The sequence below is a fragment of the Pongo pygmaeus genome, chromosome 4 (genome assembly GCF_028885625.2).
Source record: "Pongo pygmaeus isolate AG05252 chromosome 4, NHGRI_mPonPyg2-v2.0_pri, whole genome shotgun sequence".
NCBI lineage: Eukaryota > Metazoa > Chordata > Mammalia > Primates > Hominidae > Pongo > Pongo pygmaeus.
Genome location: NC_072377.2, coordinates 102307955 through 102380043, shown reverse-complemented (window position 1 = coordinate 102380043; position 72089 = coordinate 102307955). Strand labels below are relative to the sequence as shown.

The 72089-nt window shown below is 37.8% G+C and overlaps 1 pseudogene; it reads left to right on the top strand.

Annotated features, from left to right (window-relative positions):
- Positions 1-24704: 24704 nt before the first annotated feature.
- Positions 24705-47978, top strand: LOC129036217 (keratin, type II cytoskeletal 8-like; annotated as a pseudogene).
- The last annotated feature ends 24111 nt before the right edge of the window (positions 47979-72089 follow it).

Below are 72089 nucleotides of genomic sequence, written 5' to 3'. Positions count from 1 at the left end.
GTATATATGCAGGTCACAGGGAATATGATGCCTTAGCTTCAGCTCAGAGGCCTGACATTCCTGTCTTTTTTTTTTTTTTTTTTGAGACAGAGTTTTGCCCTGTTGCCCAGGCTGGAGTGCAGTGGTGTGATCTCAGCTCCCTGCAAGCTCCACCTCCCAGGTTCCTGCCATTCTCCTGCCTCAGCCTCCTGAGTAGCTGGGACTACAGGTGCCCACCACCATGTCTGGCTAATTTTTTGTATTTTTAGTAGCGACAGGGTTTCACTGTGTTAGCCAGGATGGTCATGATCTCCTGACCTCGTGATTCGCCTGCCTTGGCCTCCTAAAGTGCTGAGATTATAGGCATAAGCCACCATGCCCAGCCCCTGTCTTCTTATATTAATAAGAAAAACAAAACAAAATAGTAGTGAAGTGTTAGGGTGGCAAAAATTTTTGAGGGTGGTATGGAGAGATAATGGCTGATGCTTCTCAGGGCTGCTTCGAGTGGGATTAGGGGCGGCGTGGAAACCTAGGGTGGGAGAGATTAAATTGAAGAAAGATTTTGGGGTAAGGGGTGATATTGTGGGGTTGTTAGAAGGAGCATTTGTCATATAGAATGATTGGTGATGGCCTGGATGCGGTTTTGTATGAATTGAGAAACTAAACGGAAGACACAAGGTCCAAATAAGAAAAGGAGAAAAACAGGTATTAGAGGACTAAGAATTGGGAGGAGCCAGGACATCCAACTAGAAAGTGCCCAGGGAGGTCCAGCATAATTATTTGCCTGGTTGGCAAGTTTTGGGGCTCTATCTTTGAGTTTTTTATGTTGCCATATACCAAGCCAGATTGATTTAGGTAAAAACAACACTCTTCATTAAAAAATATACAGTCCTCCTTTTTCAGCAGTGAGTAAATTAAGGCCTATTCCTGCCTTCTTATATTAATGAGAAAAACAAAACAAAGTAGTGGTGAAGTGTTGGTGTCATGAGGGGAACAGGAAGCTGTTCGGTCCTATTTGCAAATTGATTGTTGGGGATAAGGAAAACTAGTGTCCATGTACCTGTCCAATTAATAGGTAGACACATGTAGGTGGAGGAGCCACAGAGGAAGAAGAGACCCTTGTAAGGCAAAACTGGAAATGTAAAGTGAAAAAATGAGAGGGAGCACCAAAAGAGGTGTCTTGCATGGAGACTTTTAGGGATATAGCGAGGGCAGCAGCAGCAGCCATTAGAGGTTGTAATGGGGATTGATGGGGCAACTGGGTAGAGAGGGGGATGTTTGATTTTTATGGCGTACAAGAAAGCACATAGTGTCTACAAACAACCTTTCATTGTTATTCATGGGGTTTGGTATAAGTAAACAAGAAGGGGGACTGGGAAGAGAGTCTGAAGAACAAGGGGCAATGTCTTAAAGGAAATGAGAGGTTCTAAGAAGCGGACTAGTGGCTTGTAACCCATATGGAAGAGGTTATGAAAGGACGATAGAATGGAGTGAGCCTGTGAGGCTGGAAGGAGGAATTTTTCTTGGTCCAAGAACCATTTGCCTTGTGTGGGAAGAGATTGATAGGTGGAAGTTTCAGTGGGATAGTGGGTGGGAGTGACCAATGAGAAGGAGAAAAACTGGCCGTGAGGGACAGAAGTTGGAACGCTAGCTGCTTCTTTAGCTATCTTATCAGCATAAGCATTGCCCTGAGCAATGGAATCCAATGCCTTTTGATCGCCCTTGCAGTGAATGACCCCAGCTTCCTTGGAAGTAGAGAAGCTTTAAGTAGAGTTTTTATTAAGGAGGCATTAATGATGGAGGATTCTTGTGTAATGGGGAAACCTCTTTCAGCCCATATAGCAACATGGTGGTGAAGGATGTGGAAGGCATACTTGGAATTGGTATAAATATTGACACATAGTCCTTTTGCAAGAATGAGGGCTTGAGTTAAGGCAATGAGTTCGGCTTGCTGAGAGGTAGTGTAGAGGGGCAGAGCAGTAGCCTCAATGATAGATGTGGAAGACACTATAACATAGCCTGCCTTTGCCGGTGATTGGCGATTGGGCCTGGAAGAACCACCATCAATAAACCAAGTGTGATCTGGGTGGGGAACAGGAAAGAGGGAACTATGGGGAAATGGGGAGAATGCCATGTGGATTAGAATGATACAGTCATGGGGTTTAGATGTAGTATCAGGAATAAGATGAGAGGCCGGATTGAAGTCTGGGCCAGGAACAATGGTAATTGTGGGAGTTTTAACAAATGGTGAGTACAGTTGAAGGAGCTAGGGGACAGAAAGTATATGCATCAAGTATGAGGAGGACAATAGATTTTGAAAGTTATGAGAACTGTAGAGAGTAAGTGGAGCATAGCTTGTGATTTTGAGGGCCTTTAAACGTATTAAAGTGGCAGCAGCCACTGCACACAGATATGAGGGCCAGCCTAAAACAGTAAAGTCAAGTTGTTTGGAGAGGGCGCGGTCCTGACTCTTGTGTAAAAATTCCAACCGCACAGCCCTGTACTTTGGCTGTGTGTAATGGAAAGGGTTGGGATGAGTTAGAGAGAGCTAATGTGGGAGCAGCTTCTAGGGCTGTTTTTAAGGAATGGAAAGGAGTGGGGAAAGGATCTAGGATCTATGGGGTCAGCTAGGTTTCCTTTTGTGAGTTTATATAATGGTTTAGTCAGGATGGCAAAAGCAAGTTTTCAAAGGCAAAAGTACCTAACCATGCCTAGGAAGGAAAGGATCGTTGCTTTGTAGAAGGGATTGGAGTTTGGGAGATTAGCTGGACATGATCAGCAGGGAGAGCATGTGTGTTTTTATGAAGAATTATGCTGAGATAGGTAATGGATGAGGAAGAAATTTGGGCTTTGGAGGGGGATATGTGATATCCTTTTGAGAATAGATGTTGGAGAAGCAGGAGGGTGTCCTGTTGGGAAGATTTCTAGGAGGTGCTATAAGATGGAAGGTCATTAAAATATTAAGGTGAGAAGCAGATGGATGAAAAGAAAGTAAATCATGAGAAAGGGCTTGACTGAAATAATGGGGGCTGTCTGTGAAGCCTTGCAGCCATACAGCCCAGGTAAGTTGCTGAGACTGATGGGTGTCAGGATCAGTCCAGGTGAAAGCGAAGAGAGGCGGGAATGAAGGGTGTAAAGGAATAGCAAAGAAAACATCTTTGAGATCCAGAACAGAATAATGGGTTGTGGAGGGAGGTATTGAGGATAGGAGAGTATATGGGTTTGGCACCACGGGGTGGATAGGCAGGACAATTTGGTTGATAAGGCGAAGATCCTGGACCAACCTGTAAGACTTGTCCGGTTTTTGGACAGGTAGGATAGGAGAGTTCTAAGGAGAGTTTGTAGGCTTTAAAAGGCCATGTTGTAACAGGCAGGTGATAACAGGTTTTAACCCTTTTAAAGTGTGCTCTGGGATGGGGTATTAGCATTGAGCGGGGTAAGGGTGATTAGGTTTTAATGGGATAGTGATGAGTGTGTGATCGGTTGCCAGGGAGGGAGTAGAGGTGTCCCATACCTGTGGGTTAAAGTTGGGGGATACAAGAGGAAGATGCGAAGGAGGCTTTGAACTGGGGAAAACTGTGGCAATGAGTTGTGGCTATAGTCCAGGAATAGTCAGGAAAGCAGAAAATTTAGTTAAAATGTCTCAACCTAATAAGGGAGCTGGGCAGGTGGGGATAACTAAAAAGGAGTTCATAAAAGAATGTTGTCCAAGCTGGCACCAGAGTTGGGGAGTTTTAAGAGGTTTAGAAGCCTGGCCATCAATACCCACAACAGTTATGGAGGCAAGGGAAACAGGCCCTTGAAAAGAAGGTAATGTGGAGTGGGTAGCCTCCATATTGATTAATAAGGGGATGGACTTACCCTCCACTGTAAGAGTTACCCAAAGCATCTGTGATGGTCCAGGAGGCTTCCTAGGGGATTGAGCAGTGTCAGTCTTCAGCCGCTAAGCTGAGAAGATCTGGGAAGGAGTCAGTCAGAGAGCCTCGGGCCAGAGTTCTGGGGGCTCTGGGAGTGGTTGCTGTGTGAGTTGGACAGTTCGATTTCCAGTGGGGTCCTGCAAAGATGGAACTCGGCTTAGGAGGAATCCTGGGCTGCAGGCATTCCTTGGCTCAGGGCCAGATTTCTGGCACTTGAAGCAAGAACCTGGGGGAGGAGGTTCTAGAGGAATGCCTGGCTGCTGCGGTTTAGGCATTTTGAAGTTCTTGTGTGCTGGAGATGTGGCTGGGGTTTCTCTTACAGTAGAGGCAAGTAATTGCAACTCAGAAATACATTGTCACTTGGCTGCCTCTTCTCTATTATTGTACACCTTGAAGGCGAGGTTAATTAAGTCCTGTTGTAGGGTTTGAGGGCCGGAATCTAATTTTTGGAGCTTTTTCCAATGTCAGGAGCGGATTGGGTAATAAAATGCATATTGAGAATAAGACAGCTTTCTGGCCCCTCTGGGTCTAGGGCGGTAATTCATCTAAGGGTTTTTGCCAAACGGGCCATGAACTGGGCTGGATTTTTATATTTGATGAAAAAGAGCCTAAATGCTAACTGATCTGGGAGAGGTTGGATAAAGAAAAAGGAGCATTGGCTGGGCGTGGTGGCTCATGCCTGTAATCCCAGCACTTTGGGAGGCCAAGGTAGGCAGATCACAAGGTCAGGAGATCAAGACCATCCTGGATAACATGATGAACCCTGCCTCTACTAAAAATAGAAAAAAAAAATCAGCCAGGCGTGGTGGCGGGCGCCTGTAGTCCCAGCTACTGGGGAGGCTGAGGCAGGAGAATGGCATGAACCTGGGAGGCGGAGCTTGCAGTAAGCTGAGATTGCGCCACTGCACTCCAGCCTGGGTGACAGAGCGAGACTCCGTCTCAAAAAAAAAAAAAAAAAAAAAAAGAAAGAAAAAGGAGCGGTAACCTTGAATATGCCTTCAGCTCCAGCCACCTCTCTAAGAGGAAATTGTTGGGCAGGTGAGGGAGAGCTGATCGCGGTACAAAACTGTAAGCCATCCCAGGTGTGAGGGGAGGTGATAGAAGGGTTATAGGGTGGGGGAGCAGAGGCTGAGGAAGAATTGGGACCTGGCTCGGCCTGGTGAGGAGCAGCCTGGGGAGGAGGGGAGAGGTCAGATGGGTCCGTAGAAAAGGAGGATTCAGAGGACTCAGAGCTTGGGGTGGAGACTGAAGGAACAGCCAGGAGAGAAAGAAGAAAGATTTGGGACAAGTTGCATTGGGAGCAGAGACTAGGGAGGGACCTATGTGTAAAAGAATGTCTGGACGTCAGGCACCTCAGACCATTTCCCCCTTTTTCAACAAAAATCATCCAGGTCTTGTAAGATGGAGAAATCAAAAGTGCCATTTTCTGGCCATTTAGAACCATGGTCAAGTTTGTATTGGGCCAAGTGGCATTGCAGAAGAAAATAAGTTGTTTAGGGTTTAGGTCAGGTGTGAGTTGAAGAGGTTTTAAGTTCTTGAGAACACAAGCTAAGGGAGAAGAAGGGGGAATGGAGGGTGGACGATTGCACATAGTGAAGAAGGTAAGTTTAAAGAGAAAGGTAGAGACATGGAGAAGGGGGTGGTGAGCAGCCAAAGCAGGCATCCCCACAATTGAGTTGCCACCAAGGGAATGTGGGTGAATGACCAAGGCAGGCATCCCCGTGGTGATCAGACACCAGTGGATGAATGGTGGGTGAATGATCAGGGCAGGCATCCCCGCAATGATCAGACACCAAGGGAAGACTGTCTTCTCGAGTCTGTGACCGGCACCGGAGTTTTGGGTCCACGGATAAAGTGTGTCTCCTTTGTCCCTACTAGAGAGGGAAAAGAACTGGAATTGGAAGGACAGGGAGATTGAAGGGTAGCGAGAGAGGCTGGAGAAGAGAGTGAAGAAACCGCTTACCTGATTTGAAATTGGTGAGATGTTCCTTGGGCTGGTCTGAGGACCCGAGGTCATAGGTGGATCTTCTCATGGAGTGAGGGTGAGGACAGGGGAACGGTCTCCCAAAAGGAGTCCCCTGTCCCAGGTCTTTGGCACCAATTGTCATGCGCCTCCATGTGAAGAGACCACCAAATAGGCTTTGTGTGAGCAATAAAGCTTTTTAATCACCTTGGTGCAGGCGGACTGAGTCCGAAAAGAGAGTCAGCAAAAGGAGATGGGGTGGGGTAGTTTTATAGGATTTGGGTAGGTAGTGGAAAATTACAGTTAAAGGGGGTTGTTCTTTTGCAGGCACGGGCACGGGTCACAAGGTACTTGGTGGAGGAGCTCCTGAGATTCATTGTCTAGAAGAAGGAATGTCACAAGGTTGATCAGTTAGGGTGGGGCAGGAACAAATCACAATGGTGGAATGTCATCAGTTAGGACAGGAACTGCCTATTTTCACTTCTTTTGAAGTTCTTCAGTTGCTTCAGGCCATCTGGATGTATATGTGCAGGTCACAGGGGATATGATGGCTTAGCTTGGGCTCAGAGGCCTGACAATTATGATATCAAATATTCTCAACCTCTTATCCTCTCATTATTTTGGTAGCACCTGGCATTTTCAGAACTGCACTTTTTCTCAGTTATATTCATTTTTTAGACTTGGATTTAAAAGAAAGCCTTGGAAAAAAACAGACTGTTTTTCCTACTATGTTTGGTAGTAAACAAGACAACTGGGCACATGAGTCTTTCTTTGTTTGATTTCTCTTGTGGTGAAGGAGTTTCTGAGATTGTCTTTGTGGTCAACTTTTAGCTCTTAATCAGGTTTGAGAATCAAATGAGATTCAAATGAGAATCAAATACTCATTTGAGTAAATGGCTTTATTTCATTTTTTTGAGCTAGCTCTGATGTTACCTACATATTTGGAGTGGCATTTTTTTTGAAATGAAATAATAAAATACAGAAATACCTAGAAAAATATTGTATTCTGTGTGAACAAAATGGTGACCCTGGCCAAGGAAGGCTTTTCAAATCTTCAGAACAGTCCATTCATTTAATGACAATTTTAATTTACTGAAATTTTACAAAATTTTAATTTACTGAAAGCTTATTATGTATCAGCTCCTTCATATGGCTTATGTTATTTAATCCTGTGAGCAGCACAGGGAATTTGGAATTATTAATATTATCATTTTTAAAGATGACTAATGCTAAGAGAGGTTAAATAACATTCCTAAGGTGACACAATTTATGAGTCATGAGTGAGACTCAAACTGTATTTTTGAGTATTAATTTGCTTTATTTATTTTCTTCTTAGTTTTTTTTTTTACTAAAATTGAGGTGCATTATACTTATAAAATTTAGCACCTTCACCATTTCTAAGGGTAGAGTTCAGTGAAGATTCAAATTTGAATTTAATTCTCAAATTTGTGTTTGTAATCCCTATATTATCCTACACTGAATCCAGATGGTAAAACACCAACTGAAAAAACCTCAAGTAGAACAAAATAAGAGTCAATTTTTATATAATAAAACCAAGGATGAATCAACGTTAGTAAAATTATGAATATGCTATGTTATCCTAGAAAATTCAAAGAATTGTATGAGATAAATAGATGATAAACATAGTCAGTCATCTTTGTATAATACCAGTTATACAATTTCTTATGGAAAATTAATTGCACACCTTTTTCTTCCCTACAGCATTGAACTTTATTTTTTAAAAAAATCCATTTGCGAAACTCTGCTTTGGAGCCTGGAATATTAAACTGTCATCTCACAACCAAAAAAGGACAAGAGTAAAATGAAAATGGATCCTATCCCAAATAACTAAAAGTTTTTTTGGCATTGTTTAATATTTGGAGGGAAATAAGTGAGCTGTAATATAACAGAGCAGAAAGCTCCTTGCTGTCATGATTTGACTACTGCTTTTAACCCCAGAATTAAACAGAACAGGCAAAACACATTTTTTACAGCCCACAATGAAGTAATATTCAGTCTTGCAGCACCATTTTAGGAGTCAAGTACACTATCTTTAAATCTACTCTTTTTTGTCAAAACCCCTAAGCAGGAGACCTCATCCAGTGTGGTCACAGCACAGTCAATCTGTTATTTAAAGAATATTTCTTTTGCATTGGTGGACCCCAAATGCCTGCTCTGTTGAAATTATAGAGTGAAATGTTCTTAAGGCTTATTCTATTTGGCAAATCAATGTTTTAAAAGAAAGAATTTAGAGTAATGTTTCAAAAGATGGAATTTAGAGAGTTGTAGCAGAATGCCATCTACATGGAACATACTTAGCCACCTGCTGTTGTAAAGAGATGTTTTTCCCATCCATTTGCAAGTTGTTTTTTTTAATTTAAAGAAATTGCTGCTGAATAAGACACTCTTCTGTCTTTCATGCCACATTCTCTTACCTTTTTTCTCCTTAGTTTGCATTTTAAAAGACATTTGCATGAGAACAAGTCCTCTTCATTTGAAGCTTTAGCTGTTTGAACTTCTGATGGATTGACCTCCAGTCGTAATTATTGATGGGGAAGCTTCAAAAGGCTGCAATACTCCATTCTTTATCTTAGGCTCCATTCCCTTTATCTGATTCATTCCTTGCTGTTAACCTCAATGGCAGTCCTACCTTTCACTGACTCTAGGAAAGCCTCATCTCCCTTTCCCCTTCTTTTGACCTTTGGTCAGCAGCCTCATAATTGGTCTGAAATGGTTAGCTTTTCACTTGGAAATGTTTGGCAACAGTCATTTTGCTGGCTGCTCCCAGTTATTGCTGCCTTCAGACGTGCCTTCCTATAAGGCCACAGGCTTCCCAGTCTGGCAGCAGTTTCATGTTTCCAGTGTACAATGGCACCTGCTAACTTATAACCATTGTTGAAGAATTAACTTGTTTTTCTTGAGATGCTTCCTTGACCCTCCTAACCTGGGCAGGTGACTTTGCTTTGCACTACCACAGCATCTTGTGCTTCTACCATCATAAGGCTCATCACATTGCTGCAATTGCTTATTTAAATTTCTGTAAACTCCATAGAAGCAAAGATTACATTAAGCTTATTTATATCCTCAACCTGCTAACACAGTGCCTCATGTTTAGTAAGTGCTCAATAAGTATTTATTGAATGAATGAATATTGATCAACTATTATGTGTGTGGCACTTTGTCAGGCTCCATTGGTGAAGTCCACTAAAAGCAGAAACATGTGTTCAATTTTTTGCAAGTAGTAATTTGCATGTCTGGAGCTGTCCAGCTCATAATATTTATCTGTTCCACAAACAAGCAATGAAGATGTGGGGGCAAAGAGATGGGGGTAGGTATTTCAGAAGAATAAACTCATGCACAGACACAGAGGTAGGGAAATGAGAAAGAACAGGTGAGAGGTCTGAGGTGGCTTCCAAGCCACCTCAGCCCTAAACAATTTTTGTTTTTCCTGCTATTCCAGGCCTATGGAAGTCTACAGGTTTCACCTCAAATTCACTTATTACAGGATGTTTTTCATGTTTTCTAGAAAGCTATATTCTTTGAGTCCCTTTAGAGTTTTGTACAACTTTTATGGAACTGAGCTATTTTGAATTGTAATCAGTTGTGTGCGTACTATTGTATCTTACCTGCTCAACTGTAAACTCTGAGTTGAGAGTCTGTCTCTTACTCACCTCTGCATCTTCTGCTCAACATAGAAATTGACCACATTGTAGGTACACAGTGTTATATTACTCTTTAATTTTAGGGTGAACATTCTCATTAGTGTTGCATAGCTGAAAGAAATGAAGAATGCTCCCTTCTTTAGGTTTAGTCCACCAAACATCCTTCTCTGCAGCTGTTTGGCTTTATGGACCAACATATCTAGCCGTTGGTAATTTAGCACTGGGCTTGCTTGAAGGCTTGTGTATGAAGTTTCAATACTGTGAGAAGCAAAGTGGTATCTACCATTATTTTAAAATCAACAACAAATAGGTAAAAAAAAATTTACATATGATTTTTAAGCTAGAGAAGAAAACCATGTTTGAATTAGAAAGTAAAAATGTTAACCACAGAAATAGATTTTTGTTCCTTCTTCTTTGCAATTTCTTCAGCTGGAGAAAGTTGGGATAGTCATGAAGGATACTTGCAATATCTGAAAGCACCAGTTTCCCATTGACATGGTGCAACTAGACTGTGCCTTTAGCTATATGCTGGCAAGATCCTATACTGCCTCTGCAACATCAAACAGGAAGCTAGGAGATTTCTATTTCTTATAGCTTAGCTGTGTGATCTTCAATGTCAGGTAATTCATACAGACCTTATTCCCATAGTTTTTTAAAGAATGCATTTCAATTAGATGATCCTTAGGATCCCTTCCAGCTTCAGATTTCTAGGTTTTTCTGATATTTTAGGAAAAACAAGGATAAAGATGATTGACACAAATTTTCTTTCCATATTATGCTTGTGGTTAGTCTTACTGCAATGGGACCTATTATGGCTGGGCTTTCCATAATATGAAAAGGAAGAAAATTCATAGTCATTATTTCCCTTTAAGCATTTGCTTTGTTCTACAGGGTAAGGGTTTTCCAAGTTCTGTACATTGCATGTATTGCCCAGAAGTGGTGCATATGGTAATAAATGTGACAGTCAAAAGGTCCAGGTGAGTTCTTTCTTCTCTCAAAAAGACAATAGACTCAATTGTAATTTTCAGCACATTTTGAAATAGCTTAAACTTAATTCCTTAATTTGTTTCATTGAGTTACAGTTTTTTTTTTTTTCAAAGGAGGAGCACACAAAGAATGTATAATTTGTTTGGGTTTCTAATACCACCATTTATCTCTTCATTTCTAATGGCACTGAATGATAATAATGTATCTTAGAAAGTGGGGAGAGAGTATAAATTGTCTTTGCTCTGCAATTTTTAAGAGATTCCTTAAGATAATTGAGGATACCAAAGAGGGATATGAAAATAGAAATGAAAACTCGCTCTCTTCTGCTTATAGAAAAACATTTAAGCACTAAGAGGGGGTGAACAAGGGGAGAGACAAATTTAAAAAAAGGGAGAAGATGAGAGAGACATTGGTTAGTATTGTTCTCTTAAAATTTTGGAAAATAAGTACATTGAACTTTTGTTTTGCAAAGTCGGTGATTTTATTGAGTCTTTAAAATATAGCATCTCATTTTGAGTAATTTTAAATTTTAAAGTTTTTAGAAGATTTCACATTTCAATTCTGTCAAACAGAATTCAATTTAAAATATATATTTAATTCCATATATAAATGCTAAAACTGAAATGATGTTGATTTTTTTCATAACACCAGAGATTAAATAATTAATTTTCACTTACTAATTTAAACACTTTTCATAGAACTCTTAATCCATTTGTTTCTCCATTTCCAAAAGTTAAAAGAAAAAAAATCATCTAGTAAATTTTACCTATTATTTATTTTTCTCTGTATGTGGTTGCTTATATGATACCAACCTAAAACTGTTGGGTACACAGTTCTTCAAAGTTTAGTTCCATTGTTTTACATCGCCACCATTTTGCTCCATAAATCCCTCATAAAAAATTTGTCAAAGTGTTTAATTTGTAAAACTGAATAATTTTACTTCAATCCAAGAATAGCTTTTTCCTACAGAACACTCTATTTTGTGTCAAAAAAAAAAATATGCAATGGGACCAAATGAACAAGTTTGACACCAATTGGAACTCCTGCTCTTAAGTTTAACTCCTTTCATTTCATACTGTATGGGGCACACTTTGTACTGTATTTGGCCCTGTAGCCACTTTAACTTAAAGATCCGATTTAGCTTAACTCTTAAATATGACCCTACATCACATCTTCTAATAATACATTTCCCTTTTGGGAGACTTTGGGAAAAAAGAGAACTTACTCTACTCTAGCAAGAGTTGCATATACAGGAAAGTAGGGCAAGACCAAGCAGGTAGGTAAGTGTAGACCAGCACTTGAGATGCTTTAAAACTTCCAGAAACTGTCTTCTTGAGCAGAAATTGTTTTAGGGTAGAAGCCTCCAGGGCCTGAAAGGCACAGGCTTCAAGCCATTTTCTGCCAGGTCAAAGGGTTGATCACAGTTGGGAAAAGACATTTTCATTTTCAACCGCAAAATTGCTCTTCATTTCTGCAAAACAACATGGAAAGTGAAACTGGAAGCAAGCCAGGCACTTTGCTGGGTTTGCTTTGGGTGTGAATTTGTTCACATAGCTCTAAGTTCAGAACATAATGTTATGCTCTAGAAATGCCATAATGTATTGTTAGAGGATGTAATGTCACACTTGAAGACCATTTATTTCACAAAAGGAATGTTAGTTGCTAAAATGCAACCAAATACTATGTGTGTATGTGTGTGTGTGCATGCATGTGTTTACATTACATGTACATGAAAATACTCTAAATTTTTTATTTAAAGACGTGAAAAGATAGCATCTTAAACAGCCACAGAACTAGAAAGCTAAATTCCTTCACTTTTTATTTAGAGGCAGAATTTCTCTGAATACCTGATTTACCTCTAGAGTAGGAGAGAAGAGTATGGATTGCTCCTGGTGAATTCTTCCTCCTGCTATAACTATTGAGATTAATCACTGGATGAAATGCCCCTATGTTTGCAACAAAGCCTGCATTTCTGAGCTGAGAGTATAACATGAATATTTTGTCAAAAATATAATTTAAATGACGTAGTCTCTAGTTTTTTAATGCCTGATACATTTGTCCATGTTTTATTAATGTCTCCCAGACCTACAGATAGCAGATTCTCAGCAGCAGACTTAACATGATTGCCTTTTTTGCACTTTCAGAGCATTGAGTTTGGAGAGAGGAGCTTCAGTGCAAAGTAATGGAGCTTAACACTCTGATTTAAGGTGGGACTCCTTCGTAGCACCCTTGTGTCATTTCATTACTATAGGTTTGCTCTTCTCAGCTGAGTTGCAGATTATTCCTGGGATGAGCTTGTTTTTTTGTCTTTTGTTTTTTATCTCTTCCATACTTTTTCATAGCACTCAGGATATCTGCACACAGTAGGCATTGAAGTATATGCTTAATAATTAAGAACATTTTTTCAGTGTTGGTATAGTAAATATTATAATCCAATTGTTGTGGAAGTCTGGAAATTCTTTTGTTTGCTTGGCTGGCTCCTGCTAAAAAAGCTTCTGGGTGCTTGGGGCCCTCACGTTCCACTAGGTCCTGGAGGAGACAGCTGTATCCTGTGGCACTTAGCCGTGAGACTAGCTGAACTCATTTTTGGACTGCCAACCCCAGAATTCAGCAACCCAGTCAAAACCAATGAATTTGGCCTTCTTAACCCTTAAAAAAAAAAAAAAAAAAACAAAAATGCTAGAAAAATGCCATTTTGATTTTAAAATGCATTTCCCACAATACTTCATGGGTGAAGTCTTGAAGAAAGGATTATCTTGTTCCCATTTTAAAAGCAAACAAACTCCTGGTTTATTTGACAATTGAGCACTTCTTAGCTCCAGGCATGTCCTCTGGCCTCTCCCGTGTAAAGCAAGCTTTCTCCGACCTGGGTTAACAGACTTAACAAATGAGGAGAGGGAAGGCCCTTTCTTGGACTTCAAGCTAGGTGGTGGAAGAAAGAAAAGCATGCAATTTCTAATTGGGGGTGTGGAGAGATCCTGATGAAGATTACATGTAAGTGATATTGAGGAAATTTTCTCAAAGGCTCTTCACAAGAATACCTTTGGAAAATACAATTAAAAAGTAGATAGAGTCATCTATTTTCTTAACGTAAGTTCGAGATTTTTTTTCACAGGTGATTCATAAACAACTTCATCAATTTAAAAAATGTCTGTTGATATTTCTCTCTCCTTCCTTCCTTCCTCTCTCTCTCTGTCTCTTTCTTTCTTCCTTCCTTCCTTCCTTCCTGTCTTGCTTTCTTATCAGAGACAGGGTCTTCCTCTGTCACCCAGACTGACGTGCAGTGGCTCAATGAAGGCTCACTCAAGCTCCTGGGGTCAAGTGATCCTGCCGCCTCAGCCTCCCAAAAAGCTGGGACAGCATGTGTACACCACCACGCTCGGCTAACTTTTTTTAATGTTTTGTAGAGACAGGGTCTCCCTATGTTGCCTAGGCTGGTCTCAAACTCCTGGGCCCAGGCTATCCTCCTGCCTTGGCGTCTTCAAAGTGTTGGGATTACAGGCACATGCCCTGCACCTGGCCAATATTTTCTTTATGTTTTTAGTGTCATCAGCTTTTACATTAAATGTCATAAAACACTTTGTAGTTCCTCAATTTCATATTTCCACAGTCCCTACTTTTGGAATGTAACCTAAAATGTTCAGCAGAGCCTCACTCAGTGAGTACAGTGCAGTAGTGCATTCAAAGCTAATTAAGAGAGAGAATGAATCAGTTGTTTTTATCCACGAATAAGGACACCTGCACTGATAGGTGTAATCCGTTCATCAACCAACCCAAGTGCTTGTCTTATGTACAGGTGGCAGTGTTGTTCTGCAAGGCTCTTAAATTTCTCTTTTGTTGGTAGGAAAATCAAAGGAGTGTGATTTTTAGAAGGCACTGGGGCTATAGCTTAGCCAATCTGTTTTGCTGATCCAAGACAAATTCTTAATGCAAATTAATTCACCACTACACATTCCAAAAGCTGACACCAGGTTTAATTTAGATGGTGTCCTTTTTGTATCTTGGGGTCACTGTAGTATAGATACTAAATGGGCATCTAAAAATATTTGGGCTTTCACAATTGGGAAACACCAGGTGGAGAAATCTAAGAGTGACATTTATGGAGTTCCTACGGGAAATTTTGGCATTGTGGTCAAGACCAGAGTTTCCCAAACTTTAGTGTGGGTCTGAATGGTCTGAAAAGCTTATCAAACCAGATTAATAAATCTCAATCTCATAGTATCTGATTCGGAAGGCGAGGTCTAAAGAATCTGTGTTTCTAACAAGTTCCCAGGCAATGCTGCTGCTACTGCTGGTCTTGGACTGCACTGTGAGACCCATTGGTCTATATCCCACTATAACCCACTATATTCTAACCCCGCTAAAGATTCCTCCCAGCCTCCTGGCAGATTTGGAAAAATTGAAACAAATGGGTGATAGAGTTAAACAGGATGAAGAGGTGCAGAGATGCTCTGGGCTGATTGGTAGGCCACACACAGAAATGAAGGAAACTACAAAATCTAAAGACCTCTTTCTTTGCTACTGAGATTTATCTCTGCTTAGCTCTATAAAAGAAAGCAAAGTTGACATTTATGTGATGGCAAACCGTAAGGCACCCACTGCCAGCATGAGCAGTTCTGACTACCCACTGTTATTTTTAAATGTTTCAGACACCCTGGGAGAAAGTGCAAAAAAAAACAGACTCCTGATCTAAACAATATGAGAAAAAGGATTCCAGATAGTACATTTCACACAAAGACATTTTTTTCCACTAATGCAGGTTAGAAGACACTGTAATATGGCAGCAATTATTTTAGCGAGGAAAAAAAGACATAAAGGGCCTTTTCATAAAGATTTTCAGACCTAAATATCTTACCACTATTTACCAATGAAGTTGAAATGTGGGTTATTTTATTTGGGAACCTTTCTTGCTCATGGGAAAGGTAAGAAATGCTGTGTACAACATGTGGTTTTTATAAAAAGGTACCTTTGTTCAAAACATCTAAACAATTTGTGCCCACCCCCACAGACCTTCAGCAACTAAGGATGATGGTCTTTGTGCCCAAGGTAAGGTGCACATATGAACATTTTGGTTGGATTTTCTGGGTACCATAAGTCCAAAAGGAGAACTCTGATTTACAGTCAACAGCTCCAACAAGTGACCCTTGGCAGAAAGGGTCTGCTTTTTCAGCTGGCGCTTTTGTTGGAGTTCAGAGGAATAGCTCATCTGTCTCTATTTCAGGCATCTGGCAAATGGAGAACTGTTTCAGCATTCTCCATTCCACTAAACGCTTACAGATGACTTCCATATTCTGGAGCATCTGCTGGTTATCTCATTTTGAGTTACTTTTCCCACTGTGTTTTGAAAAGACTCTCTCTTTAGCTTTTATTTTGTAAGCCCATTATTGTTGCTGTCTTGGTGTTTGGGGAGATCAACAGATGTGCCTGGTGTTACCTCAGGAGATAGGCCAAACCTGTGGATAATCTGAAAAGAGAAACGGTGATTTTGTTAAAAAAGAAACAAAAAATAAATTAATTAAAAACCGAGCTGAATCACAATTGTAAAATATATTCAGGAAATGATTCATGGGCCAAAAGTAAACAGTCATCAATAATTTTAGGATCTTTTTTTGAAAGTTCTTATAAACAGTACTCAAAGAACTACATACTTACACAGTTGCTATATGTGATGCATGTACATAATATGTGTTATTTTGAATTTATTATTGTAAGCAAATGCACTCATTTTTATTTCTTACCGATGCTTGCCTGGTTGAGTGCTTTGCTCTATACCTTGTAAAATGTCAAAACGGCCAAATATCTGGGTTCTTCTTGAGGGAATTTTTCTTCATTTTCATAAAAGACAGACACATATAACTCATAATATATCTGAGTGCCTTCATTTGCCTTTTAGAGCACGTGAATGGTGTTCTGCATATATTAAGGCTTTTCTTACTTCCAGTTAATCAGATACATGGGGCACTTACACATGAATTTGAATATTAATGTATTTTTAAAAGCAGGGTGACTAGTACCATTAAAATCACGATTTTGAATTGATTAATGCCCAATGAAGATTTCTTTGATGCAAGCTACTAATTGGACAACAAGGAAGGGTGTTCTAATTGCAATCATTTTCTTCAGAAGAGAAAGCACAATGGGTATGTGATTAGCTAATAGTCTTGTTTTCTTAAATTCTGGAGATCTTCAAATGCAGAAAACGTTAAATAACAAAGTAAAGACACCCATAATAATGCATAATATTTAAAACTTACCACTTAGTCATATTTGCCTTATCATTTTTTAAAGAGACAAACATTACAGATTTAGCCAAAGTCTCCATAACCACGTTTCACCATTCTATTATTTACGATCTCTTCCCAGAGACAACATCTATCATGAGGTTAATGCACTTGGTTTCTAATCCATTTCTCATACTTTTACATACATATTCTATGTATTTATCCAAGGCAATATTCTTGACCGATATTAAAAAAAATCTTTAAAAAAACCCTGTATATACAAAATATCTTGTATCTGTTATTTCCCAAAGAATTAGACATTTTCTATTACTAAAGCCACAGAAAACCCAAAACTTCTAAGAAGTCTTAGCTTTTCTTATCTGTATAATCTTTAATAGAATATATGACAGTGATAATCACAGGAACATCTGTCTGGTCTTCCTTGGGACTTCTCATTGGATGCAAAGATTAATTTAAGGTGTTGGACTGTTGCTTGGACACAGACCAGAGGACAAAGCATGAAGGCCAGTTACATTCAAGAGTGTTGTCAGGGAAACAAAACCGTCATGTTCTTTATTTGTGAAAATTAGGCAAAATAGATTTTAGTAGCAGCTTGAAAAAACATTTTTGCCATCTTCAGAAGGGGTTGGGTTATTATATTGACATTACCTCCCACTAAGAGAAATATCAATTTCTGCCCTTTGTTTCAGAAGATACCACCACTGATGGTAATCTCTGTCTTTGTATAGGGTGAACTTTAAAAGACTAAAGTGAGGCTGAGTGTCCTTGCCATATCCAGGGAAAAGATTGTCTTTTTTTTTGCAGCAGTCAGATGTTGTCTATAGCTTACATGTAGCCTAACAAAAAAGAGCCTCTGCATTTCCGATTGCTCTGTGTCTTACTCATTACTGTTATTCTGAGTATTTCAAGGAATTAACACTTTTGCTAAAAATGATAAACAGTGTCTCAGTTCGTCTAGTACAGGAGTCTCAACCCCTAGGCCATGACCCATATCAGTCTGTGGCCTGTTAGGAACTGGGCTGCACAGGAGCGGAGGAGGGTCAGGTGAGCAAGCAAAGCTTCATCTGTATTTAAAGCAGCCTCCCATCACTGGCATTACTGCCTGAGCTCGGCCTCCTGTCAGATCAGTGGCAGCATTAGACTTTCCTAGTAGCATGAATTCTATTGTGAACTGTATATGTGCAGCATCTAGGTTGCGCATTCCTTATGAGAATCTAATGCCTGATGATCTGTCACTGTCTCCCATCACCCCCAGAGGGAACTGTCTAGTTGCAGAAAAACAAGCTCAGGGCTCCCACTGATTCTACATTATTTGTATAATTATTTAATTATATATTACAATGTAATAATAGTAGAAATAAAGTGCACAATAAATGTAATGTGCTTGAATCCATCCCAAAATCATCCCTCTGCACTCCCCCCAAACCATGGAAAAACTGTCTTCCACAAAACCAGTCCCTGGTGCTAAAAAGGGTGGGGACTACGAATCTAGTAGAATTCCTTATGCAGGGGCTGTGAGTTAACATGGAGATTTCTGTGATCATAACTGCTTGGGAAATGGACTTCCAGCCTCCCAATATCTCCTTTGGTAGTGATCTTGTCTCAGTAATAAGTATGGGTTGTATGAGTGATGGAAAAAAAAACAGAGAAAGATTTATAGGAATAGATCAGTAATAAAAAGCAAATACCTCATGGGAGCCAATACTCAACAAGAAGCTTACTTATTCAATCATCCAGCTTGCTATTTTAGAAAACCCAAAGAAATAAAAAAGTGTCTTTATTTCCTCTGTGAATAAAACTAATAGTTAAAAGGTTGCTTTTGACCACTCATTTCTGTTAGCTATAAAAAAGTCACCATAAATTTTATCTATACATGTTTATATAATCCTGTGTTGTGTTCTAACAATTCAAACATCAAGAAAACACCATGTCAATAGCCTATAGGTACATAGACAATTTAGATTTGAAAAATTCTATTATGAGTATTTGATAACAATTCTAGGTCTATAACTTACTGATATATTTCAAAGATGTATTTACATATATCAGTCAGAGAAACAAAAACAGAACCCTGTTTTTAAGTGTAAGACAATAAGCCCCCAAAAGAGTGGTGAAGTGGAGAGAATGTGTGGCTATGTTCTAAATCCCCTTATGAAAAAACTTACCTACTCATTTATATGGTTCTTTTTCTCTAATTGTGTTGAATCCAACTTGCTAGGCATGCTTTAAAACATTACATGGAGGTGTGATGTTACGGGAAAAATATTTTTAAAAGACTATAAACTTTGTACTTTTTTGGATACTTTATGGTTGAAAATTTCAGTATACTGCTTTTTGGTCCTTAGATTTTATTTCTATTAAGCCTTCCTTTGCCTCGCTCAAGAAAGGATCACCTTTTGTCTGATTTGTACTCTCATCGTAGTTGTGTGACGTGGTAAATCTTGTGCTCAGAAACACCTGGAAGTTGAACTTCTTGGAAAACTCTTAAATGAAGACACTCTTGGGTTTTTAAATTTCATTTATTTTTTGTTTATTACCAAGGAGAACTGAGCAAGAACCCCAAATTCCAGAACCGTAATTCCTGATGGAATACCCTGCCAGTGTAGACTACTGCCTTCTGACATTTCAGTGGCTAGGAAGATCTGATCATCATCCCATGAGATTCTTCACTGTTCTTGTTGATGCCTGGAATTTCAGTTTTGTTTTGAAATGCAGGCTTCTTGAGTGTAACATCTTTACATCATCATTCATTTATTCCAAATATAAAACATGGCACGACCTGCCTTAGAGGTTTCGACTAGTTTGAATTTAATTCGGTAATTGGAAGAATTTGAAGATTGAGGGCCCAAGGATAAATATTTGCATAGTATACTTAGTCCTAGGTTTGGGTTCCTGGGTTTAGTGGATTTTATTTAAAGCTCTGCTATATTTTTCTGAATTGTTAGAATACATGTACCATATTGTATTCAATTTTAGTGATAGGTGTTTTAAGTGATCTCACTTTTCACCTACAGATTTTCTCAAGAGTGTGCTCAATTTCAACACAATTTTTAAACTCTCTCTTCATTAGTTTTTTAAGCAAACCATTTAGCTTGGGAGTGGGGAAGCTTCAACCCTGGGCACATATTACACTCAATGAAAGTTTTGAGAAAAAAACAAAAACAAAAACACAACATCCTAGTTTTCCATTGTAGTCCAATTAAATCAGAATTGAGGCAGGATGGATGAGGCCTTTGCATTTTATTTAAAGGAAAATGCTTCTGGTGATCTTAAAATGCAGCTAGGCTTCAGAGCTCCTGTCTAAGTACTTAAGCTTCATTGTATTATTTATACATTGTAGTTACTATGCCACCTTAAAATATGACTTTATGATATATTTACATATCTGACTCCACCACTATAGAAAAATAATCTTAAGACATAAAATTGAGCTTACTATATTTCATATTTGCCCTAGTGTCTGGGTCTCAATAAATGTTTGAATGAACAAATGAATTACAATGCAAGCCATATGACCCTGTTTTCATTTGCATGAGGTAATCAATAAAAGTTGTTTAAATGAGTGAATGGAAGGGGAAAAAAAGCAGATCTTCACGTTTAACAGTGTTTGGCACAGATCTCATGGACTATATTATTAGTAAATACCAGATAATATTTCCATTGTTTGTGTATGTATCTATTTATCTCTATAAATTTAAGTATTTTAAAAGATAAAAAAAGACTCAGATTATTTTTTTGTTGAGTTTACTGCTTTTTATGTTTTTGGAATGCCTAGCATCAAGGACTGTTGAATGTGTATTGTTGACTGACTAAAATTGATTAAAATAAGTAAATTTGATTTTCCAATATTTAAAAAAAATTTTAATCTACACTTTGTTTTTAACTTGCAAGAACGTTCTTTCACTCCCCCATCCTTAAAAATCAATGAGTAAATTCCTTTATTACTTGACTTCGGTATAAATCTTTTTCTATATTATGAAGGGTCTGTCAAGACACCTAGAAGTAACAAGAATGCCTCAATTTTGCATAGTAATTCAAACATTACCAATTCTAATTCTCTACTGAATTTCATTTTTCTACTTCATGTGGGTAAAAGGAAGTTTATCTGCTTCACTCTGATATCCCACGTGACTAGGATTCAAATAACTGTGCAGTGAACAGTGAATATTACACCTTGTACTTAAGAACTTCACTCTGACAAACTCAAAGAGCTTTAAAACGTGATTGTGTTAATCTTCACAATATCCCTTCTAGGAAGTAACATGACATTTTAATGTAAGAAAATCCAGGTGCAGTGTGAAAAATGCCAACCTGCTTTCTGGAGGGAATGTTTTAAAGATTTAAGATCTCTTTTAAGATTTTTCTGTTTATATATTTCAGACCTCAGGCTTTTCAGTGCTATGTTTTGTACCTGGTAAGTCTGAAATGATCCAGATGGTATTTTCAACCCAAAGGACACTTGTTTTTCTTTTAACAGAGACTTCACTACACATGTATTTTTTAAAAATTTCCTTAAAATTATTGTATACAGATGGTTTGACTACAGGTGTGACCCAACTTACTTTTGGGATTTTTGCCAATTCATTTCGCTGCTTTAACAAAGATGTGGCTTTCCAACGTGCAAAGACCAGTATAAGTTATAATGATAATGAAAATCATCATACGGAATAATTCTGCACCCCATTTTATTGGTTCAATAATTTTATTTTTCTCTTTGCCTTCAGTTTAATCATATTCCAGTCCATTGTCAACACTACTGTATGAATGCTGTTTCCAAAATGCTTGAATACTTTCAGGATGGCCTTGCATGCCAGTGTTGTGCTGGAGACACCCACACACCCACCGTGACCTGCTTTCAGGTAGTTATTCTGCCACCCACAAACCTATACTCAAGTGCCTCATTGTTTATTGATTTCAGATATAGTCATTGCTACTTGAATACGTCATTGAATTGTATTCTTCCATGCATTCAGACTGTTTCCTCTCCCTGCAATGCACATGTACCTTTTCTTCATCTAGCTAAATTCTACTCAGCTTTCAAGATTCAAATTAAGAGACACCCATACTATAATCAATGGACTATATAGCAATTGTTGGGTTATTTACTCCAATAGACACTGGCTTTTTGAGGAAAGAAACAATGTATTATATGTTTCAATGTCAGTGTCTAGTATAATAACTTCCATGTAGTAGAGATACTAAAAAATGTATCTATTAAATGAATAATTTTCTTCTTATAATGTATATGTTTACATAAAGTTTCAAGTGTTTATTACCAATATTACCCATCAAATTTTTATATTAATGGTAATACTTAAAACAATTGAGAGATAATATTTTGACATAGTCATTTTCTTCATGATAGTAGAATTATCATATGATAGAAGTTGATGTTATGCAAGCAATACAGAAGTGTTGAGCTCCTTACCACATTGTTGACCTTATTCACTGAATGCAAGTGATATTCATTAAGATAAATCACATTTTGGACTTTAATTAAAAGATAATGCCTTAGGGCTCATTACTTTTTAATTTCTATGCAGCTTTTCTAGTAAAATCTTGACCCTTTTCACAGGTTTTCCTTTAGTCTACCTCCATTTGAAGGTGGGAGGTCTACTCTTCAAATAGAAACCTTCTGTAATATTCTTAAAAGGATGTCACTGTTACTTGCAACTTGGCATAATATCAGATTGTATTCATCCGCCCCTAACTGGCAATGTGAAACATCTTATGAAACATTTAGGGGTAAGAACTGATGCTTATGGAGTGCTGCTTGAAATATTTGAAGTCATCTAGTCTTAGTTTAGAAGCTAACTGGGAATCAAGCCATGCTACTGGGATGCAGTGTTATTTCCAATTTGGGGTTATTACAAATAAAGCAGCAGTGAACATCTGTGTGCAGTATCTGTGGGGTATTAGTTCCAGAACCCCCTTGGATGCTGTTTTGGGCCCTCATAGATTTGTTATCCTGTGCTTTGTCATGATTCCTTCAGCTTGCAATAAGAGGCATCATAGAAAATTGTTGTGTGGAACCTGCTGTCATCTTCACTGCCAAGTGATGCTCTTAAGGACATTGTACATTATATGGGAGGATTTCAAATATGACTGCTCATGAGAACCACTTGGGGAGATCTCCGTGCTCCACTTTAGACCTGCTGAATTAGAATCCCTGGGAGTAGTCCTGGAGATTAGTATTTTTTTCTCAAACTTTTTATCTTTAAATAATTTAGACTCACATGGAAGTTTCAAAAATGGTATAGAGAGTTCCTTCATTCTAGTCTTCCAGCTTTACCCAATGATAACGTCTTAATAACTTTAAAAGAATAATCTAATACAGAAAATTGACAATGGTATAATACTATTAACTACAGACCTTAATTTGGATTTCAGGAGTTTTTACTGGAGCTATTTTTGGCATATTATTTTATAAAATTTTATCACATTTGTAGATTTGTGTAACTACCACCACGATCAAGACACAGAATGGTTTCATCAACCTCAAAACTCCCTTGTGTTAGCTTTTATACTTACACTCTATTCTCCTTGGTGGCCACTAATCTCTTGTCTACTTCCATAGTTTTGTCATATCAAGAGAGCTATATAAATAGAATCATAAAGTATGTAATCTTTTGGGATAGGCTTTTTTTTTACTCAGCATAATCCCATTGAGATCAATCCAAGTTATTCTATCTATCAGAACTTTGCTCCTTTTATTGCTGAGTAGTATTCCATTGTATGAATGTACCACAGTTTGTTATCTATCCATTCACCCATTGAAGTATATTTATTTCCAGTTTGGTATTATTACAAATAAAGCAGCAGTGAAGATTTGTGTAGCGTAGTTCCTCAGTATCTATGGGGGTTTAGTTCCAGCACAAAATGAAGAAGTCATAAAGCAAAGTAATTGGTTAGTCAATCTAGGTGTAATTATTGGAGGAAATTGCTAAAAGTAGAACCACTGAAAAATTAGTACAATTAGCAGACATTTGTGCCTTTAAGGTGATAGGTGAGACAGACCACGGATTTTTAAAACATGAAATGAAATAATAACTTTTGTACTTTTATGATATGCTGAACACATGCCATCCTGGCAACTTGCAAAGTATTAAGATTCTAGTTTCATGGGTAGGTGAAGTATAATAGATTTTAGATGATTACAAATCATTTGTATTACATGATTACAAGTGATTTGGCACTTAGTTCTCAGATTAACAAATCATGTAAAAATGATTCAACCATTGCATATTAAAAGCTTGGAGATAAAGTTGATTGTATCTATTTCAATGAGTTTAAAAAGATTTTCCATAACTGTTCACACAGTCTTGCAACATTACACACAATTTTCACAAGTTATTGTGGAAACACAAGGTAAAGGCTTATTTCATTAATACATCATTTGGAGAAAACATGAAAAGTGCTTTAAAATGCTAATTTTGTTCAGGCATGATCTGAACAAGAATGACTTAGATGTTAGAAATTGTGGTCATTCTCATTTTTAAAGAATACCAGTGAGTCATATTTTTGCAAGTTGATCTCAAAGAATTTGTCTAAGAGATTAAAAAGTATATATTACGTTGGTTATTAAGAACTTTATTTGATTATTTAGTAGAGTTGGCTGTGTTTCACAGAATATCACTATAAAAGATAGGACAGATAATAATGATAAGAATAAATAACTATTAGTTTCTATGTTCCATCTTCTTTTCATTCAAGCCTCTCAACACACATTGAACATGATGGCTCTAGCTAAGTAACCAAAAGACAATTTAAAAAATTGCCTATTTAGCAATGTTTCTATCAAAATAGTAGGCTACCTCCTAGAACATTAAAAAAAAAGCCGGCTAATTATTGAAATGAACAGCTCTTAAACATCAGAATCTTATTTCAGTGAAGATTTGTTGCTTGCTCACATCACATAGTCCATGGCAGTCTGGCATATCTCTTCAAAATAGTGATGCAGAAGCTCATCCTCTCCCTTCATCTTTTGGTGCCTGTTCAACACATGACCTGCACGCTTGCCTCAGAAGTGGAAAAAGAGTGGAGGATAGCTTGTGGGAGATTTAAGGGACCAGGGATTGAAATGGCACCTATTTCATCAACCAAAGTTGAGTCATATGGCCCCACCACCTTTAAGGACGAGGGGGAATATAGTGCTCAGGAGAGGCAGAAAAAGAAATGGGTTTAGTAAGAAAATAGCAGCATTTGAGTTTCACTCTTTAATTAACTCAGAGTATTAATGCTCACGCTATGTTGGCCATGGAAGTAGGCCACTCAAGTCTCCTTCAAGAGGACCTGATGAGGGGAGCATAGTTGATTTACAGCCCCAGCTGTTACACATTTGAGTCAATAACTCAAGCTGGTGTGAGTCAATGATTGAGCTTAGTGGGAATGCAAGAACCAGACCATTAATGCTCAAAGTGAGATTTCTCCAAGAGCAACTGGCTCTTAGAGTCCACCATTGACCTGGCCTGGCCAAGACATTCTTGGAACTGCAGTTTTCAGCGATTGCTTCTAACTCATTTTTTCTTCCCTCTCTTCTTTCACAAGTGTCAGACCTATAGGGTGGTTTAAAGGCTCTTCTTGTCACTCTTACTCCCACTTTTATCTTTCACAGAGCCACCGCAATAAATCTCTTGACTGTCTAATTGTATTTTGATTTTTCCTTACTGGAGGACCTGAATTGACAGAAATGGAGCTAGGATTGATTTATTTAGAAAATAAGACAAGATGAGCTTTGAGAATGAGTCACTTTCTACCTGACTAACAAAGATGAGCTTGTTTTAAGGGGAATGTGCAGCATGGATAATCCCCATCACAAAATAATGGCCTAATTCCTGAAGGGCCCTGGGAAAATGTCCTGGTATAGAGAAATAATTTTGCTGGTGCAATGTTTCAGGCATTTATGAGATATGTGGGGAACAACTCCTTTTTAAGGACTGTGGAGTTGCCTAGTTACTACTACTTGTATTGACACTGAGGGTGATTAACAGACAGTTAAATACTTTGGTATCTTATAAAAATCCCCTCCTCTTCTGTAGAAAGACCAGCCTGGAGTCATGTATTAGTCATCCAAGGCTGTCATAATAGAATGCCACAGGCTGCATGACTTAAACAACAGAAATTTATTTCTCAAATTCTAATGACTGGAAGTTCAAGATCAAGGTGCCAGTGGAATTGGTGTCTGGTGAGAGCTCTCTTCTTGGCCTGCAGATGACCAATCACTTTTTTGCTGTGTCCTTACATGGCCTTTCCTCTCTGCATGGTCAGAGATTAATTTTAGATTAGATTAGAGGTTTTTTTGATCAAGGGGAGCAGAACATAAGGCAGGATATTTGAAAATTCATTTACTTGGTGGTACTTTCTCAGGAGATGTGATTTAGTACCTTGCAAGGACTGAAGGGAATGAGGAAAACTTACTGCTGAGGTGGCCATTCAATGTATGGAAAATCAAAGGGCCATGCTGAGTAAAGTAGAAATTCATTAATCTCCTTGCTATATTGTAGAAATAGAATAAAATGTTTCAGGCATGTGGACGTACTGGAATGGATATATTGTGCAAGGCCAGAAGGCCCACCAGATGATTATGTTCTATCACTAAGGCCATGAGGAATGTTCTGGTGAGAGGGTCTTTAGCATCACTGAGAAGTTCAGGAGTGTATCTTCTCTTTAGGTTAGGGCTGATAGCAGGTGAGGGGCCCACAGACCTGGGCTCTTTAATAACTATGTGGATGATGAGGCACCAAAATAATAAACACCAGGGGGTACCATTTAAAATCAGAAACCAGGAGGTTACAATAACTATAACAATCAGAAAGTTCAGAGGGGCAGTCAAGATTCAGGGAGATAGTTAATAGAGGATGGCTAAAGAGGAAAAATAGATGGGCAGCCAACAAGGGTGTTGCTTAATATCTAGAACCAGAACATGGTAAGAATGGAAGAGCAGGAGGCTGCGGTGAGTCACTTCAATAAGCAATCATAATTCCTTGCTCAGTTTCCAGATCTGAGCTAATTTTCAAATACAGCAACTACTGACAGAAGAAGTAGCCAGATTTTCTAGAGGAAAGAGCTGCCAGTATGTACTGCAATGACTCTCCCAGTTCAACCTCAAAAAAGCCCATGATCACTTGAGTGCCTTCACACTGGAGAAAGGGTCACGCCTGGACATTTTTAGAATGATTTTACAGAGAATTCAAGTTGGTATTCATACTAGGAGACTCAACGCTAATTATTGTTCCCTGAGAGAGTAGGGAGTAACAAGGGCTAAGTAATAAATGGAGTCTGGCTAAAAGTTAAGCTATTGGGTTCCTGGGTAGAAGCACCTAATTATTATTTCCCTGGTCTTTGAGTGTATAATAGGAAATGATATTCTTGGCAGTTGGATAACATCCATGTGAGTCTTTGACCTGTGAAGTAAGAGTTATCACAGTGAATACCAGTGCCAAGTGGAAAACTCTGAAAATGCTCTTCAAAACCCCGTGACCAAGATATTAAATTGAAAAATACTATAACACCTTGCAGGAAATGGTTGGGATTAGTGCTTCAGTTACAGATCTAAAAGTTAAAGGGATGGTGGTCCTTATTATGTCACCATTTAATTTTCCAGCATTTATCCATTTTATGTAGGGGCCTGATAGTCAAATTGGTGACTTACTTTGTTCACCTTGTTGTAGACTATCACAAACTCAATAAAGTAACATTCCATTTACAGCTTCCATTCTGACTGTGGTATTATTGCTAGAACAGATTAAAAAGTACTTAAGAGTATGGAATTCAGCCATTGACTTGGGGAATGCCTTCCTTTTTATTTCAACTAGAAAGAAGGATTAGAAAAAGTTCAAGTTTGTGTAGAATGAACACCAATATTCGCTTATAGATTTGCTCCAGAGTTATGTCAATGCTTGTCCTCTCTGACACAATATATTCCAAAGAGATATGTATTCTCTGACATCTCACGGAATGTCACATAGATCCATTATATTGATGACATCATGCTGACTGCACTAGATAAGCAGGAATGGTTAGTTCCCTGGAGACCTTGGTAAGATACATGAACTCCAGAGGAAGGGAGACAAGTCCTATAAGATTCAGGGCAAAGTCATCAGCAACAGAAAATTATATACCTTTTCAGAAACAGTTCTTGACAATGTTTGTGTTTCTTTTAAATTGAATGTTAACTTGGCCTGGTATGTGTTATTGCAGAGGTTAGAAAACTTTTCCTTTAAAAGGCCAGATAGTAAACCTTTCAGCTTTGTGAGCTATATGGTCTTATTTGCACCTACACAGCTCTGCTGTCATAGTTCAAAAGGCACTGTAGACAATTTGTAAACAAATACACATAGTTGTATTCCAATAAAATATTATCTATCAAAACAGGTGGTGGCCACATTTGGCCTATGGGTTGTGATCTGTTGTCCCACATATTGTTGAATCACAGTATCCTTCATAACTTTTTGAACTTATTTATTCAGCAAATATATATTGAATACATACTGTATGCCAACTCTTCTAGGGACACATTAGTGGACAAAACAGACAATCAAAGAAAGATTTCTGCCTTGATAAACAAACAAAGAATAAATAAGTGCACATAAAAAGAAAGAAAAGAGAAAGAACAGAGAAAAGAAAAAGAAATAGAGAAAGCAAAAAATGTACAAGCAAACAAGCAAGAAAAAAAATAATAACAAATAAAAGGCGGCAGTGGTGGGGGGATGAGATAGAGAAAGCAGATGGTAGGACAGGCCACATTTGATAGTATCGCCATAAATACTTTTCCACGTTCAGTAATAATTGAGAAGGTTTCAACTATGTGAAGATCTGGGAAACATATTCCAATAATGGGACAAAGCAAATTCAAAGTCTCTGTGGTGTGTTTGAGAAAAGAGTGAAGTGCAGTGTTGTCAAACAAATTGAGTTAAAGAGAGAGTGGTAGGACTTGAAGTGAGAGAGGAAAGTGTGAGAATTGTAAAGCATTTGAATTTTATTTAAAATTCAATGAGAAGACACTGGAGAGTTCTAAGTGAGAAATTACATTTTCTGATTTATGTTTTTTAAATAGATAACTCTGGTCCTATTTGAAGAGTGGATTTTGTGGAAAAACTTAAGATGGGAGACCATTTAGAAGGCTATTGCTGTAATTCTGGAAAGAATTGATTTACTTTTTTATAAGAATAGGTTTATAAACCTATTTTTGACTCTCCCAGTTCAACTTCAAAAGGACCCATGATCACTTGAGTGTCTTCACACTGGAGAAAGGGTCATGCCTGGACATTTTAAGAATTATTTTACACAGAATTCAAGTGATACCACTTGTGATATAATTCAAGTGATATAATTCAAGTGATTCTTTATAATAAAGAATAGGTTTATAAAGAATAGGTTTATAAGCCTATTCTTTATAAACATATAAATCTTATTCTTTTATATGATAACCACCCCCCCACCACCACCTATCTTCATCAATCATTTATTGTTTTCAACTAACCACAAAGATATCGGAACACCATACCTGCTATTCGGTGCATGGATGGGGATAGTTGGCACTGCTGTAAGCCTTCTAATCTGAGCAGAACTAGGCCAGCCAGGAACTCTGCTAGGAGATGATCAGATCTATAATGTTATTGTTACCGTCCACTCATTCGTTATAATCTTTATGGTGATACCAATCATAATTGAAGGTTTCGGCAACTGGCTAGTCCCTCTGATAATTGGTGCACCCGATATGGCATTCCCCCAGATAAATAATATGAGCTTCTGACTTCTCTCCCCATCTTTTCTACTCTTACTTGCGTCTTCAATAGTAGAAGCTGACGTTGGAACCGGCTGGACAGTTTATCCCTCTTTAGCAGGAAACCCATCACATGCAGGAGCCTCTGTGGACCTGATCATCTTCTCGCTCCACTTAGCAGGTGTCTCTTCTATTTTAAGGGCCATTAACTTTATTACGACAATTATTAACATAAAACCCCCAGCTATATCCCAGTATCAAACACCCCTTTTCGTTTGATCAATCCTCATTTCGGCAGTCCTTCTACTCCTTTCCCTCCCAGTCCTAGCCGCCGGCATTTCTACACTATTACTACACTACTAACTGACCGTAACCTCAACACCACTTTTTTTTGACCCTGCTGGAGAGGGTGACCCTATTTTGTACCAACATTTATTCTGATTTTTTGGTCACCCTGAAGTCTATGTACTTATCCTACCAGGCTCCGGGATAATCTCCCACACTGTAACATATTATTCTGGAAAAAAGGAACAATTTGGATATATGGGCTTAGTATGAGCCGTGATATCAATTGGCTTCTTAGGATTTATCGTATGGGCTCACCATATATTTACAGTAGGAATAGACGTAGACACACAAGCATACTTCACCTCTGCTACCATAATTATTGCTATCCCTACTGGCGTCAAGGGCTTTAGCTGATTAGCTACCCTGCATGGCAGTAGCACCAAATGATCTTCCGCAATATTCTGAGCCCTAGGATTCATTTTCCTTTTCAGAGTAGGAGGTTTAACCGGCATCGTATTAGCTAATTCATCACTAGATATTGTCTTACACGACATATACTATGTTGTAGCCCATTTCCACTATGTTCTATCAATAGGAGTGGTATTCACCATTATAGGAGGCTGTGTCCACTGATTCCCCCTATTTTCAGGTTATACACTTAATCAGACCTACGTGAAAATCCACTTCACCATTATATTCATCGGTGTTAATTTAACCTTTTTTTCACAGCACTTCCTCTGCCTATCCAGTATGCCTCGATGTTACTCTGATTATCCCGATGCGTACACCACGTGAAATATTATCTCATCCATAGGCCCATTTATCTCACTAACAGCAGTTATGCTAATAATCTTTATGATCTGAGAAGCCTTTGCTTCAGAACGAAAAGTACTAACAATTGAACAACCATCTACTAATTTAGAGTGGCTTTATGGCTGTCCACCACTTTACCATACATTCAAAGAGCCAGCCTATGTGAAAACCTAAATGAGAAAGGAAGGAATCGAACCCCCAGAAACTGGTTTCAAGCCAATCCCATAACCTCTATGACTCTCTTGATAAGATATTAGTAAGATTATTACATAACTTTGTCAAAGTTAATTTATAGGTTAAACCCTATATGTCTTAATGGCTCATCCAGTTCAATTAGGCCTTCAAGACGCTACATCCCCTATTATAGAAGAACTACTCACTTTCCATGACCACGCTCTTATAATTATTTTCCTAATTAGTTCCCTAGTCCTATACACTATTTCCCTAATACTCAGAACAAAATTAACTCATATTAGCACCATACATGCCCAAGAAATTGAGACTGTGTGAACTATTTTACCCGTCATTATCTTAATTTTAATTGCCCTCCCTTCCCTACGTATTCTGTACATAAGAGATGAGGTTAACAACCTTTCTCTTACCATCAAAGCAATTGGCCACCAATGATATTGAAGCTATAAACATACAGACTCTGAAGATTTAGGCTTCTATTCTTATATGATTTCAACAGCAGACTTAAAGCCAGGAGAACTTCGACTCCTCAGAGTAGATAACCTTATAAGAGTAAGGTTTATTCTTTTATAATGGTTCCAATAAGGGAGATAGCAGAGGCTCTGGAGAGAAGCTATTGACAGAAGATATATTCAGTAGTACTCTACAGTAGCCCTTACTAATAGGAATAAACGAGTGAAGAAGAGAGCAGAATAACTGATGCCTGCTTGGTTTTTAGCTTAATACATTTGACGTTTACTCTTACCAAGATGGGAAAGACTGAGGGAATAACAGTCTTTTTAGAATCAGGGAGCACATCAGTATGTGCCAGTTTGATAAGCAAAATACATGAATACGGAAAAGCAGTAAAATATGCGAGCCTGAAATTTGAGATGAAACCAGAGATGGAGGTCATTGATTTGTAGAAAGTATGTGGTGACACTTAGGGAAAAGGTCATACAAAAGAGAAGAGAGCTCAGGAATGTACGCTGTGCCATGTCAACATTTACAGCAAAGTAAAGTAAGAACATGGTAGTTGTGGTACTAGAGATGGAGGAAGCAAAGTAGAAGGAGGAAGACTAGTTAGAAAAGAAAAAAGAGAAGGCACTTCAACGGGGTATGAGGAAGAAGAGGAGAGTACAATGGTAAAGATAAAAGACAGCATTTCAAGAAGGAGGTTAACAGGCAAGTAAAGAAAGAAACTACAGTCAGAAGGTAGCATATGTAACCATGACCTAATAGTTACTTTCTTAAAAAATAGTCATTAAGAACTCATGTAGGGGTTTGAAATTTGGGATGAAGTCAGAGATGGGGGTTATTAATTTATAGAAAGTATGTGACACTTAGGGAAAAGGCCATAGAAAGGAGAAGAGATCTCAGGGAATACCAATGTACTCCCTGATTCATGTAAAGGTTTTTTAGTGACTATTTTTAAAGAAAGTAACTACTAGGTCATGGTTACATATGCTACCTTCTGATTATAGTTTTTCCCTTCCCTGTGTAATAGGGGAAAGAAGGCTAGTCTGGTCAGTGAGATTACAATGAACTAGGGAGGAAACAGAAAGAGAGGGTGTCTCATGTGAGGTGTGGGATGTCAAAACCTGAGGAGCCAGGAAAGCTGAAACCAGCCAGAGGTGAAACTAGAGTCTGAGAAGTCAGAAGGGGTCATCTGGATGATTACCAAGCTCGAGGCACCAGAATCAGATATCAAAGCTGAGTTATGGAGCCAGGAAGGCGGAAACTACAAAGACTAGAACAAGCACAAGCAAGGTGAGAATAGACGGGAGGTGTCTAGAACTTCCTCCCAGAACAGGATCTTTTAAAAAATGTAACAGCCTAGGTGTAGCCACATTGAGTCAGGCTCAGCGGAATAACAAATGCTGGTTCCATTATGTATAGGCTCTCTTCTCCAGTTGGAGTGTGCCAAGGCTTCTTGTGGATTGTTGAGAAGAAAGGCCTCTCATGTTCTGGTGGATTTTTGGTGAAAACTCCTAATTTGGGAAGTGGGAAATGATTTCGCATAATCAGGGCTGCTTCCTGTGTGTGCAGCTTGTGTAGTTGCACAGGGCCCTGTGCTTAGAAGGACCCCATGTTCAGTTTAATTGCTCTGCTGTCACCACCTTGACATTCTTATAGTTTTTGAACCAGGGCCCCCACATCGTTAGTTTACACTGGACCCATAAATGATGTAGCCAGTCCTGCAAAAATTGCTTTTCTAGCCACATAGTTTAGTCTTTTTTTCTGACCATGGGGTTAGTTTGAGTGGATGCTCTTTCTGCCACGTTTGGGTTAACTTTCTGCATCTGGCTGTAGATTTGTAGCTAAACGTTAGCAGACCAGAAGAATACAAAAGCTAAATAATTCAAACAATGCTTTTTATAGTAGTTTTTATACTGGGAGTCATAGTAATAGCCCAGGTGTCTGGATGGCACACAGAAGAAGGAGACTTCCTTGGTGAACAGTGTAGCGGTGGCTAGATCAGAAGGAGGCAAGGTGTGAGTGAGATAAGGGGCAGCATGTTGGTTAGTGGCCCAAGACCACCCAGATGGCAGCAAGTCATGGAGGAGAGGCAAATCCTCTGCACAAATCCTGTTGTATTGGTCTGTTCTCATGCTGCTAATAAACACATACCTGAGACTGGGTAATTTATAAAGAAAAAAAGAGGTTTAATGGACTACAGTTCCACATGACTGGGGAGGTCTCACGTCATCGTGGAAGGTGAAAGGCATGTGTCTTACATGGCAGCAGGCAAGAGAGAGCTTGTGCAGGGAAACTCCCCTTTATAAAACCATTAGATCTCATGAGACTTATTCACTATCACAGGAACAGCATGGGAAAGACCCGCCCTCATGATTCAATTACCTCCCATCAAGTCCGTCCCACGACTTGTGGGAGTCATGGGAGCTACAATTCAAGATAAGATTTGGGTGGGGACACAGCTGAACCATATCACCTGGGAACAAGCAGTGACAGCAAGAAGTTTTATTAGCCCTTGTGCTTTCACCTCTGTCCTTGGCCAGGATGGCAAGCAGCCACACTATTCCATGGATATTATATTGAGAAAATGGGGACTGTAGGGCAACCTCTTCCACTCTGTTTTGTCTCTTGTGAAACTTTGCTTTTCCATGATGGTTTATGCATTCTGACCCATAAATAATTTGAGAGTAGAAGTATTTAAAAATTATTCCCATCTTACCCAGCAGGGGACTCAGTGTGTCTGCCCTTGCCTCAGTACTCAAGGCTGCAGTGATAAGATTGTGCCACCAAGAAAGACCATCTGACTTTCATGTCTCAAAGGCAGCTCTAATGACCAGAAGCTCTTTCTTTCTCATAAGGCAGTTGTCCAGGTCTGAGGCCAATATCTTGAAGATGCAGGCCCAATGTTTACCTCCACCAGTGAGGAGATAGGATGGCCTCCACTCTGATGTTGGGGCAAACAGTTTCATCTTGTGTGTCCTGGATTGGATCAGAGTAGAATAAAATCAGGGTGAGGCAGACAGGGTTTCCAGTTACTCAAATATTTTGTCTTTGAGTAAATATATAATAAATCTCTTCCCTTTCAGAAGAACCTGTGAGCTACATGATAAATTCAGCACTTAAGGTGGTCACTTAATGCAAATCCAAGAACCACTGGACATCCTTGATTGTTTGGTGTTTTAACATTCAGAACTGTCAATAACTTGTCCACAAGCATGTAAATCTCTAAGCTAACACTGCAAGGCAGAAATTCGATTTTCATGGTCCTGAATATACATGTCTCAGTATAGCTTGAGTGAGTGAGTGGCCTGAACAAGAGATTTGAGGGAGATGAAATCAATCCACTCTGTTAAAATGTCATTTAAGTTTTAGATGTGGCCATGGACCAGGAGGTAAGATAGCATTTCATTCAATTAAAGTTACCTGGAGGTTGCATGAAAACTATATGAAAATCTACTCAAACTATGTGGGAAAAATCTGTAAAAGTGTCTTCTTTATTTTGATGGTTTTGCAAGTCTGAACTGTTTTATTCAATATAGATGTTTTATGTACCCCCGGGCTCAGTAGGCTCAGGTGCTGGGACTCACGGGGAAAATGGGGACTCTCCCTTGGTTATCTCACTGGGCTGTGGCTATTTTGCATAGATGAAGCTCTCTAGGTTTTGAAGAGCTGAAGTGACAGAGGGCCTGAGACCCCTTTCCAGTTGTGTCTGCAGAGGGTAGAGCTATGTGTCTTCAGAGGTCCTTGAATCTGGTCAAAAAAAAAAAAAAAACCAAAAAAATGCAAAAAAGTCTGTATCACTATTAGGTCTATCATGTGATTACTCTCCAGATGCAGGGGGAGTATGTGAACATACCCTCTGGGAGGCAGCGCATCTGCCCTGCAGTGGGCTGGTCAAAGAAGAGAAGAACTGGGGATGGCATTCCTGCAGAGTTGCAGGAAGTGTTGACAGCAATGCTCAAAGTTTAGCTTGTGGATCCTTCAGGTGAGGATGATATCATGGATGTCCAGTATGGAGACATTAAGGAGCAGGGAAAATGTGGAAAACTCTTAGTGGACAGGCATTATGGCCCCCTGAGTCCAGCCTCATGAGGGCACTTATATAGGGACAGGTCCTTCTGTAGGTAGGTACTGTTGGCAGAGAATTGAGCTTAATATGGTTGATCATGGGAGGTTGTGGAGTCACCAGGGGCTTCTCCTTACCCTTGAAGACTAAGGAAGAGTGCCGTGGGATTTAGGACAAGTCTCTGCCAGATTCTTGTTGAGCATTAAATTACAGAAATCTTTTTTAGTTTATGCAGTAGTGTTCATGCTGGGAGTGTTCACTTGGAGTCCCTGCCCTGCCACAGAATAGGCACAGCAGCCCTCCCTGCCAGTGAGCCCCTCTCTGAGGTCAGCTAGAAAAAGGGGTAGGCAGATGGAGGCAGTGTACACATCACTACTTTTAGCATTTAGACTTTTTTTTTTTTTTTGCCTATTGACCCCTGAGTCTTTTCCTCAGTTAAGCCTCCCAAGCCACGCCATTGAAACCCAATTATGAGCTGAAAATGCCCTCTGCCTACCAGCATCACTCCCCAGCAGTTAGTGGCATTCCCCCAATGCGCTATCACACACTTTCATTTCTGAGATTTTTACAAAGTCCCCTTGAAGACTTCTTTTTCTGTAAGAAGGAGGTCTGCCAACTATTCATCTCCCATGCACAAGTGGTTCTGTAAATGCTATAGTAAAATGTCTTCTAAATAAAACAAAGGCACAGTGGCTAGAAATATGTTAAAGCTTTGTCTCATTAATTAGTTTTTATTCTGAAATTATATGGAATATTTGTGGGAGAGGTATATATATTTTGTAAAAAAGTACTTTTGTCTTACAAGTAACTCTCTCTAACATGAGCTCTAAGAACCTTGTTTGAAATTTCATTTCATGGTCAATTCAGCATGTAATGAAAAGTTCAGGGAAGGATTGGAGTGCATAACTTGGGCCATGGGAGACATGGATATGTTTCATATTTCTTAATCTATACCTCTTTGTAGAAATGGGTGAATAATCCCAATTTTCTGCAGGAATAGAACCACCGTATAATATTCCAAAAAAAAAAAAAAATCCATGGGTTGCTATGGAAACGATGATGCTTGCAGTCCCTGGGCTCTGCCCACTGGGGATCCCAGGGAACAGTTGCTGCCAGGGTTTCTCCCCTTCTGTGTCCCTTGGTAGACGATCTGTATCCCAGCTGATGCTTAGTCTCTGCTCCCAGCCCCAGCTCCACCTGGAAGAGGGAGAGGTCTTCTTGGGGAGGAACGTCCTCTTAGTCTAGCTCTTTCACCATGTGGAAATGATGCCTCTCTCTGTATTTGGAGAACTGGGTTGGCTACATGTTTGTTAAAAAAGCTTCAAGACATTTAACCTATCATGGAATACTTCTAAAAATGCTGACAGACTCATCACTATATCTTTTGTAACTGTATTAGTTTCCTATTACTGCTGTAATGAGTTACTACAAATTACCTGGGGGCTTAAAACAACATGAATTTAGTCTCTTACCATTTTGGAGGCCAGAAGTTCAAAATCAGTCGCATTGGACTAAAGTCAGGGTGTCAGCAAGGCTGGTTGCTTCTAGAGGCTGTAGGGGAGAATCCATCTACTTGCCTTCTCTAGCTTCTGGAGGCCATAGTATTTCCTGGCTGTGGCTCCTTTCCTCCATCTTCAAAGTCAGCAGTACATCATCTCCAAATCTCTTTCTTTCTGTCCCTCTGCTTGTGTCACCACCTGGTCATCTTTCTCAGTCTGAGACACCTCTCTCTCTCTTCTTGTTTTTTTGTTTGTTTGTTTGTTTGTTTTTGAGACAGAGTCTTACTCTCTCGCCCAGGCTGGAGTGCAGTGGCACAATCTCAGCTCACTGCAACCTCCGCTTCCTGGGTTCAAGCTATTCTCCTGCCTCAGCTTCCCAAGTAGCTGGGATTACAGGTGCATGCCGCCATGCCCAGCTAATTTTTGTATTTTTAGTACAGATGGGGTTTCATCATGTTGGTCAGGCTTGTCTCGAACTCCTGACCTCATGATCTGCCCGACTTGGCCTCCCAAAGTGCTGGGATTACAGGCATAAGCCACCGCGCCTGGCCATACCTCTCTCTCTCATAAAGACCCTCGTGATTACACTGGGCCTATTCAGATAATCCAGAATAATCTCTGCATCTGAAGACCCTTAATTTGATCATATCTACAGCCTCTTTTACCATGTAAGGCCACCTATTCATTGTAGGTATTCCATATAAGGCCACAGATCCCAAGGATTACAATGTGACATCTCTGGGGTTGGAGGGGGGGTGCGGGTATTATTCAGCTTACAACAATAAAGAATGAGTGTAGAAATATGAAGTTGGCGGCCTTATTTGCAGTATGTCTTTATACAAAGCATTTTACAAATCATTTCCAGGAAAGTCCTTAGTTCTGGCAGAGACCTTCTATAAAAACCACTTCAGTATAAAATTGTCCTATTTTGCCACTGCCAAGTTAACAAGCAGTTTAACCACAGGCTGTTTTGCAAATGTGATTTTAAACAGCCAATTACTTTGGATATATTTATTATTTTGTGTTCGCTGTAATGGCAATGAATTCAATGAATTAATATTCACATAGTTGTCACATGCCATTTCTAAAGAGTTCTCCTTGAGCCCAATACTCATTAGAATTTCCTAATAAACACTATAAAATGACTCTATCCTGAAATATTGTCAAATTACAATGGAAAAAAAAATCACATACACAAAATCCATGTAACCAGGCATAGGAATTCTGAGCATCTCCTTCCTTCTCTTTCTTTCTCTCTGTGTGTCTCTCTGTTTCTGTCTCTCTCTCTCTCTCCATCTGTCTGTATCTGTCTCTCTCTCTTTCTCTATCTGCCTCTGTGTTTTTGAGCCCTTACTCTGAGGGAAGCCAGTTACCATGTTGTGAACAACTCTTATGGGGAGACTTATTTGAGGAGAATCTGGTGTTTTCAGTCTAGAGTCAGCAGTGACCTGAGCGTGAGGTTGGAAGCAATTTGAAAAAAAAAAAATCCTGAAAACATTTATCCAAATTAAAGCTGCTGAGAAATATAAGGAATAAATAAGAGCTCCTTGGTACCAAAGAAACTGAAGATTACAGAATGTCCTTTGTTAGTCTTAAGAATGAGGGGGAAAATGAAAATACCCTTTCTCAGTACAAAGAATCAGTGAAGAGACTATTAAATTTGACGTTAATTATGAAGTAGAAAAATCTGCTTAATTTATTAATTTCATGATATATGTAATCAATATCTAATTTGGCATAACACTGTAAATGTTTTTTTAAAAAGGTCTCTGAATTGACTTTGGAGATAACTGCATCCCTGGCCAACACCTTGATTGCACCCTCATGAGAGGCTCTGAGACAGACCCAGCTAGCTAAGCTGCTCACAGGTGCCTGACTCACAGAGCCTGTGAGATAACAAATGCTTGTTGTTTGCAATCATGACATTTTGGGGTAATTTGTGAGGCAGCAATAGATAACTAATACACCAGCCTTGAATATCTTAAAGTCTCATAAAAAAATTAGTAACTTACTCAAGACTGTACCTTCAACCAAATGTTGGATTTTGAGTACTCTGCAAAGGCAGAGGTGGAGGAAGGGGAGAGCTGAGCATAAGGCAAAACTCTGTTCACCCTAAAAGTTGGACCTGTGTATTCCTATGACACTGATAAAGTGGACATGCTGAGAATACATTTGCATGGGGCACTTAAAAGCATCCTGGGAATAAACTCTTCCTAAAAAGATTTGTTACATTAGTCAAGTCCTAGTGTTAGAAAAGAGTGAACACAGCTTGATGCTTTACTTAAATGGACTGTTTGGCCTGGACAAACAGGAATGTGGAGAAAGCTGCTTTGGGAAAAATGAAATAAAGTTTTCTAGAAAAGGCAAGTATTCCAAAATTTCTGGGAGATGATATACTGACCACAAAGCAGCTCTGCTTTGTGCTCCCAGGGTGTAACTTTATCATGAGGAAGAGGGGCTTCCCTTGGAGCACCTTGGACTGCAGAGGGCATAAGTGTGAAATGGCACTACCTTCCCTGCCTATGGAGAGGGGCCTGAAAGGAGTTTCACAGACAGAAGCCATCTGGGCCACCACAGTGTGTCAGAGCCAAAGTAGGGAAGGAGGGACTGGCAGAGGCAATGTGAGAGCTCAGAAGTTTCTGTGCATGGACACCAAGGAAAAGGAAGTCTGCAAATTCCAGTCATGAAATGGAGCCAAATTAGAGAAATAATATACCGCTGTTATGATTTTTCTTAATCCTCAGGCTGGTGTGCTCTGTGAAACAGAAATTATATTCCTTGGGTTTCTCTGGGTAATTAGTAATTCTAGTATAGCATCTATTTATAGCATGGACTAATTGCTACCCAAAGATTAGAACTAACTGCGTTGTATTAAACAGATAATAGAATGAGCATAGAGAAAATGTGTACTGGCAGAGATTATTTATATATCCCCAAGCCTGGGCATAGCAATAGAAAACTGGGTTAGAAATATTGTTGCAGCTGGTAGAAAAGACTGTTTAGTTTCCAAGCGAAAAGTGATGGTCTTCCCTGGAGACCAGAGGCTCCCTGCCAGCATTAGGCAAAGAACGTTTTGACCCTAGCTGGAACTTTCCACTAAGGCATTATGTAAAAGGAGGTAGGGATGGAAAATAGGGAGAAAAGTGTGTTGATTGAAGCCTACAGGATACATAGGGAATAACGTCTGCTCTATCAAGGAAAAGAATGTCTTACAATTGTGGGGGAATGCTTGATGATGGACACATAGGTGTTTTAAACCAAGGAAAAAGCCCCACGACCATATGGATTCCATTTTTAAAAATATATCAGACTGTAGGACATTTGTGCTTGTAATTGTGGAAAAAAAGCTTTTTTATTGACAGTAATAGAAATAGTAGGTGAGATGAGGTTCACTCTAAGCAAATGGTTGCTATAGTAAAATATTTTAATGGAGGCTAGGATAATAGGAAAGAAAGTATGATTCCCATACTTAATACAAATTGATAGAGAAGGAGAAATAGAAAGCCATTTATAGCATAAAGATGGGCAAAACCCAAGATGGGGAAGCACTAATCATTGGAACAACTACCAAGTTATCCAGCATTTCAAGGCACTATCCTAGAAGTAACTTTGAGGTGACCCAAACTAGTGGCTGATCATTAAGTTTTCCCCTAATATTGTGTGTAATAAACATATAGAACTGTGAGTTGGAACAACCAACCATTTCATTACTGTTTCATTAATACCATTTTTTCTTGTGGCACATGACCATAGCAAAAGCAAAATTTTAGTAATTTAAAAGTCCAGTTTTACTTGGTAAGCCATGTCAAGCCTAGCTTTTCTGGTCTTTTAAACATAAGGCTTAATTAATGATGGTTTGATTCCATAGCTCCCAAACTTTTTGTGCAGTATGGTGGTGCTACTCAAAGTTTGGATCCAAGCTCCCTGCACATCAATCACCTTAGAAGTGTGTTGAGAAAGAAAACACACACACACACACACACACACACACACACACACATTTTATATACATATAAAATATATAATATATATTTATGTGCGTGTTTTTTATATACATACACACACGTGTTTTATGTGTGTATATATATATAGAGAGAGAGAGAAAGAGAGAGAGAGAGAGAAAGAGAGGTGGGGCCTGGGAATCTTAATTTCAACTATTATGCTTTCCTTCTTGAAGTGAAAAGTACTGTAGGGACTGTACTTTGAGAAGCCTAGTTCCAGGGAGATTTTGATTGATGAATTCTGAGGAAAGGCAGGGGGAGGAAGACAACTACCAAGAAGGAAAGTGCAGAGCAGGGAATGTAGTCAGAAACTCCATGATCTTGCCTTTCAAATGGCTTCAAATTGATTTCAAATTTGATATTAACAATAGAGTTTTGTCTATTCCAGTTCCCATAATAAAGACTGGAGGTAAGTTGAGATTCAATCTCCCTCTTGCTTGTGCTCTGAAGATCCAAAATTAAAATTTGACTCTGAGGACAAAGAGGGTACCGTTGATGGTATGGCCTGGAAAATCAGCTACAGGCTGGACCTCAGTCCACTATTGGCCCCTAAGCTACTAAAGGGAGTTTTACAGAATGTTGAGAAGCCTTGTTATGGGATAGTATCAGTAATTATTAGGATGATAATGATAATAGTGAATGTTCCTATCATTTATTTTTAAACACAGACTTGAAGAGTCTTAGGTAATTCTTATGATAACCATATGATATCAGATGAAGAAAATTAGACTTAGTAACGTACCAAGTGTATTTTGCTGCTATGTGGACAAACTGGGCTTTTAATTTCAGCCTGTTTTTCTTCAAAACCTATGAACTATATCACTAGTCTCTTTGCCTCCTTAAGTGATAATGTGAGGGAACGGATAAAGCTATTCTAAATTAACTTTTCACAAGAGTTGTTAAATCAACGTTGATTACACTACTTCTGTCATTAGAGCTTCTGGAAAGTCTTTACACAGGTGGCTCTTGGCTATTTATTGTGTAGGTAACAGCATCCCTCAGGGTCAAGCCTAGGAAAAGATTCTGTTTATCCCAATAAAAACGATTTTCCATTTCTGGGACTAGAGACCTTTTAAGGATATTAGCAGGAGGAATGTAGTTGGAGTCCCAGTTGAACCTAAATTGAATGCACTTTAGGATTCATAAGAGACAGATTTTTATGAGAAAGCAAACCTCTTGGGAAATAACTATTACAAGGCAGAAAGAAAGTTGGCACATAGCTATGCCCAATAACATGATAGGTACTGGAAGTGAAGAGCTGTTTTTAATATAGAATAATGCCCATCACTCAGCTCATCCTTCAGCCTGAAACGACATAGATCAAGTGCTAGGAAAACTGAGGTAACACATGAAAGGGCTCTCTTATCAAAAGGTCTGAAATCACTGGGAGCTCCATAAACATATAATGTACTGTGCCACGTGGGCTGACTCCCTGGGATTCATTCTCCCCTACATGTGCAGAGAATAGACAACAGAGCGTGCCTGCCACCTCATGGCATCAAGCATACAGGAGGCCACCCAAGGTTCGCAGCTTTGGGCCCCGCATCATGTTTGGCACAGCAGAGAGGATTTGGCCCGGTGGGGGCATGTGCATAGTGCGTATTCACTCACAATGATCAGGATTTGTGCCAGATATTGAAGAAAGGGGCCTTCATGGGATTTTATAAGCCTGAAGCCAAAAGACAGAAAAAAATGGCAGGGATTGCGTGGTATCTGAGAGAACTCTGTGCTTCAATCCATATGAGATACTTTTAGAAATAATAAAGGGAAACTTTGAGGGACTCCAGGTATTTCAAATATTGGGTAGAAGCAGGCCCTAAAGGGTCCATTTACTGCAATTAAAACTGTGGTATCTGGCCTCCCAGAGGCCTCCCAGCAGTCCTTGGCTTCTGATATTCACGTCCTTGGGTAGAGCCCATATACATTGATTAGTGCTGACCCATGTGACCAGTAGAATACTGTGGAAGTGACGGTGTATGATATCTGAGGTTAGGACATAAAAGGCGTTGCAGCTTCCACCTTGTTTTTTTTTTTTTGATTGTGGGAGAACCTAAACTTCCTGTCTTAAGGAAAACCAAGCAGCCCTATGGAAAGGCCCACAGGGAGGGTAACTGAGACCTCCCACCAAAAGCCCATACTTGCCATCCATGTGAGTAAGCATATCTTTCACACATAGTCAAGTCTTCAGATGAGTGTGTCCTGACCCATATCTGACTGCAGCATCATGAGATATTGAGCCAGAACTGCTCAGACAACCCTCTTCCAAATTCCTAATACAAGAAACAAAGAGAAATACTAATAAGTGTGATTAATAGTTTTTTTAAATTCACTAAGTTATAGAATAATACGCTATGCAGAAATATGAACCCCATTTTTACTCACAGGATAGAAAGACCTGAGGAGAGTTTGGGTAACAGTTGAATTGCTCCTTAAGTAAAGGGTGGGATATGGCTTGGTGCTGAAACAATGAGAAGCCTTTCTTGAAAGAAGGATGAATATTGCTTAAGGCAGAAACACAGATACATCTATATTCAAAGGGACAGATTTGTTCAGGTTTGGGTCATAATCCTGAAAGACACAATCCTGAGTGCCATAAGATCCCAAAAGATCAAATTTCCTAAAGATCAATATTCCTAAAGTCTAAAATTGCTAACGTCTAAAATCCTGAAAATCACAATCACAGGATAGTTGCATTGTTAGGCAGAACAATTACCTTGTTACTGTCTTTTTTGCAGAAGAAAATGAATTTCACTTGAATCCCCAAACTATAATGACAGATTTAGAACTAGGTGCAATCAAGGCTTTAAAAGTGAATTTCAAGGTGTTACCAATAAAGTTTGTATTTTTCCATTCAGCCAATGCATTTGGCAGAAAATTCAGATGAGAGGATTGGCCACATGTTACAGCAACAATGAGAACTTCAGTTTAAAAATGCGTCATTGCCTGCGTTGGCATTTCCTTCAGCTGATGATATTCCAGGAGCTTCTAATGAATTGAAGCTGCCTGAAGAAGCTCATGAAGTTGCTGACTGATGCATAAATAATTATATGCATGGTAGGATAAGAAGACACTTAAGCAATGGTGTTGCTGTTTGATCACAAGTATTGTTTCTGCCAAATTTGTGGTCTGTATATAAGTGCCTGTGGAATAGATTTCTGTGTATGCAAAACAACACAGAAGCATGGCATAGAAGATGGGAAAATGTAATAGAAAATCTTCATGTCTGTGTATATCAAATCACAGAAGCATTTCAAAAAGAGCAGCACCATGCAGAAAGGGAAGGTGAACACTTTGAGCCGTGTCCTGAAAGAAAACAAATCAGCCACTCATTGTGATGCTAGGGTTCAAAATATTGTTAATGTTGTGAAAGTTAGCCAGCTCTTATGAACTATCTCTGTGCAATTGTCCATAATCTATCCTTGTAATACACATTTTTCAAATGCTAAATTTTCTTTTTAGTTTTCTGGAGTTTTTTTCTTTTTTTCAATTTTTTCCCCAGTATTTTACATTCTCAGCATTTTTTTTCCTTTACAATTCTCTGTGATATGTATTTTATCTCTGCATCATTTCCAATACTGGAAGTATAAATCATGTAGAGACTTCTAGAAATTTCTAATTTGTTTTATGCATTTTCTGTAAATATGATTCCATGAAAGTGCATTATCACAACATTGACTTCGAGTGTAAGCATTGGAGCATGTATGTAAAAATATTGGAATTTCCTCAGTAAATGAAAACAATTTTTGTACATCTGCATTTGTGAAAGATAAAATTTTTTGAGATCTTGGCTCTTTGGGTGATTGGTACAGTGGTGACCCGTTCTGGTTTTCAATCAATCATGTCAAAAGACTTAGTTCGTCCCTCACAGTATTTAGGAGAGCAGTCCTAAAACACACTATTACCAACCATAGTGATAGGTATTCATACATTTCGCTTTTGACATTTTTTCTATGAATATAGTTCATCTGCTCATAACTGTTGTATCACTGTGACTATCAGTATACCTGAATGTTCATACTTGAAATCTGTGTTATTATTGCCTATGTTATTGGGTAAAGTGGCTTATGAAGTGTTCTGCTGTGTTTTTGTATGTTTCTCAAATAAGTCTCCTTTTAAAAATGTAAATATCTTTTAAATATTTTTAAAATTACTTTTTGCAGAGTTACGGTGTCAGGATTTTGATCTTTCGTGAGTTCAACATTTGGATTTATGGTGTTCGTGGGTGTGTCTTTCAGGATTATCATTGGCTTCCATTTGTCCACAGTGTTGAACACACAGTGAAGCAAGGAATTAGGTGAGATAGGTTGGCTAGATCCAGGTTAGGGAAACCTTTATTTCTAATTTTAGGGCCTTGGATATAAACTAGAAGGCACTGATATATGAGGTAGAAGAATAATGAAATAAATATTGGTTTTCCAGAATACTATCTCATCTGGTGATTAGGAGTTGAATGAAATAGAAGCAAGAAGACAGTGGAATGAATAAATTGTTTGAATAATTTAATAATTGCAGATGGTAAATATGAATGAACTAAAAAACAAATACATTAGAGAAACTGGACTTTACATATTTTCAAATATAACCTTACTTTAGAAGACCAAGTAATATTAAATATTTCTTGTAAATCTTTGACTTAGAAGATTTTTATTCATTCATTAAAAATATTATTTTTTAATAAGTTGGACATATATTATTAATAAATTTAATTCAACAAATATTACAATTAATCTTTCTTTACACAATGTCAGCAACATGGGGGCAATTATTAATTTAAATAGTTTAAATAATTTATTATCCTCTGAATTTATAGATAAAAATTTTAAGAAAATGAATAAAAGTATTTCTCCTTTATAGTTTCATTCAGTGATTTTGTTGTTTGTTAATTTCTACTTTGAAACTGCAAGCAGGTGTCTGAGAAAGAATTTCACTTTTCTCTGTCAAGAGAGGTACTGACCTGGCCAGATAATCCCATTTGCTGGGACTGGGAAAAGAGAGATTAATTATTACTTTTATCTTTATTCAGCTGCATCTCATAGTCTTCCTTTTTATTTCTATCTTGCACTTCACTGTTTTTCTCAAGAACTCTCATCTCTGTGGAGGAAAAAATGTCAATATTTGTGCCCGTACCTAACAGTTGTCTGGGTCTACAGCTCTGAATTAAAACTAATATACCACACACCCAAAAGATGAAGTACTTATATCACCTTTGCAGGCAAAGTATTCATGTCTATAACCACAAATCTAATCATTTAGCTGAGGTGCTAAGTGGCAGTTTTTGAAAATCTATAAGGAATTTCTAGAGAAAAGGATATATTTAAGAATAGCTCACTTCTAATTTATATAATCGTTCTAATGTTCATGACATTTAAAAAAATTTGAAGGCTGTGATTATTAATGGTTGTGAAATTAATTTAGTGTTATGATAAGCATTTTTAAAACATGAAATAAAATAGTATTTAACAGAAAATGTCAAAATTAGTGGTGCATAGCAAGGATAGGTACTATGTAATAAAGCTTTTGATTCATGTTTTATATATGTTTGTTTTTGTGTGGGCCACGCTGTAATATTGCCTCTTATCGTGGGTCATAGTTAACATTTTTGAAAACTACTGATATTTTGGAATACAAATCTTAAAGTATAAAACGATTTTCCACCGAGAAGCAGCTTCTCTGCTCCTTCTGGGATCTCCCTCTGGTTTGGCCCACCTGCCTGCCTCCACTCCTGCTTCCACCTCGTCCATCAGGGTGACCCAGAAGTCCTACAAGGTGTCCACCTCTGGCCCCTGGGACTTCAGCAGCTGCTCCTACATGAGTGGGCCCAGTGCCCTCATCAGCTCCTTGAGCTTCTCCCGAGTAGGCAGCAGCAGCACCTTCCTGAGTGGCCTGGGTGGAGGCTATGGTGGAGCCAGCGGCATGGGAGGCATCACCACCCACGTTCAACCAGAGCCTGCTGAGTCCCCTTAACCTGGAGGTGGACCCCAACATCCAGGCCGTGCGCACCCAGGAGAAGGAGCAGATCAAGACCCTCAACAACAAGTTTGCCTCCTTCATAGACAAGTTACGATTCCTGGAGCAGCAGAACAAGATGCTGGAGACCAAGTGGAGCCTCCTGCAGCGGCAGAAGATGGCTCAGAGCAACATGGACAACATGTTCCAGAGCTACATCAACAACCTTAGGCGGCAGTTGGAGACTCTGGGCCACGAGAAGCTGAAGCTGGAAGCGGAGCTTGGCAACATGCAGGGGCTGGTGGAGGACTTCAGGAACAAGTACGAGGATGAGATCAATAAGCCTACAGAGATGGAGAATGAATTTGTCCTCATCAAGAAGGATGTGGATGAAGCTTACATGAACAAGGTAGAGCTGGGGTCTCGTGTGGAAGGGCTGACTGATGAGATCAACTTCCTTAGGCAGATATATGAAGAGGAGATCCGGGAGCTGCAGTCCCAGATCTTGGACACGTCTGTGGTGATGTCCATGGACAACAGCCACTCCCTAGACATGGACAGCATCATCTCTGAGGTAAAGGCGCAGTACCAGGAGATGGCCAACCGCAGCCAGGCTGAGGCTGACAGCATGTACCAGATCAAGTATGAGTAGCTGCAGACGCTGTCTGGGAAGCATAGAGATGACCTGCAGCGCACAAAGACTCGGATCTCTGAGATGAACTGGAACATCAGCTGGCTTCAGGCTGAGATTGAGGGCCTCAAAGGCCAGAAGTTTCCCCGGAGGCTGCCATCTCAGATGCCGAGCAGCGTGGGGAGCTGTCCGTTAAGGATGCCAACCGCAAGCTGTCCGAGCTGGAGGCTGCCCTGCAGCGGGCCAAGCAGGACATAGCGCGGCAGCTGCGTGAGTACCAGGAGCTGATGAACGTCACGCTGGACCTGGACATTGAGATTGCCACCTATAGGAAGCTGCTGGAGGGTGAAGAGAGCTGGCTGGAGTCTGGGATGCAGAACATGAGTATTCATCCATAAGAAGACCACCAGCGGCAATGCAAGTGTACTGACCTCGGCCTATGGGGGCCTCACAACTCCCAGCCGCAGCTACCGCCTGGGCTCCAGCTTTGGCTCTGGCGCGGGGTCCAGAACCTTCAGCCGCACCGGCTCCACGAGGGGCGTGGTTGTGAAGAAGATTGAGACCCGCGATGGGAAGCTGGTGTCTGAGTCCTCTGATGTCCTGCCCAAGTGACAGGTGCGGAAGCCCCTCCCAGCCTACTCCTCCTGCAGCTGCCCCAGAGCCCGGGAGGGAGGCCGTTATGCAGAGTAGCCCAGCGAACGGGGGACCCACCTGAGGCTCAGCCCTAGCCCTCAGCTCACCTGCCAGGGAGTTTACTGCCCGGGGACCCCCCTTGCCCATTTCTCCAGCTGCAAAACAATTTAGTTGCTTTTTTTTCTTTTGTCCAAAATAAAACCTCAGGTAGCTCTGCCAGAAAAAAAAAAAAAGATTTTCCAGTTAAGTAATAATTTTCTGAATAATTTTTCCCCCAAATTAGAAATAGTTGGTAATAGAAAATGGAAACAGATTATATAAGTAGGTGCAAGAAATTTCACACTCATGTGAATTGTTCTATGACCTGTAGTTATGTACAAAATAAAAGTTCATAATTTCAACATTAGCTCCAAAAATGATATAATTATTGACCTTAGGATAACAATATCAACACTTCCTATGCAGGTCTCTTTATCTAAAACTATATAAGAAAAAAGTAGTAGTAAATATCTTTTCAGAAGATTGCTGCAGTATGTGACAGAAAATGACTAGAATGACTTGTGGGTACAGCATATTTAGCATTGCGCAGCAGTATGCTTCAGTTAAGTTCCTGAGAAAGTTACGTTTATTCCTTATGTATGTTTCTCTGCCAACAAATTAATTATCCACCTTTTCAATGCAGTCCAAAGCAAACTATATTTTATGACACAAAGTCATTAAAAACTATGATCCAGGACAATACCTACAAAATGAAAGTAAAAATAAGAAAGAGAACATCAAAAATGCTTGTTAGAGTAACACTTTAATGAATTCAGTATAATAAATTTTTCCCATGGCTTGTGATATTTGCATAAATTACTGCATCAATAATCTTGCATAGCAATATCTGGCTACATGGAATTACATGCTTTGGGGTCTGCTCCTCATTTCATACCCTGATAGTCTCAGATTTCTACTCATCCTATCCTTTAACAGGGTAGCAATAGTTGATGATATTGACAAACTTTCAAATTATGGTAGAATAGAAATGTAGAAAGAGCAAATTTAAATTTAAAACCATATCCATGTTCTAGTAATTGATATAAACACCTGGAGTTTGAGCAGTGACTTGCTAATTAATTCCTATGTAACTTGGATTTTTCCTGCACATTTGCAATCTACATTTCAATGCAAATTAATTCAGTTCAATCCAGTAAATATTTGTTGATTCTCACTTAAATAGCAAGCACTGTTATTTTGCTGTTATGCTTCCTGCTCTCAAGGTGTTTATAATCAGGAAAAAGAGATAAGCAAGCACATAACTCAGAAATCAAGGCAGAATATGCTTAATGCCTTGGAAAAGATTACCAATAGAGTGCTTTAGAATGCTTATTCAAACAGAAAAAGGTAGTAGCATGAGTTTTGACAGATACTATATATCTCAGAGGGGGTATTGTAAGGATTAAATGCAACATATAATCTAGAGGGAGCAACTGAGACAGAGTCTCAGCAAATATTAGCTATCGTTATTTTCATTTTTATAGTTGCTGCTATTTTTATTTTCCAGTGTAGCTTATTTAAATAAGAATGATCACATTTGTGTAGCTATCTGCATTTGCTATTTTGATTGCCTTGAATTCACTGGGTCAGAGAGCTGACTAAATCAATTATATTGATTTCAAATCAATACACAAGTAGGGCATGGTAGATTTTTAACACCTGCAGTGCATTAGTTGTACTTGGTTGTTGCTATCACCACCTCTTCCGAATTCCACAAGAAACTCCCTGTTCAGGTTTGTTGGGATTTCCAAAAGAAGAAACATATCTGGGAGTGAAAATTATTTCCTTGGTTTTCCTAGAGACTTCATTGTTCCTGTTGACATTCCTCTCTCCCTAAGTTGAGGAATTTCACAGCAAACTTTCCTAGCTTGTGAACTCCTCCATTCCTCTTAAAGCTTAGCCGCACAAAGATCACATGATAGCTCATCAGAGGACTGTCTGCTTTGTCTGTGATATCCAGCTTAAGGGCCTCTGGAGGCTTGTCTTTGATTTTATAATTATTATAACTATAGTTGAAAACATGTTTTGTTTTGTTTTTCTATCTTCTCAGTTAAACATTTTGGGGAGTAGGAGGAGCTTATCAGTTACTTAAACACTGAAATGTTTAATGTTCAGTTGCTATTATGCATTTAAGGTGTGGCAATGCAAAAATCGCTCTTTCTTTAGTGGGCTGTGATGAATGTCCCTATGTGCTTCACAGAGTATGAGCAATCAAATCTCACGTTACCTCTTTGAAAATGAAAACCGGTTTCTTTATCTCTGTTCCACATAGAGTCTGGCAAAGTTAATTCTCAATCAAGGTATCGGAAAGACTAGATGAAGCCAATGTATTATTTTTTATTTACTCCTGTCTTTGTATTTAATGCAAAATATGTGTAAGATAGTAAATTTGGCTAAGAAATCATTGCACTGATCAACTTAAGAAAAATTCCAAGGACTTTCTCTCTCTCCATCATTTATTGTGATAATGCCAAAAGTTGTTGGTGTTTTTTAATGAATGACATTCTTTGGGGATATTCAGATTGTTCCATGTATGTCTTGGACAAATATTCATATTTTCCATTTAAAGGCAAAAAGGATGTATCCTAGGAAATAAACAGATATATAGCAAGGTTCATAGGGTTGCATTTTAACCTCCAATTAGATTGCTCTGATAGGAGACAGTTCTGTGTGATTCAGAGAAGAGATCACTAGAACTCAGGAATGAGACTAGTTCCAGATTTGCTACTCCCTAGTTGACTTTAGACAACTCTCTTATTAATTCCATATAACCTCAATGTTCTCATCTGTGAAATAAAGAAGTGCATCCAATAAACCTTGAGGCTGCCTGTGGGCTCTATAATTCCACAAATCTGACAAGCTATTACTAGAAAGATAAAATTAACCGGGCATTGGAATTGTATACAATATCTAGCACACGCTAAAGAAAAAGACAAGGTAGGGAACTTGAATTATTAATTTCTCAGATATACTGAGTATTTACTATGTCTGTGACATTGGGCTAGATGGTGTGTGTGTGTGTGTGTGTGTGTGTGTGTGTGTGTGTCTTGAGTGTGGCAGGAATCCTAACCTTAAGGGGCTTAGAATCACCCAGTGAGGAAGACTAAGTGTTTGCATGAGTAATCCTCATGCTAAATACAAACAAGGAACCTTCATTTTTAGGAAATTAACTAGGCAATTGAGGCACAATTCATTTTATCTTTTTAAGACAACCCTTGATGTTCTGTGATAAATGGCTCAATCTAAAATTACTTCAGAGTGAAAATAATTTTACTGCATATCAAAGCATCACAATTTGCAGGCAAAATGTGTGGGTGTGCCTGTTTAAAAAACAAGTAATTAGGCCAGAAAACTCCTCTTTTTGGTTCTGCCTTTCCTGAAGACAAACCAATCCCAATCCCTGATTGATGATAATTTGTAAAACAGGTGGTAGGGCTGAACAGACGGATTAGGGATAGGTGTTAATGAAATTCACACTGGTGTGTTTTTATAGGAAACCAGAGAGGAAATGGCTGGAGTTTGGGGCTGCTGGGTTCTGTTAGGTAAATTTTTAGCTTTGATTAATGATGCTACCAGGCAACATTTTCTAACCACATATAACATGTTAGAAATCTATATCTTCACATAGGCTCCTCCTATTTCTATTGCAAATTGTTCATAGTGTCCTCATTTCTGAGGCAGCCAACTCATGTCTTGAGTTAAAAGATTACAATATGAACCTATGAAAAATAATAACTACAACAACTTTTCAAGACATAGACAGTATGATAACATGTAGATAGAAACAACAAAAAGTTAAAAAGTTGGGGGGATGAATTAAAGTGTAAAGTTTTTATCACTTTTCTATTTGCTTGTTTGTTTGTTTTGGCAATTAGAGTAAAATTGTCAACAGTTTAAAATAATGGGCTGTAAGATGTTATTTGCAAGTCTCATGGCAACTTCAAAACAAAAAAAATACAACTGATACACAGAAACGAAAAGCAAGAAATTAAAACACACCATCAGAGAAAGTCTTCTTCACAAAAAAAAAGAAAGGAAGAGAGGAGGAGAAGACCATAAAACAATCAGAAAACAAATAATGAAATGGCAATAGAAAGTTCTTACTTATCAATGATAACATTAAATATAAATGAGCTAAAGTCTCTAATTAAAAAATAGAGTAGCTGAATGAATTTCAAAAAAAAGACCCAATGATCTGTTGCCTACAAGAAGCTCTTCACCTATAAAAACACATGTAGACTGAAAATAAAGGGATTGAAAAAGATATTCCATGTCAATGCAAACCAAAAAAGAGCAGAGTAGCTATACTTCATCAGACAAAATAGATTTCAAGACACAAAGTATAAAAAGAGACACAGAAGGTCATTATATATGATAAATAAGTCATTTCAGCAAGAGAGTATAACAATTGTAAATATATACACACTCAACACTGGAGCACCTAGATATATAAACCAAATATTATTAGAGCTAAAGAGAGAGAAAGACCTCAATACAATAATAGCTGGAGACTTCAACAGCCTTCTTTCAGTAATGGACAGATCATCCAGACAGAAAAGAAATAAAAAAATTGGACTTAATCTGCACCATAGACCACATGTTTCTAATAGATATTAATATTTACAAAACATTTCATTCAATGGCTACAGAATGTACATTCTTCTACTTAGCACACAGATCATATTTAAGGATAGACCATATGTTAGCCCAAGGAACAAGTCTTTAAAAATTAAAAAAAAATCATATCAAGTATCTTCTCTAACCACAATGGAATAAAATTGGAAATCATTATCAAGAGGAGGGTGACAGACCAAAATGGTGGAACAGAAGCCTACAGAGTTTGCCTGAAAGGAGCACCAAATTTCAACAACTATCTGCACAGAGAAAAGCACCATCACAAGAATCAATATCAGGTGCAGCAATCACAGTACCTGGATTTAACTTCACATCACTGAAAGAGGCATTTAATTGGGTAGGAGAGACAGTCTTGTTTTGCCAACACTACCACTCTCCTGTCCACCAGCAGTGGGTGTGTGGTGTGGAGAATGAGTCAGAATTCTCTCAGATAAATTTAACAAAGAGATTGAAATATTAATAATTGAAAAGGGTCAAACAGAAATTCTAGAAAAATGCAACTGACATACTGAATAATGCATCAAAATATCTTAATAGCAGAATTGATTAAGCAGAAGAAAGAATTAGTGAGTTTGAAGACAGATTATTTGAAAATACACAGTCAGAGGATACAAAAGAAAAAAAATCATATCTGTAAGACCTAGAAAATACCCTCAAAAGGATAAATCTAAGAATTATTGGCCTTAAAGAGGAGGTAGAGAAAGAGATAGGAGTAGGAGTTTATTTAAAGGGATTATAACTATTTAAAAATTTATATGGAACCAAAAAAGAACTCTAATAGCCAAGAAAATATTTGAAAACTACCAATCTGACAAGGGATTAAAAACCAGAATATATAAGGAGCTCAAACCACTCTATAGGAAAAAATCCAATAATTAGATCAAAAAATGTGAAAAAGATCTGAATAGACTTTTCTCAAAGAAGATATACAAATGACTAATACTATATGAAAAGATGCTCAACATCATTGATAATTAGAGAAATGCAAATCAGAACCACGATGAGAAATCATCTCACCTCAGTTAAAATGGTTTTTATCCAAAAGATAGGCAGTGAGAAACGATGGCAAGGATGTGGAGAAAATGTAGCCATAGAACACAGTTGGTGGGAATGTAAATTAGTACAGCCACTATGGAAAAGAGTATGGAGGTTTCTCAAAAAATAAAAATAGAACTACCCTATGACCTAGCAATCCCACTGGTAGGTATATGTTCATAAGAAAGAAAATAAATAAATCGAAGACATATCTATGCTCCTATGTTTATTGTAGCACTATTTATAATAGCCAAGCTTTGGAAGCAACCGAAGTGTCCATCAACAGATAAATGGATAAAGAAAATGTGATACATACACGCAATGCAGTACCATTCAGCTATAAAAAAGAAGAAAATTATGTCATTTGCTACAACATGGATGGAACTGGAAGACATCATATTAAGTGCAATTAACCAGGCATTTCTTCTTTGCATATTCTTCTCATTTGCGGTAGCTAAAAATTAAAACAATTGAACTCATGGGAATAGGGAGTAGAATGATGATTATCAGAGGCAGGAAAGGGAAGTGGGGGGTAGTGGAGCATGTTAATGGGTGCAAAAATGTATTTAGATAGAATGCATACAATCGAGTAGTTGATAACACAACAAGGTGACTTAAGTCAACATAAATGTATTGTCTATTTACAGATTACTAAATGAGTATAATTGGAATGTTTTTAACATGAAGAAATGATAAATGCTTGAGGTGATGGATACTCCATTTACTCTGATGTGATTTTTATGCATTGTGTGCCTGTATCAAAATATCTTGTGTACCCCATAAGTATATACACCTACTACGTATCTATAAAATTTGTATTATTCCAGTTGCTCCCTGTCAGAAATACATTTTCTCAAGAATTATGCCTGCCATCTTAGAGAAAAAGTGTCTAGTGTGATTGGTCTCATGGTTTAATTCAAATGCCCATATCAAACCATATGCTTAACAGTGTTACTACGTCTCCTAATCAGAGGCTTAATCAAAGGGTGATAAAGTGTATTTTCAAAACTGAAAATAAGTCATAAGGCTTTTGGTTTTTTGGCTTGGAATCTCTGAGAAGTAATAGCTAGATCTTGGAGAGAGGTTTGATTGGAAGAGAGGAGGAAGAAAGTGATCCTTTTCTGTAATTTACTGATTATTAGCATCAGGTTCTGTGATTTATTGTCTATTTGATGTCTAGCACTGTGCTCTAAACTAGAATGCATAGTTTCTTTCCATCTATAACCTCTAATATAATCTCCTATAATTTTAATTTTAATTCTTGTTGATAACTATTGGTTCAAAAATCATGGTAAAACTTGAGAAATTCAAAAAACAGTGTCAATCTTGGTATTATAGTAAATTATGAGCCAGACGAATCCTTTATTTTCATTTTTGTCTCTTAAAAAGTCATCTGTATCTAGTAAGAAATTATAACACTGCCAAAGAGAATACATACAACAAAACAAACGCCCACTTCTTATCTTTAGTCCTTTAGTTTTCTCTCTGAAGTCAACCAGATTTTGGATTCTTGTGTATACATACTCAGAGATATTCTAGTCTCTCCAAGCATCATGTATGTAAATATCTGTATCTTATACTTTCTTTTTTCCCACTTAGTAGTATCTGATTCTTACTTTTGTGCACTTTGTTTTTATGTTTACTTTTTTAAAAAACTTGGCCTATCTCAGTATATATACAGTATACACATATATACAGTATATATACACAGAGAGATACATATATATGTACACATACACACATATACAGATACGTATATCTTTCATGTAACAGTTATATGGTATTTATATAACTATTAATATATACCTGCACCATGATTCAACTGACTTCCTACTGATGGACATACCAACTGGTGAACAACACTGTTTAAGGTTAAGAAAATGCAACAGAGCTTCATAGGTGGGGATACTGGGTCATAAGTCTATCTCTGGGTTTGATTCTTTATATTCCATGTGGTTTTGAGTCTATTTTACTGTGTTTCTGTGCTTCTCCCTATGTTTTTTTCCCATTTGTCTGTTTCTTTCTGTCTACACAAATACATTTCTAGTCACTAATCCCTTTTTTGTATCTCACAGTTATGTGGACATACTTTAGAGTTTAAGTGTGGAATAGCGGGAAGCGTGGTGAGTGGAGGTGGGACTCAGTTCTGGTTCTGCCACTAACCAGATTTCAGACATTTTCTTTTTATACCTAAAGCCATTAATTTTCCCATTTGTTGAGCTACATAAACTTTAAAGCTCCCCTTTCTATTATTTTGTGCATTTTTTTTGTTTTCCTTATCTGTTTATTCAGTCATCATTTAATAAATTTTACTGAGAATATTCTGTTCATCAAGTCTTGTGGAAAGCACTTATCAGTGGGGGAAATTGTAAAGATAAATGAAATATTTCTTGGTTTTGACTCAATCCCATGGAAAACACAGATAGAAACAAATATGTACATTGCATGTAATTGTATTTATAAAGGAAGTTTTAAGTTCCTATTTTCCTAATTTTTAAAGTGGAGCAATGGAATATTGATAGGCATTTATTTAAAACTTCCTTTTTAATTGTAATGGAATAAATATTTCCTGAGGACCATTTGCCCTCAATAAAACAAATACAACAATTTATGATTGTATTATTTCAAAAAGGGAAGTGCTCAAGATTTTGCATAATGGGGAATTTTGTATTTTAACTGCTTCTTTTCAGTTCTTATTCATGTGTAGCAATTCACATGCTTGATAATTTAGGGAAACAGATGCATATCTCATTCTGATTAGTAAGGGATAGATGATGTGCCACATATGGGTTGAGTCATAGACTGGCCATGAGGGAGAGACCTTTTCTGCTACTGATGGAAGCAAGGGTAAGAAAATGAGATCTGGAGCTCACTTAGGCTCCTTACTACATACGGGCAGGGACAAGATGCCAGAATGGTAAAGAGAAAAACAAAAAACACCACCTTTATGGGAAAGGTAAAATGTAATGCTTTCTTGGAGTCCTGCTTCATTTAAAACTAAATACAGAGAATCTGTTCAGAGCTATTTGCATTCTTTTCTTCCATCAACTCTGTGCTACTAACCTATATCAGATTCTTTAAAAAATATTTTAAATGGTAAATATTTAATTGAGAAATTAATATTGGTATTCAAAAAACAATGTAACCCCATTTATAGGAAGGTTTAGATAATGAAAATGTGAGTGGGAGGACATTTAACATCCCATTGGCTGAAATATCATTAATATTTTATTTCACATAGTTTTGTTGTTATTGTCATTTAATTTTGTTTTTCTCCTAAGAAAAACTAAGAAAATGACTTGTAAGTTTGAAGGCTAAATATATTTCTGTGGGCAAGATGACTAATCAAATTAAAGATGAAAGTGTATCAATCCATCTATACATTGCAAGAACAAAAATAAAAAATTGCCTTTTATCTACCTTAATATTTAAATTATAAAATTTAACATATAGAGATGAACATTATGTAAATGTAAAATCTTTCTGAGCCTTAGTTTTCTCATCTGTAGAGTGAAAATAATTACAATAACATGAATATATATCAGATAAGATTGTTATGAGAAATAAATAAAATTATGGATTTTTAGTGCTTAGCATAATGCCTGACACATGATTAGTGCTCAATTGTATTTGATATTATTAGGTGATATTCATAATCTGCTGAACCTGAAGAATAGAACTTGTTCCAGAGCAGGGAAATAAGACTGAATATGACTAATAAATAGGTGTTACTTTTAGGATTTGCGTAAGTTAAAGTACAAGCGCATTACTCTGTTGAGAATGGATGAAGGAATTACTTCTGTGCCTAATTTCTGAGGAATTAGTGCTTTATTATCTGTTCTCAAAGGAGGACTTTAAGTGGGGGAATTCTGAGCATATTGGGGAATTTCTATATGTTATCTTTCAATAAAATTACATGTATTTTGTCAAACTTGGGGAAATATTTTTGGATGTACCACATTGCATAGGTGCATTTTAAATATTAATTTTTAACAGGATTCCATTAAAGCCAAACTTCAACTGTATACATACATTTTTGACAAATAGCTGCAGCTCTTTCTCATCTTAGGAAATGATAGGGTAGAGGTGCTTACTAAAAACTGACAAATACAAACAGCACCCTTGCTCAGGAGCTCCCTCAAGTTTAGCAACAAAAATGTAAACAATATCTTCTAGAATTGGCTCCCATGTCTATTTAATGTTTATTAATTGGACTCACCTTTGCTTGAATCCTGATCTTTGCCCAGTCGTGTTCTTTCTTCTCACTAGCCCCGGCCTTTTCCTCTCTTTCTTGTTTTTCCTACCTTTCTCCCTCCTGCAGTGAAAAAAGCAGTAAGAAACTTCCCTCTAGAGACCCTCCACTCAAACGGCCATATGGGTTTAATGTATAATGCATGCAAAGCAGCGTGAGTTGCAGATGATTCAAAAGAGAAGCCTCTGAGGCTGGGCTCAGGAGGCATTCTTTAATAATAATTAGAAAATCAAAGAGCATCTTACTGTTATTCTAGTCATTTGACTGTAATGTAATAACCTTGGCCCAAATAGTGCCAGGGAGTAATATACCGCTATAATGCAACCTTCTCAACACAATTATTGTGCAAATGCACTTATTAGTAAGTAATAGGTTCATTGTCTTTAGAATTTCCTACTTAGATTTGACTAGAAATCTATGGACACCTCTCTAACTTGAGATGTATCACTAAGGTCTCAGGCAGACACAGAATAATTCGAGGTTTAATTTAGATGTTAATTTTTCAGTAACATATTAAGAAACTATTTTGGGAGAGGCAATTAGGGCAAGACTTGGGCATGGTCTTTCAGCTAGTGATGTCAACTTTTAAGAGAATGTCTTTTTTCTTTGCTTCTGGCCCAGGGATAAGATTTGAAATTAAGACTTGTGAACTTTTACTTTGCCACCATACTCCAAATTTTTACACTTAATCAGGGGTTTTAAAAACCCTAAAAAGTAGTAGAATGTAGAAATATTTATTGGGCACTTAATATGAATAATGAGCTCTTGGTAAGTTATGAACAAACAAACAAAGCTCTTCCTCAAATAAATCAGTGTGCATGACTTCACTTTTGATGTCTACAAGGAAAGTTCTGCAATCCTTTGGCAAATCTTACTGGAGATACGTTATTTATTGGGAAAAATTGGTCCAGAAGTTTTCTAAGGTGAGCAAAAATACTGGGGACAGTTCATCTCATTTACCAAGGAGCTGCAGTCAAGGCTTTCTGGATATTTTATGAATAAAGATATAGGCATAATTACTTTGTAAGGTTCTAGGGCTATGACATTTCATCCAATTTTAGGAATATTCCATAAAAGAGAGAAGATTGAATGTTTAAAAAAATCAGAGTTTCTTTAAGCTGAAAGGAAATTTAGATGGCACAGATTTAAAGAATCATTGAACTTAATCTGATGTAGGGCCTAGATAGTAGATAGCATGGTCCTCTTATATTGCACATGAAAGAACTGAGGACAAGTTATCAACCATACACTTATTATATGGGACTCATCAGGTGGACATTCAACCTCGGCTTAAACACTTCCAGTGACAGAAAGGTCACTTTTCTTGTGGCTACTATCCCAGTATTGAATGTCTTAAATTGTTATGCAAATTCTTATGCAAATTTCCATATACAAATTTTCCTTTTACAGAATTCGCTTTTCATCATTTTTTGCTCAGCGTGTCAGAAAGTGAATCATAAAATGATGTTATCAAAAATTGACCTCTTTAGCATTTAATTTTTGCTAGCACAATGATATTTTGATGTTGCAGCACAAATCCATGGGAAAGAATAGATTGTTGATGATGTTTGGAAAACTTGTTCTCTATATAGAGTACCTTACAATGTATATCTAATTAAATACCTACATGTGAAAAGTGATTGTATAAAGTAAGAGAAGATAATTCAGGAGAATATATTTGTGATTTAGGAGCAGGGAAGGAGTTTTTAAACACAACCTTTAAACTGTAAAGCATAAGAAGAAAACTGATCACATTTTTTATCAGAATTAAATATCTGTTCAATGAATGACATCACAGACTAAGATAATGCATAGGTAACAGGATGATAAAAGGAGGGAATCATTTGTAATATCTACAAGTACTAAGGCATTAATAACTAGACTAGAAAAGGAATTCTTGCAAATTAACAAGAAGCTGACAGAAACCCCAATAAAAAATGGGCATGAGATTTGAAAGGCAGCTTACAAAGCGGCGTCTCAATATCCAGAATCTACAATGAACTCCAACAAATTTACAAGAAAAAAACAAACAACCCCATCAAAAAGTGGGTGAAGGACATGAACAGACACTTCTCAAAAGAAGACATTTATGCAGCCAACACACACATGAAAAAATGCTCACCATCACTGGCCATCAGAGAAATGCAAATCAAAACCACAATGAGATACCATCTCACACCAGTTAGAATGGCAATCATTCAAAAGTCAGGAAACAACAGGTGCTGGAGAGGATGTGGAGAAATAGGAACACTTTTACACTGTTGGTGGGACGGTAAACTAGTTCAACCCTTGTGGAAGTCAGTGTGGCAATTCCTCAGGGATCTAGAACTAGAAATTCCATTTGACCCAGCCATCCCATTACTGGGTATATACCCAAAGGACTATAAATCATGCTGCTATAAAGACACATGCACACGTATGTTTATTGCAGCATTATTCACAATAGCAAAGACTTGGAACCAACCCAAATGTCCAACAATGATAGACTGGATTAAGAAAATGTGGCACATATACACCATGGAATACTATGCAGCCATAAAAAACGATGAGTTCATGTCCTTTGTAGGGACATGGATGAAATTGGAAATAATCACTCTCAGTAAACTATCGCAAGAACAAAAAACCAAACACCATATCTTCTCACTCATAGGTGGGAATTGAACAATGAGAACACATGGACACAGGAAGGGGAACATCACACTTCGGGGACTGTTGTGGGGTGGGAGGAGGGGGGAGGGATAGCATTGGGAGATATACCTAATGCTAGATGACGAGTTGGTGGGTGCAGCGCACCAGCATGGCACATGTATACATATGTAACTTACCTGCACGTAGCGCACATGTACCATAGAGCCTAAAGTATAATAATAATAATAATAATAATAATAAAAAAAAACAAAGCGGCGTCTCAAGAGGTTAACAAGCAAAGAGATGCCCAAATTCATTTGTAATGCTGAAAATGCAAATCAAAAGAATGATGAGCTATGTTTTTATACCTATGCTCCAGGCAATAAGTAGAAAGCTAAACAATGCCAACTATTGACAAGTTTGTAGAGGTATAGGTATCCATATTTATTGCTGGTGGGAGATAAAACTAATGTATCCACTCAGAAGGGCAATATGAGCTCACTTATTCAAATCTATGTTCTCATACTTTATGTCTAAATTATTTATTTCTTCAATATATATCCCAAGGAAAGTCTCACACAGATTCATTAGGGGACACATACAAGGATGTTTATTGCTGTATTATTTGTGGTGGTGGCAGTTGAACCAATCATCACTGGCAGAGAAGACAATAGAATGTGTTAGGTGTATATTATGAAATACTATATAGTGGTTAGAAATAATAAATTATATTCATATAGCAAATATAGATGGATTTTAAAAACACAGTGCTTAGTGAACACACGAAAACACTATTTACCTAAATGAATTCATATATTAGAAATCACAATTGGAATTCATGCATTTAAAACATAAAAATCACATTTTTATAGTTAAATATATAATGAAAACTAAACACATTGAACAGAATGAAATGACTGCCTAGAGAGGGAGTAGTGAATAGCATGTAGGAAAGGAAATAAAAGGAACCAAATAAATAAAAGAGACTTTTTTAATAGTCCAATGTAATAACATGCCCTGACCTACACAGCCTGATTAGCTCAACCCTTTGCATCTGAAGGCCAAAGGAAAAAGATACCTCATAACAATGCCTTGAAGAGTCTTTGGAATCATGCAAAAAAAAAAAAAATTCCTAAACATATTTAGCATCAGTGACATTTTATCATAATCTAAATATTTGACATTAGAATACTGCATGTAAATATAGGGAACTTGAAATTATCCAAAAATATTTTGGCTAATCAAATATTGTGGCTAATTGTGAAGTTTTTATTAAACAGGTATATTTAGAAAGAAAAAAGCTACAAAGCTTACTAATAAAATGTTGAACATTTTTTCTTGTCACCTTCCCACTATATTTTTCACTGTTTTGCATTCTTAACCTTATTTGGGAACTGGTCACTTTTCAATTGTTATACCTCTGATTCTCCAGTTGTTTTTTCCCCTACTATGTTGTATGTAACAGGCCAGAAGCCTGTTTTTTTAAAAAAATCCTGTTGTTGTTGTTATTATTATTATTTAACCATTTTGGAATGGAGCCATTTCTAAATTACTTCCTGTTCAGGAGCAGAAGTAAATGCTGGTAGGCATTTGACAGCATGAATGTAGTGTGGGTTCCTGGGCAAGTGACGTGGGCAGTCACATAGGGCTTCATTCTCAGAAGGGACCTGGGCTCGTTTTCAAGCTCTGTAGTCACCACCCTGAAATTTTTAATAATGTTTTTAACAAGGGGCCCCACATTATCATTATACACTGGACTCTTGCTCTCAAATTGTATAGCTAGCCCTGCAGAAATAAATGCAGAATTAAATTTATTTAACAGTGCTTTGTTGAACATCTCTCATGTACTAGGCACTGGCAACTCAAAGGTAAATAAGGAATTCCTCTTCTCTTTGGAAGTTCATTATAACAAAGGAGACACACATATCAACAACTAATTTATAGGGCAATACATATTCACGATTGTGAAAGCCTGCTTCCTATGAACATATTTTTGTTTGTTTATTTGGGAGGTGTGGGGATTTGCAAATGAACAAAGGAGTTAGAAGTGTTTGTTTCACATAGATGCATAGAATCAAACAGATATTAGAATTAGTTCATTTAAAACACAATGCAAGTAAATCATTCCTATCCAGAAATGCTCTGTAATTTCATTTGAAATTAGTATTGAATGTTATATCAAGGAGAATTTCTGAAATACCAAGCTACTTAGTTTTTGTTTTTTAACTAAATGGTAATTTTGATAGCAAAGAAAAACTGGGTCCAATTTCCCTGGCTTTGTTGATGCATGTCTTCAGTGAATTTATTTCATTTCCATTGCATTTTCAGTTTCTAATTTCTGATTTTTCTCTTCCATGCTCTCATTAATTAATCTTGTAGGCTTCTCTTTGTTTGCAAAATCTGATTTCTAAAGTTTTGATCATCACAATTGTTTTTTAGCTCTTCCAGTGAATTTGTAATACATTAAACCTCTTATTTATCCATGTAATTCTCACTTGAACCTCATTAAGCATCTGGCTCAATAACTAGAATTGGCTCAGGGGTGAACGAATGCCATAGCTTTTCTCTAATTCTCTTCCAGAGCTAAGTTCTACCAGTATTTGAAAACCAAGATGGTACGTATTGCATCTATCATCCAGTTAGAATATAAAACTCATTTAAAACCACACATTTATTTTTGACATAGAGAGAGAGAAAATAATAATTTTGTTTTCAAAAGCAATGAATGAAAGCTTAGAATCTGTTCTTAGTTTCACTCTCATTGGGCTTTTTGGTACAAAACAGCTAATATACTCCTACCTCATTTTGCTAAGTTTTGTCATTTTTCTAATTTGAACCATGATGTTAGCTGGACTAATTTACTTTAAAAAATTAAAAATAACCTTATTGAGGTATAATTTACCTACAATAAGCATTTCTAATTATTTTCATTTGTTGCTGAAGGTTTCCCTCTGACATCATTTCCTTTAACTTTGTTTAGCATTTCTAACAGCATAGGTCTGGTGTACACACATATTTTTAAATTTTTTTTCAGTTTTTCTGAAAATGTCTTCATCATTTCTTTATTCTCAAAAGATATTTTCACTCATAGAATTCTGAGTTGGCAGTTTTGTTCTTTCAGTACTTTAAAGATGTTGTTCCCTGTCTTCTAGCCTTCATGCTATGTGATCGGAGAAAGCTTCTGACCATTCAAGTCTTTCTTCCTCTGTATGTAATGTTGTTTCTTATTCTCCTTTGCTTTTGAAATATTCTCTTTGCCTTTAGTTTTCAATAATTTGATGTGTCTAGGCTTGGCTTTCTTAATATTTCTGCTGTTTGGGGATTTGGACATCTTGGATTTATAAATTCATATATTTACCTAATTTGGTAAAACTAGGTAAATATATAAATTTATATATATATATTTAATAGTGAGACATGAGTTTTATATATTTATAGACATTATTTCTTTGAATATATATGTGTATATGTGTATATACACATATATATTCAAAGATTCAAAGAAATAATGTATATATATGTGTGTATGTATGTTTGTGTATATATATATAAAACTCACATCTCACTATTCTCCTTCTGGGACTCCAATTACCCCTTTGATATTGTCCTACATAATCTTGAGACTTTTAAAATTTATTTTATAATTTTTTTCTTTTATCAGAATTGATAATTTATTTTGATCTATTATGTACACAGATTCCTTCCCTTGTCATCTTTATTCTGCTATGAAGCTGAATTTTAAATTTTCACCTGTTAGATTTTTTCATTCCTAGAATTTCCATTTGTTTTTATTAGGTTGCCTATTTCTGTGCTATTTTCCATCCATTAGTTCATTATATGAATATTTTTCTTGTTCTCATTGAGCATAATTATAGTTGCTTTAAGTCTTTGTAACAATTCCAACATCTGGGTTATCTCAGAGTTGGGCTCTGTTTATTGCTTTTCTTTGAGATTTGGTAACATTTTTCTGGTCTGTGAATGTTGAGTAAGTTTGGATTGTATCTTGGACATTTGAGACTCTGTAATCTGCTATAAAATATATTCTAAAAACTGTTAATATTTACTGACCAGCTTACGCCTGTGAAGAAACGGCCCAAGAGTGAGGAGAGAATTACCAGAAATAATTAGAGGGAACAGTGCCTAATGCCCAGGTAGGGCTTGGAATATTGCTTTGTCCTATCAGCCACAATGGAAAAATCTCATAATACATGAGCAATGAAGAGAGTACTCAGAATGGTCTTGCCTTGTTTTGGGGAAATAATTAGCCCTAGACTGAAACCGTTCTGCTCTCATCTGTCAAATCTTAAAAGCAAGATGTATAAAGATCAAATTATTTCCAAATTACTTAATTGTGTCCCAAAGCAAAATATTTATAGAAATACAACATGTCTAGTTCGATAAGGTAAAATTATAATGTCTGGCATCTAACCAAATATTACCAGGCATAAAAAGAAGCAGAAAAATAGGATCCATAGTGAGGAGAAAAACAACTCAATTAAAACCATCCTGGGACTGACACAGATGTTAAAATTAGCTGACAAGAACATTTTAAATGTTTTATATAATGATATTCCATACAGTTAAAAAATTTAAGTAGAGATATGGAATACATAAAAAAGATTGAAATTAAACTTCTAGAAATAAGAAGTACAATGCCTCGTATATATGTGTGTGTGTGCACGTGTGCATGCACAGACACATATATATATATAGGAATCTGAAATAGGATGCAAAAAAAGAAACAAATTACAACAGTCACAAATAAAATAGGAATAAAATTAATCAAGGAGGTTAAGGACATATACCTTGAAAACTCCAAAACAATGATTGAAGAAATTGAAGAGGACACAATTGAACGGAAAGATATTCTGTGTTCATGGATTGGAAGAACTAATATTGTTAAAATATTCATACTACCCCAAGTGGTCTATAGATTCAATACAATGACATTTTTCATGAAAAGAGAAAGACAATTCTAAAATTCGTATGAAACCACAAAAGACCCCAAATAGCCAAAGCAACCTTGAGCAGAAAGAACAAAGCTGAAAGCATCACCTTACCTTATTTTAACATACACTACAAAGATATGGTAATCAAAACAGCATGCTGCTGGCATAAAAACAGACATATATACCAATGGAACAGATTAGAGAGCCCAGAAATAAACCCACAGGTAACAACCAAATGATTTTCAACAAAGTTGCCAAGAACATACAATGAGAAAAGAACAGTCTCTTTAATAAGTGATGTTGGGAAAACTGGATATTCACATTCAGACTTTTATCTCACACTATATACAAAATTCAACTCAAAATGGATTAAAGACTTATATGTAAAACTTGTGAATATAAAATTACTAAAAAAAATAGAAAAAAAAGCATTGTGATACTGATCTAGGGAATGATTTTTTGGATATGATCCCAAGCACAAGCCACAAGAGCAAAAATAGACAAATGAGATTGCATCAAGTTATTAAGTTTCTGTAGAACAAAGGCAACAATCAACAGAATGAAGAGACAATCAACTGAATGAGATAAACTATCTGCAAATCATACATCTGGTAAGGGGTTACTATTTAAAATATATAAGAAAGTCAACTCAATAGCAGGAAAACACATAACCTGATTTAAAAATGGGCAAAGGACCTGGCTAGATAATTTCTTCAAAGAAGACATGCAAATGGCTAACAGGTAGATGATAAAACTCTCAGCATCATTAATTATCACAGAAATGCAAATGAAAACCACAAGATATCACTTCACACCTGTAAGAATGGCTGTTATCAAAAAGATGAAAAATCACAGGTGTTGGCAAAGATATGGAGAACAGGAAACCATTGTATCCTGTTGGTGGGAATGTAAATTAGTGTAGGCATTACAGAAAACATAATTTCAAAAATTATACTTAAATTAATTTTTAAAATTTGATTAAAAAATTAAAATTAGAACTATGATATGATCCAGCAATCCCACAACTGTGCAAATATCCAAAGGAAATGAAACCAGTATGTGGAAGAGATATTTGCATTCTGACATTCCTAGCGTTATTCACAATAGCCAAGATCTGGAATCAACCTAAGTGTCCAGCAAATAAATGGAGAAAGAAAGTGCTTTTTAAATATATATACGTATATATACACACGTAAACACACACACGTATATACACACGTATACACACACACGTATATACACAAGTATATATACACACACGTATATACACACGTATATATACACACACGTATATATACACGTATATATATATATACACACACATATACACAAACACACAGGAATACTATTCAGGCATAAAAAAGAAAATCATGTCACTTGTGACAATATGAATGAACCTTATGCTGTACACAAAGGACATTATGTTAAGTAAATAAACCAGACAGAGAAAGACAAATGCTGCATAATCTCATTCATATGTGGAATTTTTAAAAGTTGAACTCATAGAACTAGAGAATAGAGTGGTGGTTCCCAGGGACTGAGGGTTGGAGGTGGGATTTGGGCATATGTTGGTCAAGGGATACACAATTTCAGTTAGACAGGATGAATAAGTTCAAGAAATCTATTGTACATGTTGACTATATTAATAACAATATATTATATTCTTGAATATATTATATTCAAGAATATATTATATTCAAGAATATATTATATTCTTGAAAATAGCTAAGACAGTAGATTTTAAGTGTTCTCACTACAAAACGTAAGTTTATGAGCTAATGCATATGTTGATTAGCTCAATTTACCTGATACTTGAGGATGTGCCCTGTATCAAGGGAATATCACTATAGTGGCACTTAAGAAATACTAAACTTAGCTCACTGAAGTCACAATTACAGATATTTCAACAGCTAAAATTTTTTAATGCCATGGAAATATGTCGACATCCCATGAGTGGTCTCCAGCAAAAGAATAGCTCTCACTTCTTGGGTAAGTTGATCCAAGATAGAGTATCTATTGCTCTACAGACAACTTTCTTGTAATGTCTCTAGTTTAAGCACCATTGTTATTACCGAGTACCGGACATGCATCTTGAGTACATGAGAGAATGTGCTCAAAACATTCTTGCCATTGGTTTGCCAATGGACAGCTACTATTGACACAGGCACCAATTGTGGTCCATTAGTGGAGGTCATATGTTATAATGTGAAATCCCAAATTAGAAAGCATGGTCACCTACAGAAAAGAAACTAATGTGACTGATTTTCTCAGCTGCAGGTTGGGGCTTGGCAAGCATTTAATCTTCATTAAATACAAAAGTACAGTTGTTTACCTTCATGGCTAATTTAGTAAGAGGAGGAACGCTAATAAACTTTTGAGGTTCATGGATATTTAGGGCTTAATATAAAGTGGCTTTATCTATGAGACCATTTTTCTGTGTTTGAATCTTGACTACAATTTATTAGCCATATGATCTTGGTTAAACTATTTTACCTCCTTACTTATAAAATAGGTCTAATGCTACCTATCTTAGAGAGTTATGAGGATTGAACGAGTTATATAGATAAATGTACTTAGAAGAATGCTTGATTCACAGTTAGCATTTAATAAATATTAACTATTATTATTGCTGTTGTTATTATTATCACCAGATAAGCTTAGGAAATGTTTTGAAATTTCCCTACAACCAATACATAACTGCTGATTTTTCACAAATTGTGAAGTTTATAAAAATAAATCTCTATATTTAATGTACATGTATATATTCCACACATATATTTTAGTATTTATTTCTACATTTATGACTTTATTTATCTTTACTTTCCTTTTCCCAGAATTATTTCTGAAGGTCTTTGAAACAAGGAAGATACTGTGTTTTATAAATATATTCAAAGCATTCAAAACATAGGTGTTCAATACATAGTTGTTGAATAAAATTGTATTCAGGGGGGTGGAGCCAAGATGGCAGAATAGGAAGAGCTCAGGTCTACAGCTCCCAGCGTGAGCGACACAGAAGATGGGTGATTTCTGCATTTCCATCTGAGGTACCGGGTTCATCTCACTAGGGAGTACTAGACAGTGGGTGCAGGACAGTGGGTGCAGCACACCATGCGCGAGCCAAAGCAGGGTGAGGCATTGCCTCATTGGGGAAGCACAAGGTGTCAGGGAGTTCCCTTTCCTAGTCAAAGAAAGGGATGACAGATGGCACCTGGAAAATTGGGTCACTCCCACCCTAATACTGCGCTTTTCCAACGGGCTTCACAAACGGCACACCAGGAGATTACATCCCGCACCTGGCTCGGAGGGTCCTACGCCCACGGAGCCTAGCTAATTGCTGGCACAGCAGTCTGAGATCAAACTGCAAGGCAGCAGCGAGGCTGGGGGAGGGGCACCTGCCATTGCCCAGGCTTGATTAGGTAAACAAAGCAGCCGGGAAGCTCGAACTGGGTGGAGCCCACCACAGCACAAGGAGGCCTGCCTGCCTCTGTAGTCTCCACCTCTGGGGGCAGGGCACAGACAAACAAAAAGACAGCAGTAACCTCTGCAGACTTAAATGTCCCTGTCTGACAGCTTTAAAGAGAGTAGTGGTCCTCCCAGCATGCAGCTGGAGTTCTGAGAACGGGCAGACTGGTTCCTCAAGCGGGTCCTTGACCCCTGAGCAGCCTAACTGGGAGGCACCCCCCAGTAGGGGCAGACTGACACCTCACACGGCTGGGTACTCCTCTGAGACAAAACTTCCAGAGGAACGATCAGGCAGCAGCATTTGCGGTTCACCAATATCCGCTGTTCTACAGCCACCGCTATTCTGCAGCCACCGCTGCTGATACCCAGGCAAACAGGGTCTGGAGTGGACCTCTAGCAAACTCCAACAGACCTGCAGCTGAGGGTCCTGTCTGTTAGAAGGAAAACTAACAAACAGAAAAGACATCCACACCAAAAACCCTTCTGTATGTCACTATCATCAAAGACCAAAAGTAGATAAAACCACAAAGATGGGGAAGAAACAGAGCAGAAAAACTGGAAACTCTGAAAAGCAGAGTGCCTCTCCTCCTCCAAAGGAACGCAGCTACTCACCAGCAATGGAACAAAGCTGGATGGAGAATGACTTTGACGAGCTGAGAGAAGAAGGCTTCAGACGATCAAACTACTCCGAGCTACAGGAGGAAATTCAAACCAAAGGCAAAGAAGTTGAAAACTTTGAAAAAAATTTAGACGAATGTATAACTAGAATAACCAATATAGAGAAGTGCTTAAAGGACCTGATGGAGCTGAAAGCCAAGGCTCGAGAACTACGTGAAGAATGCAGAAGCCTCAGGAGCCGATGCGATCAACTGGAAGAAAGGGTATCAGTGATGGAAGATGAAATGAATGAAATGAAGCGAGAAGGGAAGTTTAGAGAAAAAAGAATAAAAAGAAACAAACAAAGCCTCCAAGAAATATGGGACTATGTGAAAAGACCAAATCTACGTCTGATTGGTGTACCTGAAAGTGACGGGGAGAATGGAAACAAGTTGGAAAACACTCTGCAGGATATTATCCAGGAGAACTTCTCCAATCTGGCAAGGCAGGCCAACATTCAGATTCAGGAAATACAGAGAATGCCACAAAGATACTCCTCGAGAAGAGCAACTCCATGACAGATAATAGTCAGATTCACCAAAGTTGAAATGAAGGAAAAAATGTTAAGGGCAGCCAGAGAGAAAGGTTGGGTTACCCACAAAGGGAAGCCCATCAGACTAGCAGCGAATCTCTCAGGAGAAACTCTACAAGCCAGAAGAGAGTGGGGACCAATATTCAACATTCTTAAAGAAAAGAATTTTCAACCCAGAATTTCATATCCAGCCAAACTAAGCTTCATAAGTGAAGGAGAAATAAAATACTTTACAGACAAGCAAATACCGAGAGATTTTGTCACCACCAGTCCTGCCCTAAAAGAGCTCCTGAAGGAAGCACTAAACATGGAAAGGAACAACTGGTACCAGCCACTGCAAAAACATGCCAAAATGTAAAGACCGTCAAGGCTACAAAGAAACTGCATCAACTAATGAGCAAAATAACCAGCTAACATCATAATGACAGGATCAAATTCACACATAACAATACTAACTTTAAATGTAAATTGGCTAAATGCTCCAATTAAAAGACACAGACTAGCAAATTGGATAAAGAGTCAAGACCCATCAGTGTGCTGAATTCAGGAATCCCATCTCACGTGCAGAGACACGCATAGGCTCAAAATAAAGGGATGGAGGAAGATCTACCAAGCAAAGGGAAAACAAAAAAAGGCAGGGGTTGCAATCCTAGTCTCTGATAAAACAGACTTTAAACCAACAAAGATCAAAAGAGACAAAGAAGGCCATTACATAATGGTAAAGGGATCAATTCAACAAGAAGAGCTAACTATCCTAAATATACATGCACTAAATATATATATCCTAAATATATATGCACCCAATACAGGAGCACCCAGATTCATAAAGCAAGTCCTGAGTGACCTACAAAGAGACTTAGACTCCCACACAATAATTATGGGAGACTTTAACACCCCACTGTCAACATTAGACAGATCAACGAGACAGAAAGTTAACAAGGATACCCAGGAATTGAACTCAGCTCTGCACCAAGTGGACCTAATAGACATCTACAGAACTCTCCACCCCAAATCAACAGAATATACATTTTTTCAGCACCACACCACACCTATTCCAAAATTGACCACATAGTTGGAAGTAAAGCACTCCTCAGCAAATGTAAAAGAACAGAAATTATAACAAACTGTCTCTCAGACCACAGTGCAATCAAACTAGAATTCAGGAGTAAGAAACTCACTCAAAACTGCTCAACTACATGGAAACTCTGCTTCTGAATGACTAATGGGTAAATAATGAAAGGAAGGCAGATATAAAGATGTTGTTTGAAACCAACGAGAACAAAGACACAACATACCAGAATCTCTGGGACACATTCAAAGCAGTGTGTAGAGGGAAATTTATAGCACTAAATGCCCACAAGAGAAAGCAGGAAAGATCCAAAATTGACACCCTAACATCACAATTAAAAGAACTAGAAAAGCAAGAGCAAACACACTCAAAAGCTAACAGAAGGCAAGAAGTAACTAAAATCAGAGAAGAACTGAAGGAAATAGAGACACAAAAAACCCTTCAAAAAATTAATGAATCCAGGAGCTGGTTTTTTGAAAAGATCAACAAAATTGATAGACCGCTAGTGAGACTAATAAAGAAGAAAAGAGAGAAGAATCAAATAGTCGCAATAAAAAATGATAAAGGGGATATCACCACCGATCCCACAGAAATACAAACTACCATCAGAGAATACTACAAACACCTCTACGCAAATAAACTAGAAAATCTAGAAGAAATGGATAAATTCCTCAACACATACACCCTTCCAAGCCTAAACCAGGAAGAAGTTGAATCTCTGAATAGACCAATAACAGGCTCTGAAGCTGTGGCAATAATCAATAGCTTACCAACCAAAAAAAGTCCAGGATTAGATGGATTCACAGCTGAATTCTACCAGAGGTACAAGGAG